General features: G+C 43.9%; 3 protein-coding genes across 3 annotated transcripts; all 3 read left to right on the forward strand.

Moving 5' to 3' along the window:
* Nucleotides 1–3,054: 3,054 nt before the first annotated feature.
* Nucleotides 3,055–3,864, forward strand: LOC129062275 (involucrin-like). Its single transcript, XM_054563120.1, has one exon. The coding sequence runs from the start codon at nt 3,055–3,057 to the stop codon at nt 3,862–3,864; it is 810 nt and encodes a 269-aa protein (XP_054419095.1).
* Nucleotides 3,865–41,798: 37,934 nt separating this feature from the next.
* SPRR4 (small proline rich protein 4) lies at nt 41,799–42,029 on the forward strand. Its single transcript, XM_054562989.1, has one exon. The coding sequence runs from the start codon at nt 41,799–41,801 to the stop codon at nt 42,027–42,029; it is 231 nt and encodes a 76-aa protein (XP_054418964.1).
* An 18,036-nt stretch (nt 42,030–60,065) lies between these two features.
* Nucleotides 60,066–60,631, forward strand: LOC129062030 (cornifin alpha-like). Its single transcript, XM_054562809.1, has 2 exons — nt 60,066–60,520; nt 60,569–60,631. Exons 1-2 carry the CDS (start codon nt 60,077–60,079, stop codon nt 60,629–60,631), a joined length of 507 nt encoding a protein of 168 aa, XP_054418784.1. The 5' UTR covers nt 60,066–60,076.
* The last annotated feature ends 4,441 nt before the right edge of the window (nt 60,632–65,072 follow it).

The following is a 65,072-nucleotide window of genomic DNA, read 5'->3' on the forward strand; positions in this document are numbered from 1 at the left end:
CCTCTCTCTTTCCAGACTGAGCCAGTTGAGCATGACAGAGTTAACCCTGTAATTGATCTATTCGGGGCTGGAAGGAAAGTGCCTGTTGGAAAATCCATGAGGAATCAGGATACTTCTCAAAATTAGCCCCAGAAATGAATATTTGTCTTCATATTGTTCTAATAGTTCTTTTTTGTTAGGTTGTAAGAAAGTGAGTTTAAATAATGTTCATAAAATAAGCTATAAACCAATCATAAAAAAAGCAAATCACAATTCAGTTTTGTTTGCGCGCACACACACACACACACACACACACACACAATTCTTCAATAGTAGTTATCTCCAGGTGGAGAGTTTCACTGTTTATTCATTCCTTCACTTACTATTTGTAGAGCACTGATTTGTGTGGTGGTTGTCATGGGTTCTGGGAATGTGGTGGAACACACACGAGGCAAAACAACCCCTGCCCTATAAAGCTTATTCTCCAATGGGAGAGAGAGGAGAGATAGGGAAGAACCAAGTGACCAAATACAAATAAAAAGGGCCCTCAATTGTTATCAGTGGCATGAAGTAAACCAGAAGATAACCCTGCAGACGGAGTAGTCAGGCAAGGCTCTCTGGTGGCCCCACCATTCACACTGATGCTGAGGAACAAAAAGCGAGGGGCCCAGGGAGCACCAAGCCCAGATGTGAGAGCTCCAGGCTCCTCCTGGTAGCTGAGGACCCTCAGCAAGGCTCTCTGACAGCATAGCAATGAGTCTGGATTTTATTCCAGGTGCACTGAGTCGCCACCAATATCAGGGAGGGATGAGCTGCAATATCCACTCTGCAAAATTACTGAAGCTCTTTTAGAGAATGGTTTGGAGAAAGTAATAGATAGTTTGATTTCATCTTTATACCTTCATGAATTTCCAAAAATAATTATAGAAAGTGTTTAGCATCATAAAAAGCAAACTTTATTTTATAGATTGTATATTTAGTACCTGTTTCCTTGTCTAGAGTGGCCCATGTTTTGGAGATTCTATGAGTTTTGATTCTTGGGAACTTCTGAACTACAACCTTGGACATAGGGACAGGGCAGCCCACAGCACAAAACAGGAGACTCCTACAAGCATTCTATTAGTCTGTATTGGGCCTAAAGTCCTGTCCCCCTGAAGTGACAGAGTTTATTTCCTCACCAAATAGAGTTAAATACAGGTCCTGAGAACAGAGGAGCTGTGGGCCAAGACCCCTAATAACTCCATCTCTTCATGAGAAATGATTTGTGCCAACTTTACACAATATACCCTGGTCTGGACATTCCATAAAGACACACAACTTTCCATTTCTTCCCCTTGGAAGTGAATCTCTCAACCTAATAATGGGGATAAACCCATTTTAAGGGTAGAGAAATGGAGATTCAGAGATGCTTGGCTGAGGTCACAAAACAAGAGGAAAAGAGGACCTGGTTCCCAACCTGCCTCCTTCACCTCTCTGTGCTCAGGTCATGAGTAAGACAGGAGTGCCTGAGCTCCCAGAGCCCTCTGGCCAGGCAGGAGCTGTGTCTCTCTGTGAAAAGGGGCCCCAAGCAGTTTTCTGCTTTAGGTGCCTCTGATGAGTCAGGGAGGGGCTGGAGGAAATTGACCAACTTCAGTGGTGAAACCAGTCCATCTCCTTCAACCTGGGAAGGTGGCCAGGCTGGGGGCAGTATAAAGGGCACCCTGGCCCCTGCTCATCTCAGCACTCCACTAGAAGCCTCTCCAGTCATCCTTACTGTGAGCCTGGTAAGTGTTAGCCAGCAGCAGCAGGGCTGAGTGAGACCAGGGGCCTCCAGCAGGCCAGAACCTGGCTGGGTCAGCTGGCCTGGGCAAGTGCAGCTTTCACTCATGGGCTGGACTTAGCTGTAGTGCCTGTCCTTCTAGAAGAGTTCAGGTCACTGTGCTGAGGGGTAGGTGCCATGGAATGGAAACAGAACAGACAGCAATCTGATCCTGACCCATCTTGTCTTGGGACATTTTGGAATGTGTGTGTGTGTGTGTGTGTGTGTGTGTGTGTGTGTGTGTGTGTGTGTGAGAGAGAGAGAGAGACAGAGAGAGACAGAGACAGAGACAGAGACAGAGACAGAGACAGAGACAGAGCGAGGGTCAGCAAGGCGGGGTAGGGGGTGAGATGGTGATGCGGGGGAAATATGGCCAAATTCTTTCCTAAAGTTGTTTGACTTAGGTTGACTGTGATTTTGCTTTCTCTATGGGGTCAGGGGCTTCAGGCAAATGCATGTAACTATTGGCTCTGTGGCAAAAGGGGAAACCTCAGAATAGGGAAAACTTTCTATTTGGAGAAACCCAGGCAGACCAGGGCCAGGAAAACCCAACCTAAAAGTGGAGATTTGAAAGAGCCAGCACCACTCTCAACAACCTTGCAGCCCCTCCCACCACCCCTCACCTGAGCACTGCGGCTGCAGCTGAAGCTCAAAGATATGATGGGAAGTAGCTCTGGATTAGAATAGGCCAATCCATTCATTTTAAAGACGAGACAGCTGAGGCCCAGAGGGGCTAAAGACCTTGCCCATAAGCACACAGGGATGTTTAAACCAAGAATATGTCATGTGACTCCAATCCAGGACTTAGGCCATGACTTCTCATGTCCCATCTGCCATGGGCTATTGGGTTCCAGGACTCAGCATTCCTCTTGGAAGTCTTTCTTTCCTAGGACCTTACCTCTTTCTGCTATAATCTCAGAACTCTTCTCTCCTCCTTGGTCAACTGAGGTCAGAATTAAGGAGATACAAGGATGAGTCACAAGCAGGAGGCACAGCGGCACCCAGCCCATGCTTGCAGAGCAGCTCTGGAGACAGACCGTTTGCAGGGAAGAAGAAGGCTCCCAGGAGGGCCTCTCCCCACCTCTCCCCATTACTACCCTCACTCTCCGCTGCTTCTGGGGAATGACAACTGGACGTGGTGGGAGAGTGACCAGCCCCAGAAGAGAGAGGGTGCTGAGAAACTGAGCACTGATCTCTGGGGGATTCATCTAGTTTCTCTCTTCAGGCACTCCTCTAACCTCTCCTGTTTTTCAGGTTGACCTAAAGCAGCTTCCGAGATGTCCCAGCAACACATTCTGCCCGTAACTCTTCCCCCTGCTCTCAGTCAGGAGCCCCTCAAGCCTGTGTCTCCTCCCACTGATACCCAGCAGGAGCAAGTGAAGCAGCCGATTTCACTGCCTGTCCCATGCCAGAAGGTGTCCTCTGAGCTGCCAGTGGAGGTCCCCTTGGAACATGGGGAAGCGCACACAATTCCTGTGAAGGGGGTGCCTGAGCAAGACTGTGAGCCACAGCCCCAGAAGCTGCAGCAGCAGGAACAGCATCTGGAACAGCATCTGGAACAAAAACAGGAACTGCAGCAGCAGGAACAGGATTTGGAACAGAAGCAACAAGAGTCACAGAAGCAGGAACTGCAGCAGCAGGAAAAGCATCTGGGACAAAAGCAGCAACAAGACTCACAGGAGCAGGAACTACACCCAGAACAGCATCTGAAACAGCTGGAGCAACATGAGCAGGAAGCGCAGCAGCAGCAACAGGAACAGCATGAGCACCAAGAAGCAGAAAACTTGGAACAGCAGCTGGAGAAAGATAAAGCACAAAGGGAACAGCTGCTACAGGAGGAGAAGCCCCTGGACCAGCAAGTGGAGCAAGAGCTGGCAAAGAGGGATGAGCAACTAGAAAAGAAAGAAGAGCAGCTGCTGGAGCACCTGGGACAGAAGCAGCTAGAGGCAACAGAGCAACAGAAGGGACAGCTGGAGCAACCCGCATTTGTGCCAGCTCCTGGCCAGGTCCAAGAGATCCACCCAGCCCAGGCACTGCAGGAAGTCTTGTCCTCCGCAGAGGAACAGAGGAAGAAACAGGAGGCATAGTGGCCCCTCAGACATAAGTAACCACTCCCAATGTCCCAGAGGCCCTCAGGCTATCCCACAAAAGTGAAGAGAGAGCTGAGCCAGTGGACTCACTTATCTCAGGTCCCCCAGTCTGGATGGCCCACCTTATCTGTAAACCTGTCTGACCCTGTTTTTCTGCATGTCTTTGTGCAGTGTGGTGGTGGGGGTGGGGGGTGGTATTGCCAAGCACCTACTCCTGATGACTCCAATTCCACCCAATCCCAACCTCAGGTGGCCAGAGCCTCTGCCTGAGGACAGTTACTACAGTAACTCTGACTTCATCCCCAGTATTATAGCTCAATCTGTGAATGTATACAATGATACAGAATAAATCTTAGAAGTCCTGAGATCCTGTATTCTCTTTGGCTTCTGTTCCTCTGTCTCTTACCATATGAAAAACCCATGTGTGGGTCAATAGTTACAATGGACTTTCTTGGCCAACTCCTAAAGAAGGACAGACATCTTGACCTCACTTTAAGTCTGCTCCCAAACTACCCAATACTTTCAATAGCTTCTAAAAATGAAACCAGACCAAAACAAAAACAACTTCATCATGCACCTGAAAGCACACTTGCAGTGATGAAGTGGGGATAAGTTACTGTGGTTGCAGGGGAGGGGATCTAGCCATCTCAGCCCAGCACTGCCTTACACACACAGAACCCATTCTCAGCCCATGGCCAAGGGGACAGGCAGGGAGTGGGAGCTCCCTCTGGGTTCTGGTCCCATCCTGGGTTTTCTTTCTGTAGAGTGGTCTCATATTTTCCAAGAATCTTGTGGACAGCCTACTTGGTTAAGGAAGATTTCAGAAAAGCATTAGAAGCAAAACTGAGCAAGGCGGGGAGAGAAGAGACTCTTGGGACTGGTTTCTGATGGAGAGTGTGACAGTGTCATGGAAGGAGAGAAAGGTTGGGCCAACTGGAACCAGGGAAGCCAAAATGCTGAATCGCCTGGAAAAATACAAATCCAAGGTCATCATAACCATTACCCTCCCTGTCATTTCCATAGCCTTTACTGCCACCAATCACTTCAGGACGTGGCACTCTCTCTTTCCTGGGGATCACCAAGCCTTTAACTGTTTAGTTACATCACCTCAGGCAGGCAGCTTGTCTCAAGTTACCCAAAGCTGTCCGAGATGGCATGATGATACATCAGGGACATCTTTATTGAGACTTCCCTAGGCACCAAACTAAATAGTTCTGAATGGCATTAGCATCTACTCCTCCCCCCTCCCAACTCCAGCAACACTCACTATCTTTCCTCCTTAGGTATTCTCTCTCTTGGGGAATGATACTACCATCTGTGCATTCACCTAAACTATTGACGCCTTCATCATTCCTCACTCTTCTTCTCTTCCTCCCTACCCCCCACCAATGATCAAGTCTTTGCTATTTGTAATACACTTCCCAAGCTCAGACTGAGATCATTTCTTACTAAAACTATTACAATAGCCTTCAGATCGGTTTTCTTTACCCCCTAACAATCCACCCCATAATCCATCCATCACATAGAGGACAGGGTGTTCTGCTTAAAATTCTGATCTAACCACGTTCCTCCTTGGGTTAACACTTGTCCATGCCTCTCATTACTTAGAGGATGAGAATGCAGACTCAAATTCTCCTAACAGGACAAGAGTTAACAGGAAGTCTGAGTAGAATTGGGGCAGCAGAGATTGAGGGAGAGGGAGAAGTAATTAGAAACACCCAGAATATGTGAAAAATTATTTTGAAGTATTAGGTTATGATTTTTTAATAGACCTTATATTTTAGAACAGTTTTGGATTTATGGAAGTCAAGAATAGTACAGCAAGTTCCCATACACTTCATACCCAGTTTCCCTTATTATTAACATCTTACATTAGTATGGTACATTTATTGTATCAATTAACAAAACAATACTGGCACCTTATTATTAAAGTACATGGTTTATTCCAAGTTTCTTGATTAGTTTTTACCTAATGCTTCTTTCTGTTCCAGGATCCCACACATCACACTACATTTAGTTGCCATGTCTCCCTAGGCTCCTCTTGACTCTGACAGTTTCTCAGACTTTTCTTGTTTTTGATGACCTTGATAGTTCTGAGGAGTCCTGGTCAGTATTTTTTAGACTATTTCTCAGTTTGGTTTGTCTGATATTTTTCTCATGATTTGACTGGAGTTATGTGTTTTTGGGAGGAAGAATACAGAGGTAAAGTATCATTTCAAAACATTATATACATGCTTTGTACATACTACTGACATGATCTATCACCTTGATCACCTGGCTGAGGTAGTCAGGTTTCTCCATTGTAAAGTTACTCTCTTCATCCTCTCTGCAACATGCCACCTTACCACTCTGTGTTCTTTGGAGCAAAGTCACTATAAAAAGTCCACAATTAACAAGTGGGGAGGTAAGCTGCCCATCTTTGAGGGTGAAGTATTTATTTCCTTTTTATTCAGGTTTCCATTAAGATGTTGAGTAGGAAGGCTGAGAGGGCACATGGTTGCCCTGTTTTTTATCTTAGAGGGAAGGTTTCCAGTTTCTCGTCATTAAATAGAATCTTAGCTGTAAGTTTCTTTGTAGCTATTTTTAACCCAGATGAGAACGTTCTTCTCTGTTCCTAGTTTGTTGTGCATTTTTATAATGAATGGGTGTTGGATTTTGTCAAATGCTTTTTCTGTATCAATTAAAAGGAACATAAGATTTTTTTTTCTTTAGCTAGTTGACATGCTGGATTACACTGATTAATTTGCAAATGTTGATCTATTGGGTTGACCAAAAAGTTCACTTAGTTTTTTCATAAAATAAAAGACACGTTTTTCATTTTCACCAATAACTTTATTGATTTGAATATTTTTAGTATGTTGGCTATCTCCCATGTCATATAACATTGACTGTTCTCAATTAATGTTTTGATTTGATCGCTATCAACTTCACCTGGTCTACCAGACTGTGGAGCAACACCCAGTGAGAAGTCTCTAGCGCAAAACTTTGCAAATCACTTTTGACACATTTGATCAGTCACAACACCTTTTCCATACACTGTATAAACCTTTTTTTTTTGCATTTCAGTTGCATGTTTACCTTTCTTGAAATAATAAAGCATAATATGCCAAAAGTGTTGCTTATTTTCTTCCATCTTCAGTATTAAAATGGCTACACAGAAATTCACCAACTTTGACAAGTTTTTTTAAATGCATGCTGATATGACAGCTGTCACAATACAATCTAACACAATTGTTTCAAATGACGTTAAAGACAACTAAGTGCTGCTAGAGGCATCTTATGGAAAAAACCAAATGAACTTTTTGGCCAATGCAATATCTTGCCTCTGAAAGATAACTCATGTTACCTACTCTCTGCTATACCTGAATCTTATCACCCTCTTTGGCACTATGGAGCCCAGGTCAATAAACATGTCCTACCTCAGCCCAGGCTACAAGGGACAGCCACTATGTATTTGGCTTCTCAACGATGCTGAGGCCCCTTCACCAATACACTCTTTATAATTTTAATGTCAGGAGTGTCGTCTCGGCTTTCTGAAGAACAGAGTCAGTTGATGGGATTAATGGTTACATAATAGATTCATTCTTGCTAACCTACCTCTCAAACTCTATCCTTTTCTTAATATTCTGCTAAGGTGGTTCTGGCATCTCCACCTCATTTAATGTGGGCCATAACTTCTTCCAAGTTCCAAAAGGCAACTCAGCATCATATTAGGACTGACAATATGCCCCCATATCATTCCCCTAATCAGTTTAATGTTCCACTCCTTATGGGTATAACATCCTCAAGATCCTCCCCCTGGTAAGCTCTCTTTACCATGTGCCTGTCCATATTACCTGCAGATCCTTCACTGTATTCTTTCCTCCCTTAGCCGAACCAGCAGAGCAGGTGTGGACAGATCGTCAGTTAGACAAATATTGTCCTACCGGGCATCCACTTCAGGTGAGGCTTCTTCATAATCTTAAACCAGTGGGAATGTGTGAGCTGGTATCTTCTATCCAACGAGAGTGGCACACTTTTGCAGGCTAAGAAAATTCAGAGGATTCTAGGGTTCAGTGTTATCAAGCACATCCATTAATATTTCAATCCCAAGTCCATTTGGTCTCCACCATAGTCCTGTGCTTGGTACAAGGAACATATGGATGCTGCAAATTTAGCTTTTATGAACTTACTTTTAGGTCCTATACCCATTGTTTACCACTATCTCCTGTCTGCAGGAGATAAGGGGCTCTTTAAACTCTACATGGAGGCTTTCCAATGTTCGCATCATGTCTTAAAAGAGGGTATTCCATTTTTCTTCTTTAAAGCATCAGTAGCATTCAGCAACAATCAACCAATCCCACTGTCCTTATGGTTACCATTTGTACATATATTTCAAATATCAAAGATATTTCACTGTCCAGTGCAGCACCTTCCACTCTATCTTGCTCAAGTTCACCATAAAAGATAATAATGATAGTGCTACAACATGCCAAAGGCTATCTACACTCCACTTACCACCAGTAAAGAGGTTCTTGTTTTCTTCCAGCCAGTGAGTAAACCAACTCTAAAACCCTAACACAGGAACCAGTGTCTTAGAACCACAGCTGGTACCAATTTTCATTGTTTAGGTTCCCCAGAAGTACTCCCTGAGATGAGGCTTTGTTTGGAAATGATTGATTAAGGCAGTGTTACCAGGAGGCACTGCGATGAAAGAGAAGCCATGAGGGTATGTGGTTTTGGCAAAGAAGTATGGAGGACAGCTTCAACCTCGTCCTGCAAGAAAACTCCAGAGTGGTAAAGAAGCCTCAGAGCTGTACTAAGCTAGGCTTGGTACTCCCATGCCTGTTACTAATTGGCTAAGGGCCAATCCAAGAAGACATAACCACTAGGCTTTCTGCGTGTGAGGACAGAGCAAATCCAGTTGCCCAACAGCAGTCATCTGAAGAAGCATCACGCTATGAACAAATAGAGACAACACCATACCTATGTCCACTTGCTGTTGAATGACACCCTGAAGACACAGTCAGCAAAATCCAGACTGTGGAAAACTCTAGATGACAAATAGCATGGTCCCTTCAATAAAAAATTCCAAGAAGACCAAAAACAAACAGAGAATCTACAAATTAAAATACATTTAACATATCTTAACCAGTAACAATGTACCTATCTTAATTTGATCTTGATTTAAATAAATTAGTAGAAAATTAATGACTTCTATAAAATAACAGGAAATGTGAACACTGAATGGATATTTCATAGTGAAGATTTGAGAGGTATTTTTAAGATGTGTTAATACCTAACGTAACTACTGGGAAAGAGTGCTTATTAGAGACATCAGACATCTACAGATAAAATTATGTAAGTCTGAAATTTGCTTTAAAAACATGGGAGGGAGCCCTGCCACATGGCTCAGTTGGTTGGACCATCATCCTGTACACAGAAAGGCTGTGGGTTCGATCCCCTGTCAGGGCACATACCTAGGTTGCAGGTTCCATCCCCGGTTGGGGTGCATACAGGAGGCAACCAATTGACGTTTCTCGCTCACACTGATGTTTCTCTCTCTCTCTCTCTTACTCTCTCTCTAAAATCAATAAACATATCCTCAGGTGAGAATTAAAAAAAACTGGAGGGGACCAATGACTGGAGATAAAATGAAACAAGATTAATCATAATTTGATAATTATTAAAGCTGTGTAACATACATAGGATTTATTCTACTATTCTGTCCCTTTTTTGTATATATTTAAAATTCCCACAAAATGATAAAAAATAATTTTATTTAAAATGCTAATATATACAATATAGGAATTACATTCTTTATAACTAGTTAAATGTATAATAAAAAATTATATTTCAACTTAAAAATGTAAAGAGCAGTGCAGACCTTTTCAAACATTGTGTAGAGACATCTTCACTCAGCTCCCCCAAAGAAGCATAGTCTGACGCAAGAGAATGCACACAAATACATCATTTACTTTAAGAGAGGACCCCAAGTAGAACTCAGGGCACTAAAAAGAATAAAACAAGACAGAAGAGAAAGTCAGTCTGAGGGTGCATTGTTGAGCTGGGTGTTACTGAGGGCACCTGGGGCTACCTTTCAGATCACTCATTTTCAGCCTTTCATATTTGTGTAAAAATTTTTAAATCCTGAATCCTCTTTCATTTTGTTGCTTTTCCTGTATATCTCATGAGTTCTGGTATGTGGTGTTTATGTTACTGTTTAGTTACAAGCCTCCAGATTGTCATGTGAGTAGTAGAAGTTATTGTAATGCCACAAAATCTCATAAAGGAAAAACACCTTGGCCCATATCCCTCAGAAATAAACATCTGAAACAATCTACATGGTAACAATAACAATAATAACAACAATAAACAAAACAACCTGACCAGGTGAGGTGCCATTGTGGAGGCGAAAAAGATGCACGTTGTAGTCAGACACAATTGGGACTGGATCCAGCTCCACTATTTACATTCTGTCTGATCACGGACAAGTTACATAATATCTCTGTTCTCTTTCTTCATGGTTTTCCTAATGTGCTTAGGCTGCTAAGCGAAAAAACATAGGCTGAGTGGCTTAAACATTTATTTCTCACAGTTCTCACAGAGGGCCCGGGAGGCCAAGGTCAAGGTGCTGGCAGATTTGTTGTCTGGTGACCTGCCTCCTGGTTTGCATACTGCTGTCTTCTCATTGTGTCCTCACATGGAGGAAGGCAGAAGCGAGGTCCAATCTCCTCGGATTGGATGTTAAAATCTCAAGACAGAATCCAGGCAGGGAGGGGAGGGGTGGTGCACAGACAAAATATGTAGTTCATGACATGGTTAAAACACAAACAGAAATAGTGACCTTGCTCTTAACATTGGTTTGGTTATGGAATAATATTTGCAAAGTACTTGGCACAAAGTCTAGGTTAAGAAGGAACTTGGCAAATAAAAGGAATGATTCATGCAACCGCTTTGGGATTTCAGAAGCTCCCTTTATTTTCCTAGTTGCTTTTGATTCACATCCCTAATTGGCCCATTACAATAGGCTTGATTTCTTTCTTATGTGCCTGCATTGTTCAAAATACTTTGAATTTTTTAACCCATTTAATCCTAAAAACATGAAACATAGTAAAGGGTATATAGTAAGAACCAGGAAATCCTGGCTGATTTTGATTTGCCAATTAGCTAAAGCAAACTGTCTGTTGGAGAGTGAGATAGCCTTCTTGAAAGGACTACAATGATTAGTTCCTGGCTTATATGTTTCTGGAATTTTCCCAGCATGAAGGAATGAGAGTGTAACTCGAGCAAGAGGAGCCTGCAATGGGTGGCTCACCACCACGCAGGCTAGCCAAGAGAAAGAGCACCCGAGGATGCCCGCCAGGCTTCCACAGTCTCTGCGGTCTTTTGCTCCCCTCTAGTGCCCTGATTCAGAAGTACAGGACTGGAAGTGACGGGCTCCACCCAAGGGAGTTCAAAAAAAGCAAGGCTTGAGTGTCCAAGTCCCATGTGAGACACTGCCAAGGAAACAGTGATGAGTAGGGGCGTTTATAACCTGAAAGATTTAGAGTGAGCAGAGGTATAAGACAATGCCCAGATGACTCTACTAACAATTACCATCACCATTTATTGCATGTTGGCCATATGTCAGTCACAGTGTCAAAGGCTGTGACACAACAACGCCATGATGTAAGTGCAGTCATCCTCCTTACCTTAGAGACACGCAGACGGAGGTTCAGGGAGGACAGGTCATGTATCTAAGGTCACTCAGCTAGATTCAAACCCAAATATGTCTGAACCCAGAACCCACGCTCATGCAAATGTTTTGGGACTCAGAGATGGGAAATCTCACAGAGGGTTCGAGGACTCTTAGAGTGTCTTCTTGGAGGAGATGACATATGATCTAGGCTTTGAAGGAGAAGCACCAAGGATGGACACCTAAAAGGAATGATCAGGGTCCCAGCAGGAGCAACCTGAATGAAAGAATAGACGGAGAAACAGTGTGGGTGTGAATGGAGGGAGCGATTCAGTTTGGCTGGAGTGTGGGAAGCAGAGAGATAAAGTGGAAATACCAGCTGGCCTTGATACCATGTTCTGTGTTCTTCCCACCATGTTTTTCCTTAAGCCCCCTGCTATGCGCATGAGGTGACTAAAAATGAAATAGGAAGTGTGACTTTCAACCTGCATGGAAACACAGAATCCACCAGCTCCATGTGATTCTTACTGAATAACCAGGGTGTCCTAGAGCAGCCAGAACCTCAGGATGAAAGCCAAACTAATAAGGACAGGAGGGCTAGTCTGAGATGGTACTTCAGCCTGGGAGAAGGAGAGAGGAGAAGATTCCTTCAACAAAAGGCCACTCGGTACAGTGACCCCTCTCCTCTCGACCTCAAATGGGAGTGTGCCATCTAATAAGGTCAAATGTGCTCAGATGGACAAAGAACTTACTTTTAAAATTGAGGCACTTTTCCAGAAAAGCTGTGATGTACAAAATACTACAAAGAGCCTTATGCTTCCCATTTGTAAGTGTATCACTGCTACCTTACTAAATTTTAAATAAAAATATGCTTCCTGGATTCTGATAAGGATCTGAGATAAGGAAGAAGGTAGGACCCTCAGCCTGTGCCTTGGCTCAGCCACCTTCTAAGGGCAATCACAGCGGCCTTTATCAAGCAAACCTCAGATCCCATCACTACCGGCTCAGACCCGTCCACAGCACTGCACCCCTTGGAGCTCAGCCCCTGGTTCCCTGAACTCACCTGTTCCAGCCACATGAGGCTCACTGAACAAAGCAAGAACAGCCTTGCCTCAGGCCCTTTGCACTTGCTCTTGCTCTGACTCTATCCACAGACCTTTTCATGACCATCTTGCCATCATCCAGGCCCAGCTCCTGTGTCTTTGCCTCAGAGAGGCCTTCCCCAACCACATTAGTTAAAAATCACCATTTTATAATTTTTTCATAGCCCTCGTGATGTAACTGAAACTATGTTATTCTGATTTGTTTCTTGGTTGTGTATTGCTTATCATCCTTCTTTCTCCCCATGATGGAAAAGCTTATATGGCCTTTACTGTGCCCTGTTTGTTCTGTGCCCAGAAAGCGGCCAGTGCACGGAAAGGACTCACTCAATAAGTATTTGTTGCTGCAGACACACTGACTCTCTGCAACCAGTTTTCCACGTATGGGGTGTTCTAGGTGATTCCTGCCGTTGGCCATCTGGTTCGGTCTCACAAAAACCTTTGAGGTATAACAAGAACAGCCCCTCATGAGCCTAAAAATTAATCAGTGCCTTGGACTAATTTCTGGACTTTCTCTCTAGATGCCCAGTCCTTAGGCTCTTTTGAACTTTTGTTAGAATGATGGCAGTGTGATAAAATGCTTTGCTAGGCAGGTAAATATGAAGGGGTGAAGAGGGAAGGCTTCTCTGAACCAGGGGGATGGGTAGAGATATCTCTCAATCAGGAAACCTCTAGGATAAAAGGGAGGGTGTCCTTGACCTCAGCTTGCCATGAGCGCATTGAGGAGACAATACTGAGCAGAGTTTACCTCTTCCAGGAAGCCTTTCACGATGCCTCTCAGCTGGTTTATGTCCTCTTCAATGAGCTACAACAGCCTCTAAATAACTCTACAAAGCACTTTAGATATATAAAAATCATTTGTATAGTGTGTTACTAGTTCTAGGTTCTGAGAGCTTACGGAGCAGAAACTATTTCTTATTGATCTCTGAATCCTCAGTGTTTGGAACATAGTCAGTGCTCACTAAATGTTGAGTGGATGGATATATTTTTAAGGAGTATCTGAGTGAGTTCTCTGGGCTGTGAGGACAAGTTCCTAAGCAGCATCACAGCAAAAGGAGGGGCCCAGAAAAGCAAATCCAGGACTTACATCATGAAGATACCATTCTATTTATACTCTCCCCTGAGGAGAAACAGACATATTTACAAACAAAAGATTTTCACACACCTAAGTCCACAGGTATGTGTAGGGGGGTTGCTTTGTGTTTGTGTGTGTGTACGTACATGTGCACACACACCTTTTTTGGGATAGAGGGTGAGGAAGTTGTCACCTACATGAGTATCTCCCTTAGTTCAGCCTCCCATAACCTTCTGTTGGGACCATTCATTCAACAAATATTTATTGGGTTTAGTTCCACATTCATTTGAACTTGATAGTTGGCAATCTTGGAAAACTGATATTTGGTTGCTTTGTTCCTTAAGACTGCTATTTAATCATCCTCAAAGCTAAAATTCCCTTAGCCACTGGTCTCATACATGGCATAGCATGATTTCAATTCCTGGAACATTTACTGGGATCTTACTCTGTGCCTCGCTCTGTGCCTCGCTCTGTGCTAGTCTTTAAGAAGGACATTTGTGGCTCTGTCCTCCAGGGTTTAGCACTATGGGAATTAAGTCATATACCCAACTATCTGAAGAACCAAGAAGAACATTCTACATATCCCAGTGGATATAGGAAAGGCTATGGTAGTGAGACAGAGTGTCTTTCTTTGGGCAGAGCGGGCATATTTCTAGGAGTGAGAAGACTTCATGAAGAAAATACACTTAAATTTTATATTTCAAGGGTATTTTTTTTTCTTTCATGGGACACTTAAAATATCAGAAGCTACTCATTTAGAATGGAGATAGCTGACTTATTACATGTTCCGGTGTTCAGCCTTCCCTCTGGGGTTTTCTACGCTTCATTTCCAAGAGAACTAACTTGTTTCTTAAGTTGGCTTTGATCTCCATGGCAGACAGCACTTTCATTCTCTCTTTCCACTCCAGCCCTGGGCTCCACTGTCTCTGAGAATCTTCTTGAGCTTGGGTGGCCTCCAAGTCTACCACTTACCTCCTTCCCCACCTGGACCACCATCTGAACAACCCCACCCCCAAGTTTTCCATCACTAGTAGGGCCTTTTTATTGGCCTCCATGAGGCCCTCAGACCTAAAGTGCAACCCTGCTGACCTACTTTCGGGACCCACAATGGTAACGAGGAAATGAATAGGCACAGGCCTGGCAACCCCAGTCCATTCAGCCCAACTCAGCACAGTTCTAATCCTCTCTCCAGAGCAGGTTCTTGAGGTCTTGTCCTCTCCTCACAGTCTTATTTCTCGCTCCATAGCCTGTTTCTCAGTGGAAACTAGGCTTCTGTTTACATAAAAATTAAGCTTCCCTTTTGCTCATTTTCATTTCCTTCAGCTAAACTCTGAGAAACTTGAGGACAGAATCATTTTACATGGCTTCCATTAGGGATGGTACCCAACCCTGTGCTTAGCTGCATTGTAGGTGCTCGGCACACCTGGGGATTAATTTTCTCTATCTATACTTCCCTCAGAGCCTAGGAAAGGACACCACACTTAGAGAAAGACTCTTACTGAGGGTGTGTGTGGAGGGGTGCATGCTCCGTGTGTGTGTAGCATAAGATATATGAAGAGATCCACCCTCATGGAACATAGGCGTAGCTCAGAATTCCAGGAACAAAGTCTAATCTCTCTGTCGCGAAGCAAACATGATACTTGCTTGTCTGGGTTCCACACACCCACTTGTTGGTATTATCCAAGCTGAAGGGTGTTCATGGAAAAAGAGGAGGAGGCAGGGAAGGGGTCTTCCACTGTCACCATCCACTCAGGCCCAGCCTCACTGCTGAGGGCAGAGGGAAGTTAAACCAGAAGTCAGGGGTCATGGACCTGAGGCTCCAGGGACCCACATTTGGGATGTTGTCCCCCACACTCTGGGGCATTGCCTTGTCTCATGCACATAAGTAGGATACCAGGACTCAGTCCTTCTGGCTGATACTTTGTACCAAAAATGGAATTATATTTAAAACTGCCTATTGAATGCATTTCTCTTTAGATTTGTTAAGAACCAAGGAATGATCCTATATTTTCACATCGTAAGGATGCATTTTAGATAGATAAAGAGTCATATATTTATAGATTTCCATATATCTGTAGCTAAAATAGTTTAGGCCAACTTTGGAATACTCTCCATTGCATTTGGAACATAATCTTTTTGAAACTTGCATTTAAGTGGACACTTTTGTGGCCTGGTTTAAGAGAGCTATTACATTCAAAGAAGTACCTTAAAAAGCAATGAAGTATTTTACTTAAGGTCACTAGAAGAACATCAAAGGAAGTTTCCATTAACAGTCAGAGCAAAATTCCTTAGAATTACATTTCTAACCACCATATCTACAAATACTTAGATGGATTACAAATCAGGGGCAGAAATTGTGCCACTCCAAAACAAGAAAAAACAAAAAAAACAAACCAAGCCAAACCAAAACAAAACAAAAAAACTCTCCTTCCTCCCTCAATTTGCATAAAAACTCTGCCAGCACCCACACACTCAGTGCGTGTCTGCACTCTCATTCCTCTTCCTCTCTCTTCTATGGCTTGGTTCTTGAATATGGAGACCCACTTAGAATTTGTTTTCTTTAGTCTAGTTTTAGTTTTTTCCTCTTGCCCATTTCCCAGACTCTGACCCATATAGAAAGACAAGGAGGAGCTTTACATCTGGAGAAACCAGATGGTTTGTAGCCACTTATCAAATCTTCCCTTTAATCTTCACCAAATCTGAATCTTCAAGAGTATCTGTGGTCTTCTTGATGCTACTTTGCAAACGGACATCTCCAGCTCAATCGCCCCTCCCAGGCCAGAGAAGGTACAAGCAGATGTTGCGGCCCATAGATCTGGATTTTCCAGGCCAGTGGGTATCCTTCCTCCCAGTCACTGGAGCTTAGCAGAATGTCCTCTTTGTTGGGGAATGGGATGTCTCACAAGTGCTTTTAAAAATACTTCTAGAAAGAGGAAAGTGCCTCTTGCCTGTCTCTTACCTCTGCCCCCACCCCTGCACACACAGGTGTGAACACACCAATGCCTCTGGCCTCCATCCTGAACTTTCCTGGTGTACGTTAGAGGGGACTCACTGGAAGGTTAGTTGTCTCCTTTAAGAGAATCAGGAAGAGGGCCAGGCTAGACGACAACTGCCCTTTCCCTGAGTGACAGGAGATAAAACCAAAGGTCCTGTGGTCCCATTGAGAGACTTTGGTCTACCAAAGACAATCCTCAAGTTCTCTGCACCTGTTCCTAACCCTTGTGTCTATATTACAGGGAGAGGAGAACCAACAATAACCATCTAGAGAGAGAAGCTTATGGAGAAACAGGAAGCTCATCGAGCTCCATCCACCACTCTGACTTATCCCCTAGCCAGAAAGGAGCAGGTGGGTGTCAGGAATTCCTGTCAGAAAGAGCATATGAGCAAAGCCTTTGCAATGACAAACAGCAGGTTGTGCCAGGAACTACAAGCAAGTCCTTGTTGGTGGGGCAGAAGCATGAACAAGGGAGTGGTGAGATCAAGCTGGGAGATAGGAGGGGCCGTCATATCAGAACTTAGTCTCTGTCCTGTAGGTAGCGGGAATGAGGGGCCTTTAAGGAATTCTATGTAGGAGAATGGCATGAGCTTGTTTACAGTTAAAATGTGTGTGTTACATTTATACTGTGGAATACTATTCAGCCATAGAAAAGAAGAAAAGCTTACCTTTTGTAATAGTATAGATGGACCTGGAGAACATTATGTTAAGTGAAATAAGCCAGTCAGAGAAAGACAAATACCATCTGATCTCGCTTATATGTGGATTTTAATGAACAAAATAATTTAACAAACAAAATAGAAACAGAAGCATAGACACACAGAACATACTGACAGCTGTCAGAGGAGAGGGGCATCGAGGAGCTAGGTAAAAATAGATGAAGATATTTTTTTTCTTAATCCCTTCATCTATATATTTTCACATAAACACAGACAACAGTATGGTGGTAGTCAGAAGGAAAGTGGGGTGGAGGCAGGTGGAAGAGGGAAAAGGGGAGATAAATGGGGACTAAAAGAGATTTGATTTTGGGCGATGGGTATACGATGTAGCTTGCGGATGATGTTTTGTTGAGTTGTACACTTGAAATCAGTATGGCTTTGTTAACAAATGCCACCTAAATAAACTAAATTAAAAAATAAAATAAGTAAAATGTGCTTATTTAACATTGTTTATTTTGGATGGGGAAAGAAGACAATGGTGGAAAGAAGGAGAAGGGACTAGACAAAGAACATGTATGAATGACCCATGGACATGGACAACAGAGTGGGAATGGACTGTGGGAGAGGGGGGTGGGGGTGGGATGGGTGGAGGGGAGTAAAGGGGTAAAAACTGAGACAACTGTAATAGAATAAAGATGATTTATAAATTTTAGAAGAGGTTATAAACAAAAGTAAAACATTCACAGCTCAAATAAATAAATAAATAAATAAAATTGTTTATTTTGACATAATTTCAGACTTACAGAAAAGCATCAAGAACTGCACAAAGAATTTAAGGATAATCTTTATGCGGATCCACCCAAATCTGTCTGTCTGCCTGTCTCTTTCTCTCTCTTTCCCCCTCTCTGTGTATTTAAATATATAGAGACATAGATATATAAGTATACTGAGGAAAAAAAAACATAGAGAGATGGACAAATAGATACATATATATGTTCTACATATCTATATATATTTTATATAGATATAAAACTAGGGTATGTCTATATATATATTGTATGCATATATATATTTGCATGTACATATATGTGTGTACATTATCGCTAAATATTTGTATCTGGGGCTTCCTAAGAGCAAGGAAGGGGACAGGTGGTTTGAAGGGACTTGAGAGGTTGGATAAAAGCAAGAGAGAATGTCTCAGTGAAGTCACAGTGCAGGCCACAGCCTGTCTCCCAGTGTCCCAGAGAGTCTACGAGAAGGCAGTGGTGGGGTGTGGGTGCCAACGAGCCTGGTCCCGCCATTGTTGCCAAGGCCTGGCTTAGCATGGGGAGGGGGGAGGTGCAGGCAGAAGTGGAGAAATCTCTCCTGCCGAGATTTGGACATCAGCCGAACTCCTGTTTCATTTGTTTGTTTGAATTTGGTCTGGTTGTTGGTCAGGTGCCCAGAGTTTGAGTCTAGCCTCTGGCATTTTATAAAATGTGACCTCATGTAAGTCACTTCCCTTTTCCAACTCACCTTTTCCATATCTGTTAATGATAAGACTGGAGGCACCACATTAATGATACCCAGGTTTGGGGATTTCACTAAAATAAAAATTATTTTTTTAAACAGTACAATCAGTAAAGAGGGCCAACATTTTATTTTGTCAGGTAAGGGAAAGATCCTTTACAATTGCTACTGCTTCTATAAATAAAGGTCACTTTAAAACCAATAGCTCTGGAAAGAATATAGTCTCAAAGAGAAAACACAAAATAAGAACTTCCAAAGAAATGAAACTCAGCAGTCTATACCAACCTCTGTAAAATGTAGCAGCATTTTCTATTTCGTGGTGGCTTGTTGGGAATGTCATCAAGTGTCGACAGTCCTCGGCCCAGGAATGGAGAACGTTTTCTCTCATTGCTGGGCTCCTTCCAGCTCTGGCACTTGTTAGTCTAGATGCTTTCTGTCTCCTGACTAAGTCCTGCTACCAGAAAGGAGAACTGGGGGAGCCTAGGGCTTTGGCATATTGCACTTCTTTCCTAGTGCTCAGCACAAAGCCCGGCACCCTGCGGGGAAACCTCCTCCTTCCATGCCCTCATCGCTCACTCCTGCCTCCCAGCCCTCATCTCTACATCCCTGTTCTTGTCACTTAGAATCATCAGGGTTTTCTGAGCTTCTCTCTCCCCTCCCATCTTTTCAATCCTTCAGTCCTGTGAACTCTTAGTTCAAGATCATTTTTTTATATATGTAAGGCTATATTACAAGTGGGTATTCAATTATATATGATGGGCTTTGTCATGTGACTTTTATATTTTTATTGTATTTTTTAAAATTTATTTTTAATTACAGGTGACATAAAATATTTTATTAGTTTCAGGTGTACAACAACATAGTGATTCAACATTTATAAACCTTACAAGTAATCACCACAATAAGCCTGGTAACCATCTACCGCCATACATAGTTATTATGATATTATTCAACCTATTCCCTGTACTGCACACTACATCCCCATGACTTTTTTATAACTGAAGTTTGTACTTTTTAATCCCGTTCCTCTTTTTCACCCATTCTTCCAACATCCCACCCCTCTGGCAACCATCAGTTTGTTCTCTGTATCTAGGAGTCTGTTTCTGTTTTGTCTTGTTTATTCATTTGTTTTGTTCTTTAGACTCCACATGTAAGTAAAATCATACAGTATTTGGTTTCCTGTGTCTGACTTATTTCACTTAGCATAATACCCTCAGGGTCCACCTGTATTTTTCTTATCGCAGTTGGCAAGGTTTCATTCTTTTTTCATGGCTGATAGAGTAATAATCAGTCATATATGTGGACCTCGTCTTTGTCCACTCATCTACTGATCAGCACCTAGGGTGCTTCCATATCCTGGCTGTTGTAAACAATCCTGCAGTGAACCGGGGTCACCCTTAACCCTGTGCTCCCCTTTCCTTTTCTATCGCTGCCATATGGGGGTCAGGTCTTTACCATTTGTTTTCTCCCAACTGATCACCCTGCCTCCATCCTACCCACCCTTGCCCCTACTCCCAGCTCACTGTACCCAACACTGCCAACTAGTTTCTCCCTTGGCTCCCATTCCCTATGGAAGAATCATTCTGCATTAACACCTGGAAAGGGCCTTGGGGATTATTATGTTTAACAAAGTAGGAAATCCAATTCCCAAAGAGGAGAAGCCAGTGGTCCAAAAGCACACAGATAATTGTTGTCATATCTAGAAATATACCCAGGCCTTCTAAGTATAAGCCAATGCCTATCTATGCTAATCAATATAATTTTTAAAAAAAAAAATATACAGTGTACCATAAAGGGTTACCTCTGCTCTGTTTAAAGCCAGAGCCCACATTTCCTTTTTGGGCATTCCGCCCTACAATTTCAGCTTTCCTGGCTAGTCTGCCATCCACAGGTTCTGGCCATACTTCCACTGCCCACTGCCTATTAGCCCTGATCATCCACTACAGTCAGGGTGGTCTCTATTTCCCCCAAACACGCATCATATTTTCTCACTTCAGACATTTTCTCAGTCCATGTTCCTTTGCCTGGAACATCTTCACTCATTCCAGACATTTATTTAGCTCTGAATCTGAGCTAGAGCTGTGCTGAGCGCCAGGATACAAAGAAAGTCAGTGTTTCTGTCCTGATGAGCCCACAGTCTCAGAGCTTTCCCTACCCTCCCTGATGTGCAGCTGTCAACACCAGCCTGGCCCAGAGGGGTGACCATCCCTCTGAGCCCCCATGCCTCCTTGTTCCATCCCATTCCTCATGTCATGACTCGTGGTGTCTGCCTCCCACCTCCAGTTCCTCCGTCACATTGGGCAGGCTTCATTTCCCCAAGAAGATCACATGTTGCTTGAGAGCAGGTCTGTTGTCACTCAGTCTCCCAGTCCCCAGAGTACTCAGCATGGTGTCTGCTTCCTGTGCACTTGATGACTGACTAGGTTCCTGCAAGGCTCAGCCCCTTGCCCTTCTACCCAGCTAGGTCCTGGCCCTTCTCAGGCTGAATGTGTTAACTGGTGTCTAGAACTAGAAACTGAGCAAGTAGATACCCTTCCTCCAATACATACCTCTCATCCTCACTACCTCACTGTCATGTTCATGTTTCTGCAAGTAAAGCAAGGATAAGATGAACACCAAGGAAAACCTGAAAGGGAGAAAGTAGAGCCTTGGCAATGGGAGACATGCAAAAGGAAGTGGGGGCTGTATGCCTGGGAGAATAAGAACCTAGAGCAGGAAGTTTCACATTCTACCCCATCAGCTTTGCTGAGAACTGGCTTATGCCCCCATAAACACCTGGGGCTATGGGTGTAAATGTGAATGTGAGTGTGTGTGTGTAAGAGGAGAGACAGAGTATTGGAGAAAGAGAAATACAGAGAGGACACTAATGAAAACCATCCTCGGGACGAGCTTGCCTATTTCCATTTCTTTCGGTCAAGGTCTTACGACACTGGGGGCAAGTTCCTCTACTTGCCTTCAAATTTTGCAGCTACCTAATCCATAAATCTAAGGGTGTGTCCTGCCCTAGTATTTAGAGCTCAGTTCTAGGCAGCACCCAGCAATGCTTGAGCACTTATTTTGTGCCAAACACTATGCACATACTTTATATACGTTGTTCCATTTTAACTTTACTGCTGACATGCAGAATGATGTTATAATCCTCTCTAGAAGATGAAGAAACTGAAGCTCAAAGACATTAAGTACCCAAAGCCACCCAACTGAGAAAAGTCAGAGCTCCACCTTGAACATCACTTGGAGACTTTTTAGAGATATGTCATCAGTATCCTTCATCAGATAAGGAGAGCAACTAAATCCCTCTTTGTCCTGGAATCTCTAACAGGAGTAGGGGGAAGGATCAGCACTGGGTAGCTCAGAGCTCAGAATCCAGGACCAGCCCAGATGACTCCTCCACAAACTCATTCTAATTCAGTGCTTCTTAGTTCCTCTGCCCCTCCACCCTATGATAATCACTTCCTCGGAAACCCTGAGTCCAGGTGACTTATGCATATGTAAGGAGATAGAGAGGTAAGTACTGTCTAATGTAACCACCCAGTTTGTTTTAATGAAGCCTAATGATTTTATCAATAGAAGGAGCAAGACAGAGAGCCACAGCCCCAGTTTATTGCTTATAGAACAATAGAGGGGGGAAAAAAAACCCAAAGCCACTTCCCACCAGTTGAGGCCCAATATGACTCTCAGCCTTGGTTAAGTCAAAGTCATAACTTTGCTTTGCTGAGTTTAATGGACTTCCCCGAAAGCCATTCACCCTGAATTGCTAAGTTTCCCTTCAAACAATGCTCTCTTCATACCGCACCCAGCCCACCCCCTCCTCTCTGCCAACCAGCGCATCCCGGAACACTGCCCTCACCCCTCCACACACCCAGCACTGTCTTGAATGCTCCCTTGGGACCATCCCAGATGCCAAGGTTCTAAGTCAAAAGTCATGAGTGGGTTTGGAAATCCAAAGCAGCCAAACCTCGTAAAGTGATGGGGAGGAGGGGCCAGGACCAGAGTGAAGGCACTGTCATCCCCAAGATCCGCCATTCCAAGAGGGTGGCTGCCAGTCCTGGGGGGTGAGTAAAACCTGAAATTTGAGGAAGGACAGGTGGATCCTATTTTAACTAGGGACTAATTAGGACACCCCAGTCCCAGGCCACCTCATAGCCTCGGGCAGGGATGTGATGTATAAAAGGTGGGCAGGCTCAGAGCATCCCAAACCCCTTGGCATCGCCACACTTCAGTCGCTCTGGTGAACTTGGGTAAGTCTGACAACCTAGCGCTTCTCCTCACAGCCTTGCTCCACATGATCCCAAACTCTGACCGGGAGCTGAGGCTGGAGCTCTGGGTGGTTTGGGCACCTCTCTCTTCTGTATCATTTGGGACCAATCTGTCTTATGCAAGTCCAATGAAGGGTATGGGAAGGTGGGCTGAGACTGGGGGTCAGTCTGCTAAGAGGCCTGTGTCCTGAGGCTCCTGCTGGTGTGCTGAGGGTGCTGAATCTTGCCAGGTTTTGAGAAGGACTCAATAGAAGGAAAAGGGGACACCAGTTATGGGACAAAGTGACCTGAAGATCTGCCCTTTAGGGGAAAGGTGGAGTCTGGGAGGGAGGGTAGCAGGTCGCCTCTGAGAGTGAAGTGCAGAGGCCCAAGGAGGACAGAGCAGCAGGGACAAGAGGATGTGGCACAGAGGCAAGTGGTCCTGGGAATCAGAGACCACTGTTTCCACTCACCTGTGCTGAGTGGCTGGAGAACAATTACTTCCCTCTCTGCATTTTGTTTTAATCACTGTAATTAAGAATCAAAAAGTCTATTTCATCTCTAGATGCCTTTTTTCTATAAATTCTCATAGAGAGGGGTTAAGATGCTCCTTGTCATCCTTTTTAAATTTTTAGAAATTTATTTAATAAATGAAAACACACAGTGCTAATCACATGCTAGGCACTCTGTGTGTGTATGAACAAACATATACACATGCATACATTTACATATGTATGCATTTGCATTTGTATGTAGGTATTTGTATATACTCCTTTAACCCTTACTGTATCCCTAAGAGAAGTGAGTGCAGAAGGTTAAGTAACTTGCTCAGAGCAACACGACTGGTTAATGGTTTAGCCAGGACTCAGGTCCCAGGCAACTCTGTTCCAGGTTCCATAGTCTTTGCCATAACACCCTGTTACTGTAATCTTTTTCCCTGTCTTTGCTTTCTCTCTCACATTTTTCTTTCTTTCCTTCCCCTTCCTTCCTCCCTCCCTCCCTTCCTTCCATCCTACCTTCCTTCCTGCCTTCCCTCCTTCTTTCCTTCTTTCCTTCCTTCTTTCCTTCCTTCCTTCCTTCTTTCCTTCCTCCCTCCCTCCCTTCCTTCCATCCTTCCTTTCTTCCTTCCTTCCTTCCCTCCTTCCTTCCTTATTTGTCTCAGAAACAGTTGAAATGGTTTACAAACATTTAGCTACAATTTATACTCAAATGCAGACACAGACACACACACCTTAAATTAGTAAAGTGATCAGGGGCAAGTTAAAAGCAGAGTGGGAGGCGAATGTGGCAGCAGGTTCACCTGGGCCCAGGATCTCAAGTGTTCCTCACTTCTGTGTCTTTCTGCTTCCAGTTGCACATCCAGCCGACAATGTCTCAGCAGAAACAGCAGCAGTGCTGCCCCCCACCCCAGCAGTGCTGCCCCCCACCTCAGCAGTGCTGCCCCCCACCCCAGCAGTGCTGCCCCCCACCTCAGCAGTGCTGCCCCCCACCCCAGCAGTGCTGCCCCCCACCTCAGCAGTGCTGCCCCCCACCCCAGCAGTGCTGCCCCCCACCTCAGCAGTGCTGCCCCCCACCCCAGCAGTGCTGCCCCCCACCTCAGCAGTGCTGCCCCCCACCTAAGCAGTGCTGCCCCCCACCCCAGCAGTGCTGCCCCCCACCTAAGCAGTGCTGCCCCCCACCCCAGCAGTGCTGCCCCCCACCTCAGCAGACCAAGCAGGTTTGCCAGCCTCCACCCAAATGCAAGGAGCCCTGTGTCAAGTGCCCAAAGTCCAAGTAGAAGTAAGCCTGGACATGCGACCAGAGGCCAAGCCCCCAGGGAAAACAGAGAGCAAGAAGTCAACCTCCTCCCTCCGACAGCCAGCTGTCAGCCACACTCACCCAGCTTCTGGATGCAGCCACACTCAAGAAAAGGCAGAGCCAGGATGGCGGCTCCTCGATCTCTACAACTTATTAATTAGCAGCTGCAACTTCCATCTCAGACAAGGATCTGGTTCTAAACTGCCTAATCATTTTTGCTGACATGTATCTACATCGCCCTCTCGGCTTCTTGAAAACCTAGGCAGCATGCCCTGACACCCTTTTCGATCACCCTTCACTTCTGCTCCTGTTTTCCAAATAATTAAATGTAATTCCTCTGGCACAAATGTCTGATCATTTTGCTGTTTGACAATTTTACATTCCTGTAGACTTTGTATTTCACTCCTCAACCCAGAGCCCCAGGAGAGCAGGGTGCCTGGGTGCAGGGAGAGGAGAAGCAGGGGGGATACCCTTCTGAGCCAGTGACACTTACAATGGTCCTGCCCAGGGAATGAGAGGCAGGGCACAGAGACACACCCCACATCCACAGAAAGTGAGAACACCACGTAAAACCAGCGGTGGGGTTCATGACCATCTGGAGAATGTCTGCAAGGAAAAGACAGCCTCCTCATAGGCCAAGAAAGATAAGGGACCCCCAGCCAAGAGCTACATATTAGATGAGAAAGACTGAGGCAAATCAATTATAATTCAAAGAGAACACTCCATGCCTTATGGGTCAAATGCCTTATGGGTCAAAAGGCATTGAGGATAAGGGCTTAAAAATTCACCCATCGGTAAAAGAAAAGACCAAATTTTCTTCAAGTTAACCAAATGTATAGTTAGAAGACAGACTATGCAAACATCATATGATCAATACACACATACCCACCTTCAATATTTGATCAAAATCACAGTTCCCATTTTTCTTCAGTTAGGGATTCTCCTGGGCTATTTTCCCCCACCAGCCTCCTATTTACAACTTCCTACATTCATGGGAAATTGAGGTAACCAGATAATTCTGACCAACAGGTAATCCAAGCTTCTTGTTTCTATTGTTTCTACCACCCCCACCACCCCCACCCTCATCCCTTTCCACCAAACCTTTCTCTTACAAAAAGTCTATAAATTAGGGTATTTGAATCTTCTCTTTTACATCTGTCTCCTCTTTCACACCTCTGGGCTCCAGAGGAGTCACTGGGAAAGCAGAAGTATTTGAAAGAAGCCAGCAGGAAAGATGGAATAAATTAAACGTCTAGATTATCCCCAACATATATTACAGACCCTGGAGAATGCAGAGTTATCTTAAAGACAAAATCTTTTAGCATTGTTTCCCTGGATGGCTGGGCTCTTCTTCCTCCATCAGAATTTCAATGACTCTAAGCTAGGTTCCATCCATCCATCCATCCATCCATCCATCCATCCATCCATGTATCTATCACCGATTCCTCTATCCCATCCATGCACTCTTAGTGAGCACCTCACCCTCCGGTTCTCTCAGAATGTGATGGGTGCTGTGATGCGCAGAAACACAGCACAGGGCCCTGGGCCACTCGGTTTAACCATGCCCACAAAGAGACCCAGCTGATACCCCTGAGATTAGACAAGGCGGGGTCTAATTAAGGGATGGCTGGGCAGGACAGGCACCTCATTCCTGCCCTCAGAGTTCAGAGGAGACAGAGAGAGAACAATGACACAGAGAGCTGTTGAGGGGAGAAAGGAGAACTTGGCCGTCTCTGTCATTGTAGCACCAGCCAACCACAGGGCTCCCAGAAACGTCTGCCCAGTGATGAACTCTTGGAGAAGGGGAGATTCAGAGGGGAATGAGAGTGGGATTTGGCAAGAAAGGGAGGAGCACATTCCACAACTGGGCACAGCATGAGCCAATGCCATGAGTGCCAAGCGTGCCCAGGAGGGCCAGCCCTCCCGCATCTAAGCCCCATCTGCGGTGGTTAGAGAGCATGACCTCCGCAGCCACCTACAAGAGCTGGACACCACAGAGGATGGTTCCAGCCTTGTGACCTATGCCTCATAAACATTTCCCCTAGGGTGCTACATTCAACCGAAACTCAAGTATGACGTATAAAAAGCATTGAAAAGTGATGTAAACCTTAACTGAACTCCCTGAAAATAGAAGTTTTACTTTCCCCACCTTCAGATATCTCAGTCAACGGTCTCCAAATGTCTACACTCTTCCCCTCTTCCCCTTATATTGTCTTTCCTCTCTCACTTAGATTCTCATTATCTCTTTCCTTACCCTCCCTCACTCAGCAGCTTAACGTAAGGTTTAACTTCGCCTCTCTGGGCTTCGTTGTGTTCTCTTCTCTACCAATGACCGTAATTAGCATATGTACACAGGTGCTTGTGTGTGGACCATCTGCTGAGTTTTCTTTTTTACCCATTATGCTGGATTTGGATCCCAGAACCACCCTCTTGTGACCTGAAATGAATTACCTAATTTCTCTAGGTCTTACTTTTCTCCAATGCATTGAGGGTAGAAGAATATCTCTTGGGGTTAAAGGGGGGGTACATTTCAATGAGACATGTAAATAAATAACAAGATTAGCATGACCCATAATAAGTGTTTGATCAATGTCAGCTATTGTCTTTATTATTATTCTCCAAGTTCTGACAGAGTAGCAAGCCCACAGGCAGTACCCTCCGCTTATTCCCACCAGCTTGAGGACATGAGCTCCAGCCTTGAGCGACACACAGGTGTGAGGGACAGGGCACATTTTGGGGGGCAAAGGCAAGGATCAATTAAGTAAAGTTGAGTGTGCCTGAGTGGGTTCTCACAAAGAGAAATAAGATTTATTCTAGATCATAGTTACCTTTTCTTCCAGAACCTTCCCATTTTTTAACGCCTTCCCAAAAGGACCCTGCTCTTGAGGCAATCTTGGGCAGCTCAGACCCACAGGATTCTGGCCCACAGGATTCTCTGTCAGTTCACACAGTCAGCCATGTCTTTCTGAGGCAGCCTTGGCTCCCTGGAGACAAGAACTGAGGCTGTCAAGCTGAGAAGCATTCACAGGGAAAGGGCCTGACTGACCCAGTGTGTACCAAGCATTTATGCACCTTGACACTGCCCGTCTGAAGTAGGTATTGATATTCTTATTAGAGCTGGGGACTGAAGTTCTGAGAAGTTCCTTCCTTTCTCAGAGTAATAACAGCTTGTAGATGGCAGAGCCAAGATTCAAAGTCAGGACTTTCTGGCTCTCTGGCCTGTATTCTTTGCAACATGGCACTGAGCATGCTAATGACTGGAATATTCTCTTTCAGAACTTGCAATCCACCAATCCATTGGGAAGGCAAGGCCAGCATGTTTACACCCAGTCTCATATTCACACTTGTTTGCACAGGTACACACATTCATACATGTTCACCCACTCACATAAATCACACACACAGAGCTGATATTCAAACTAAGTTCTATAGCTCTGGAGACCGACACTGAACATGAGAGCAGAAGCTGGAGCAGCATCCCAGAGGTCCCTGCTGGGGCACTGGCCGCCTAGTTTCCTGATGGCATGGACGACTCAGCTGAGCATCCAGGGTGGTGGCAGGGCCACTGGTGGGCAGGGGAGTTGGTGTAGTGGCTATTTGCCATCTGTTACAGAAGCAGTTTTAATATTTTAACCACGGACTCAGCAATACCTGTGTATACCCGTGTGTACCCACTGAATATCATGCCCGTGCACACTCACTCCTGCAGACGCGCGCATGCTTCCACCCCTCACATTCATATTCCCACACACACACATTCACAAGCTCTCACATGAAGACACAACTCACCAAACATACCACACATAATCGTACGCTGTCAATCACACTCAAGTACATGTTCACACACACTCGGACACCTGGACACATAAACACTGACACTGTCATTGTCACTTATGCGCAGTCTCTGTTCTCATGTCCATTGGCTTGTCCTTTCTTTCTCCAGGCCTCTGCCAGCAGGAGTGTCTGACCATCAGCCTGAGTGCATTTCCTCAGAACAGGGATTCCAGGATGAAGGATGCGGTGCTACATATTCCTAATAAAGAAAGTCCCTGGAAGGAGGTATGTGCAGGAGAAAAAACAACCACTCATCTTGGAGCCTGACAGATTCCAATCCCCTCTTCCCTACTTTTTATTGAGTAACCTTGGCCAACTTATTTAACTTCTCTAAGCTGAAAACAAGGATAACTAAAACTTCAAGGTCTGAATTAGAGACCCAAAGCAGTTAGGCAGTGGTGGTCTGCCCATCCTCCATCCTCTTCCCCACAAGCCCCCTGGGAAAGTGAGGCACCTCAGCCACCGGGGGACTGGGCACACACCCTGCTCTGGCTCAGAGGGATCCCCAGCTGTTGATGGCGTTCAACAGAGAGGCTCTGGTCCCAGCCACCAGAAATCCCGCGGCGGCAGCCCCGCCTGAGGGCGCGGCCCAGTTGTGTTGCTCTGCCTTCCCCTGCATGTTTACACACGTGGCGCGGATGCCTGGCATTCCTGGGGGAATCACAGACAAATGCCTGTCACTGAGACGCAGCAGGTGTGGCCTATGCCCAGGTCTGCCGGAATGCCTCCCAAGTCACTGTGGTGCCACCTGTGTCCATGAGTGTGTGTCAGTGCTATTGTTGTCTGGGGTTCTGTCCAGGGCAGAGAACAATCATTGTTGATCATCACACCTGGCTCCTGGAATTTATTTTAGCCCTGTCTTCCAGCATTTTCACACCAGCTATTAGGTATTAAACTATGGCTGCTTCCATCTCACTCTTCAATAAAATAAAAAGGAAACCATTCTCCCTGTCCTCAGCTCTCTAGGCAGCCCTTTGGCTTGAGTCTTCTGGTTCCCCAGAGGCTGGGGAAACAAGAAGGTCACCTTCAATACTTTCAATATATACCTCCAAATTACCTCCAAATTAAGAGCGCTGGACAGAGAGGCAGGAGACCCGAATTCTTGTCATGGTTCTGCCCCTGGCCTCCTTGTGATCCTGAACAAGTCATTTCCTTTCCCTAGGCCTCAGTTTCCTCACCTGCATGTGACAATGTGGCGCTTGCCGTGTTCTCCCTCAGCTTCCTTCCCATTCTGACTCAGCATGAGGTGACTCACTGGAATCTTTATTTGATCTCTTCTTCCCCTAACTAGACACAGTCACGAAAAAACATCAAAGAGCTAAGGATGGAATAGGGCCACCCAGGTACCAGACATTTTGTATGGCTTCCTTGAAGAGGCACAGAGAAACCTTGGCTAAAATCCACATCCATATTTTAATATTTCTCAATCCTAGGACCAACTTGCTTCCCTACACAGAACCAAAGCACATACATAGTCTATGATGAGACACATATTGAAAATGTATATGTGTGTGTGTATATATATATAATCTGCAAACACATATATGTATTATATATTTACACATATATTTATATGTGTCTATACACATACATATATATTTAAAGGTAGTGAGTAACTGCTATAAGCAATGCACTATTTTAATGCTGTTATCCTATACAATGTTTGTTAGTACCATAACAGATTTTTTAAAAAGCTTATTTTCAAATGAGAATAATAAGACCCAAGGAGGTAACAAACTTTGCCCAAGACCACACAGCTAGGAATTCAAATCTAGTAAGCCCATCTTTTTGACTAATTCTATCCTTCCCCCGTAGTTAACCTGAAAACTTTTCCTGGGCATGCAGGGCCTGGGCTGTTCTCATTTGCCTTCCATCCAGGGCTTGGCACAGAGAGAACTCTGGGCAATGTCCAGTGGGATGCTTAGATGCTACTTTTGGCCTCCATGGAACTGGCAACAAGCCCTTTTCTTGCTCATCATGGCCTGGAAAAAAATACAGAGTAAATGGCAAGACAAATGTGCATGCAGCTAGAGCATCTCTGTGGGGAGAGGGGGAGAGGTCAGCTTGTGGTTTTTAAGACCAATTGACAGCAGTCAGCCACATTTCATCCAAGTCTTCATGGAATGTCCTTATTCCATTCTCTGCCTGAGATGGATCAGGGTAGCAGTCTGTGTTTTAGCTCCCTGCAGACAAAGCGTGTATATGTGTGTGCATGTGTACACATGCATGCATATATGCTATTCTCTTTGTGGATAATCAGGAAAGTGCCACTAGCTTAATGAAGTTTCCTGCTGGTCTCCCATCATGTCTTGTATTATAACTGGGCCCCCTGGGAAGAGAGATGTAAAATCAGAGTCTTGGTCTAAAGAGGCTCATTTTGACACTTTTTAGAACAGACTGGGGAAGTGAGAAGAAGACTGTCGGGTTTGCTATCCCAGGGGCCTGGCGACCATTGGGTTCAGGACAGGTGGCATGAAAAGAAGGAAAGTAAAAGAGACAGAATCATACAGCAGGGGAGTGACCTCGTGAAGAGGTGAGCAAGGCCAGGCACATGCTCAGGACACCCACAAGTGCCAACAAAACAGCACACAAGGCTCAGGCTGGGGCTGATTATCGATTCCTTCTACCTCCAGATTGGACCAAGAAGGACTATCTGCCCCAGGGCTTGGAGCCAGATGATTTTTGTGAGAGAAGGACTGAGAGCTGAGTGGTAATTAAAGCTGTCTCTGTGAGAAATCTCTACCAGCTGAAATTAGACACAGTCCTTTGAGGTGACCAGTGGGAACAAGCCCCAAGACAGGATGCATGGATCTTCAGCCCAGTTTTCACTCTTTGAGATGCACCTTGCATTTGGAGATCTTCTGCTAATGGTGACTTCCTCTTTTTAAGCCCTGCGTTAGAACTAAAATGAAGCCAGATCAGCCTCGAAACAGGACTGTGCTAAAGGCTCAGTTACAATCAAAGGGTAATGCACCCTGAGGTGGTCATGTGACCAGATCATCAGGTCGGTAGAGCTGGGTCACTCATTCTCAGCACAGGCTCCACTACAAGGTGCCTCCCTGGCCGCTCCTGTCCTGCCTTCATGCACAGAGGCCTCCATATCCTCACAGTCCAGGGGCACACTCCAGCACCTGCAGGCTTTAAACAAGCTAGACCTGTGCTTCCTAACTTCTCCCCAACTCTTTCAATAATAGTGGTTTGTTAGAGTAATGATTCTTACAGGGAAAAGATGGTGGGGTCTAACTGTGGGGGCCCAGGAGCCTTTTGTGAACCCCCAGCAGAGATTTAAATGTCTTGTGGCTTCCCTAGTGTGCTGCACTCAGCTGGCCTGGAGGTTTCACCTGGTCACTTGCCCTTCTGTCCCATTTACTGCCTTTACTGTTCAAACACAGGGCTTGGCACAGGCAGTCACTGTGTCAGCATAAGCTGTACTGCTGAAGGACCCGCACGCTCGGACAGCTACGGGGCTCTGAGGAAGTGGTTCCACAGCTGGGCTGGGGCAGTCTCCAGCCGCGGCCTGCTCCTGGCGGACACTGTTTTTCTGCTCAGCAACCCCTCATCCTGAAGTCCACTGACACCCTGCAAGAACCACATCATGTGGCCTGTGTGTCTGAGCTCTCCTGACCACATGCTTTGTTCTGGAAGGATGCAGTCAAGAGGCACAAAAAGCATGTAGTTTGGGGAGAAGCAACGGGATAGAGCACCGAGTTCAGTCTTGGACCCAAACTGACATGGGCTTGAATTCTGGCCCAACCACTTATCAACTACATGACTTTGGACGAGGCACTTAACCTCTCTGGGTTTCAATTTCCTCACTTGCAGAGATGGGGTCAACAATGTAGGGACTTGCATTTTACGTAGTAGCTTTTCAGTAAATGGTTTGCCACTGCAGTGAGAATTTCTATTGCTTTCCATCCAGGTTGCCTCTATGGAACTCCCCTCTGTCCTTCCCTTCTTCCCATCCTATACACTGACTCAAACCAGACTGTCTACGTGGAACCCCACTGTCCTCTATAACCAGCAAGGAGACCTTGGAAAAGTGCTGGCTGCCAGGGGGAAGCAGCCAGTCCCTCCCTCTGGGGCTCCTGTGGTCCAGCTTGAGAAGCCATTGGAATCCAAAGAGTATTGCCTGAGGTCCTTAGTTCCTCTGCCTGTAAAGTAAGGTGAGGGATCACTAGGGTCTCCCGGGGCCTGTGAGTCTGTACTAGCCCCTGAGTGAGAACTCTGATACTGTTTATCGAACACTGCTGCGCTGGCTCGGCATGCCCAGCAGGTGGCACTCTGCTCTAACTACCTAGGGGCTACCTGCCTTGTGGTTTGGCTCACGATCCGGTGGCCGGAGTGAGAAAAGAGCTGTTATTATATTTAGCTTTCCAACCTCAGACAAAAAGTCATTTGTAGGAAAACATCAGTTACCTTCAAGCAGATAGTCCTTGTTGTTTACTGTGTAGGCCCAAGCTGCCTTCTCCATTTCCCTTCCCCTCCCCTCCTCCTACATCCCACCTCTGAGGGCAGGTACATGCACAGCCGCACATGCGCACACATGGCACGAGTACACACACACACACACACACACACACACACACACACACACACACAGCTACGTGTTAGTATACACTAGATTTAAACATTTCTTTCCCATTTGGCCAGAGTCAAGCAGACTCTGTCAGTAAGAAAGAAACAGGCTGCAAACAAAGCACACAGAAGGCCTGTTCAACCGAGGCCAGCATGGAGGGAGGAAATGCACCAGGAAGGGGGAGCCAGTGGTGTGGAAGAACCTGGGCTCTGCTTCAACAGAGGATGTGCACACCCCTCCCAGCCACACAGAGGGAGAGCCACACGTGCGGATGCCCTTCACTGACCACCTACTTGGTTTGTCTGCCCTTGCATTCATTGCATATCTATGGTGGATGAGATACTATACTAGTACATATAGGACTCAGAGGAAAGCAGGGAATGACCTGCCCTCAACAAGCTCACAGTTAACAGGGATGGACAGTGGATATTCTATCCCAATCAACAGAATCGGTCCTAGGACAGGGGTTTTCTAAGCAAACACAGATGCTGAATGTTGCCTGGGTGATACAATGGGGGATGTTCTGGGGCAGGGGAATGAACTAGTTTCTGAAGTTCTAAGATTAGGCAGGCACAGATGAGAGGCAGGCCACTCCATTCAGAGGGAGTAGCTTGTTGGCAGGAGGAGAATGAGAAAAACAGCACATTGTCAAAAACAAAAAAATGAATAGTGCATCACAGCTTATGGCTGGAGCAGTAGAGAAGGGTGGGCAGAGAGACCAGAAGCTTTCTTAGAAAGGGCCAGAAGGTGGAGGGCCTTTTAAACCCTGCCAATGACCATGGATTTGATCCAGAGAACCACTGAAGGGTTTGGGCATGGAGTGCCTTGGTTATTATGGATACAAGATATTGCCCTGCCCCTTCTCTTCTCATCCAGTTCTGGAAAATGGCTCTGGCAGGGTAGTGTGTTTGTATATCTGTCTGTACAGTAGGTACAAGACTGATCACAGCACTGAGTGGCAGCTTGGAGCTCTGTGAGCCCAGGGGTCTCAGTCATCACCTGGCACTGTCTGGTGGCCCTTGTCTGTTGCCTGCTGCAGCCACTTCCCCAAGGAAGGTCTCCGTGGTCAGAGAGCAGGGCATTGACTGAACAAACTGGCCCAGTTTGTGGTTTCTGCTAATTTGTCTGTTTGGTTTGGTTCCCTATCTCAGCCATCATCACAGAGGCCCCTTTCTCTAACCTGAGGGACAGATCTGAGCCCCAGCTCAGCAACCCCAGGGCCTAAGGCACAGGGAACAACCAGGCTTCCTTGTGGACAGTGCCAGAAATGGAAATGTCCTCTCTTCCCAACGACCTTCCTCCAGGAAGAGAGCTACTGTTCCACTGTGGCTGCCTCTAGCTGACCTCTGCTTGAGGTTACCTCCATGGGGCTCAGTTAACCAGGAGTGGAGATCAGAGGACTGGTAGGAAAAGAAAGAAGGAAAAGTAAGAGATAGTTGTCCAGCTCATAGTATACTCTTCTTAGGGACTCCTATACAGAGCAGTCTCTTTGGTTTTATACCATCAGTCCCAGGTCCCCAAATGGGCTTTCTTTGCTATACTGAACCAGGCTCTGCTTTCCAAAATTACCCGTCAGCTAGCCAGCTAACCAGTCATCCAGTCATTAAGTCAGCTGGTCAATCATTCAACCAATCAGTTAGTGCAGAAAACCAGCCAGTCAGTCAGCTAGTTTGTCAGCTCACTTCTCATTTATACACTCTACTCCTTCCTTCTTTCACTCACTCTCTGACTCACTCACTCAATAGCATCCTTTAGTAATTGAACCACCCACTCACTGACTAACTAGTCTATCAGCTGGCCAAACCAATTTTTACTAGGGTTAAGTTCTGTCCTGAACATCCTTCCTTCCCTTAAGAATCTAACAGTTGGGCTGGGTACAAAGACACACACACACACACACACACACACACACACACGTACAAGAGACTCCTATGGGTAATGGTTGATTTCAACATAGAACTTCAAGTTTGAGAGCTATACAATGCATGTGATTGGGATAAACAGGAAGAGCTACTTAGAGAGGGTGAGCACTAACCTGAGCTTGAAAAGTTGCATTACCCAGAAAGAGTCTTGGTACCTCATTGATTCTTACTGTAAAACCAAATGTCTAATAGTGGTTTTACCATTCAATTCAATTCAATTCATTCATTTATAACTCATTCACCCATCCATTTTTGCATTTGTTTGTTCATATTTATTGAGTGGATACAATATATGTTTGGCTAGTAGGGAAGGATAGACGATAAACACATGACTACATGATGAAGATGAAACAGCTCCTACCATCAAGGAACTTATGTCTAATGCTAAGATAGATAGATAGATAGATAGATAGATAAATGTTTTATCGTTTATGTGTATATAAAGTCAAAAAATTATATGAAAAGTGCTTCAAGTAGGTATAAATAATATACTGTGGGAGGTCTTCAGAAGAGTAAAATCTGTTGGGAAAGACCAAGGAAAAAAATCACAGAGAAAGTAGTATTTTAAATGGTTCCTAAAGATTACCTTGAATTTCCCTGGGAAATTTTGGAGTAGAGTGCCATCACAGATGGAATGATTTGGGGCAAGAAAGCATGAAGCAAGTTTTGGAAACAATAAATACCCTTAACAGCTGTGTTAAGAAAAGGTGGAAGCTAAAATGGGTATTATAGATGATGTCAGCTTGCGCAGGATTTTTAAACAGTTCATACCCTCTCTCCTTCTTCAAGTGCTTCATAATTATTTTCATGCATAAATCCTCGCACAGCACTCCCTACCTGAGGCAACTACCTGCTCATCTGCAGCCACTTAACCCTCTTATTTATAGCAGATGTCTCTGATCAATTACAGCGCTCTTTCTGGTTGAGCCTGTACTCAACCTCAAGTGAAAAACATGGCTGCCTTCCCAAACCGAATCATACATTTACAGAATGTTAGCACTCAATGGGTCCTTAGAGAAAATGTTAGCCTATCTCCTCATATTTGAAAATAGAAAAATTGAGGCTCAGAAAAGTTAAGGGATGAGATCTGACAGCCAGTGAGGGCCGAGGGTCAGGTGAACTGTTTCTTTACTCCCCTGGCGTCTTTCCTATGTCTCTAACTATACTTGTCATATTAAGGAGAGGGTGCCTGTTTCAGCACCACTTGACTTCCAAAGGCTGGCTTGGGCCACCTTCCCAGAAAAAGACACTTTGCCCACTCATCCTTCTTCTTCCATAGCCAGTTTTCAACTTCCACAGGTGACAATCTACGGTGTTCTGTTGGAACTAGCCCACCACCATGTTCAGCACTTTATTTCCCCCTTTATAAAACTCTCAGTTCTGTTGAGGGTCTTGTAGCAACATATCACAGAGTGATGAGGGGTGGAGGGAGGAGATAAATTAATCACATATTTTTGGACACCCATCATCTCACTCCTCTCTCCAAGGATCTGTTTTTAACACCATTATACAGAATACCTAACGTTAGTATCTGAGCATGTTATTTGCAAACAAATTAGAGGGTGAAATGATTCATGTTGCAAATGGATTTCCCACATTAAGAAAAGGTCACAAGGCCTCTTTAATGAAGCATCCTCTGAAGGGTTTATTGATAGATTAAGTAATTGGTGCAGGGAGAAACTTGAAACTAAAATGTTCTAAGCCATGACTGCTGGTCAAGCATCAACCAGAAATTAAGATAAAGCAAAACCGTCATGATTATAATTTTTAAAATGAGATGTAACTTGCCCAGATTTCAATTTTTTATTTTACTGGATAAGCAGCTAAAGCTCCCTGGTTCTCTCTGCCACACAGCCCTCTATCCTAAAATTCTCTCATGAGTAACCCAGAGCTCTCCTTTCTGTCTTTTCTTGTTTCATTCTCAGAAACAGCGTAATAAATATGTTCTGTGTGTTTCCAGATGGAGCCATCAACCACCCTTTTTCCCCAAAGCCCAGAGACAAAATGCCCTGGTGGGGATGTATCTATATGGAGAGAGAGAGACGATTTTTTCACATTGTCTCTGGTAGGGTCCCCTCCCAGTGTCAGGTCTCTGTTGTCCAGTCACCTTGTTGTTTGTTTGCAGGGTGGGGCTGAGGTTTCCCAAGCTTTGATTCACACACAGAAATGAGTCTTGCCTGTTCCCTCCCCTCCCTGATGGAGTCACAGGCACACACCTGTTCTCAGGTGTCTGCTCCCTAGAGAGGGAAGATGCAGAGCCTGGCCTTGTGATTTCAGTACAGCATGGTCCTTTGAGGATGAGAGAGCAGATGACAGATTCAAGATGGCCAGGTGACAGTACCGAAGCCAGCTGGGCTCTCGTGATGGGAGCAGGGACTACAGAGTCACCATTCCACTTGTCTACTCAGGGCCTGCCATACCCGCAGAAGTTCTTTACATGTTGTGATTGAGTCTGGGGTGCCAGGAAGGTTCCCCTCCTTCTTCCTCCTTCAAAAGAATAGCCCTCTCTGGAAATCAGTTATTACAGATTTAAGAGACTGGGATCGGCCTTCTCTTCTGGATTCTGGATCCAGCCACCATCGGAGCCAGTATTTTTCATCCATAAATTTTATAATACAATTAGCTTTCTTCATAGAGTGTTGTGAAAACTGTATGTGAAGGAGTTTTATGAGGTTTAATGACTAATAAAGATGCACCTGTGTCTGTCAGCGTGCAGACCAGGGATTGGTTCAGGTCTCAGCAAAGGGAAGGAAGACAGGCTTGGTGGGAAAGGGAGCACCTGAGTCCCAGGGAGGAAAGAGGAAGGGAGACTGGTACAAGAAATGGAAACCACCAGAACCAACTCCTTAATTTGTCATTAACACAGCCTCTGCTAAGAAGCAACCCAGTGGTTCAGTCACTTCACCTGACTGAAAACAGCTGTGAAGTCAGGACTGTGATGTAGCCCTGGCTTTGACTCAAACCTTTCTGTGACCTTGTGCAAAGTGTGTCCCCATTGCAGCCCTCAGTTTTCCACTCTGTAAAATGGAGATATTATGGCCAACAGGGAAGCGGAGTGCTAGCGTTTTGAAAAGTTGAATGTGTTAGATGTATATGACTTCGATGGTGTCTTAGATATTTATGACCTAGAGGGCACAGTCCCTTCAAGGCCAGCCATGTTATTAAGTCTCTATCCCGATCATCCCTGGAGTATCCTCTGAGATGATAGTTACGTTATAAGCCAAATTTTATCACTAGCTATAATTCTCAAAACTAAGCAGGAGTTGTTTACTGATCAAGGAAGAAGCCAGTGAGCATATCGGCAAAAATAAGGATGTGAGTGTATTCCAGAGAAGCTACGTGGTGACTGAGACATGAAAGGATGTCCCCACCTACCTACTCAGACACAGCACTCCTACACTCACACCTTCTAGAAGTCAGGCACACGGGAATGCTTTGATTTATGTCCTGTGTTGCTGCATATGTCCCTTTTGGAGAGTCTGCATCAGGATGAGCACAGTGGTATGGGAGCTTGGAAGTGAGTGGTGCAGGAGGAGAAGGTGCTCATCTCCAAGACGGAATGCAGAGCCCAGGATCTGGAACCATTCTTGAAGGCGATAGGCTTGGGAGGAGGAGGTGGTAGAGGAGGCATGCCTGGAGAGGAAATAAAGGCTTAACTTTTAAGTAAGGTTGACCCTGAAAAATGAGCGATATCTGGTCTATATATTACACAAAGCTCAGGCAAAACCATTAGTCATGGTTCCCCCCAGTGACGGCCACTTGTCCAATGGGGACATGCTAGCCACTGTGATATAGTGGAAACAAGCTTTGGGCCAGGACCCCTACCCAACTCCGCCCCTACTAGTTACCTGTTGTTGAGCAGTCAGTCAACTTTCCTGGGTCTACTTTTTTAAACTGTAAAATCTGATTTACACTACCCAACAGAACTGCTATGAGGATTAAATAAGGGATTTGGAAATGGTTTGAAAATTATTTTTAGGCATTTCTATCATTTCTCAGGCAGCCTTACACTTTGCTCGGCAATGACAGAAGTGAACACATCGGTCTGTAGTTGGACAGAATCCTGAGGTTCCAGGCAGTGGTCCCAAGGGAACCAGCATCCCAGAGCAGTCCTGCCTGTCCCCATCCCAGAGGCTAGGAGGCCAACTGGGGGACCAGAGTCCGTTCTTCTCATCTGAATGTGGTTGCCAGATTTAGCAAATAAAAATCCAATCCACCCAGTTATGGCTGAATTTCAAAAAAAAAAAAAAAAAAAACAAGTAATTTCGTAGTATATCTCATACAGTATTTGGGACACACTTATACTAACCAAATTCTGTTGTTCATCTGAAATTCAAATTGATCTGGGACTCTGTGTTTTGTCTGGCAGCCCTAACCCAGAGGCTAAATTCTATACCACCCTCTTGGACCAACCCTAACACCCACCAGCTCCGACTCCCGGTAGGCAGGTTGGGGACACGGCACCATGTTGATTAAGTTCAGGGGCACCATTCACATTCTTCTGGTTGTGCTCAAGAAGTCACACAGAATCCTATGCAAAAGGTTCCTGGTGGATAGGGAAACTCATAAGCACTGTGTAGTGAGACAGGGCTAGGGGCCAGAGATCCTGTTGGTAGACTTTTGACTTCTCCCTCCATAATGTTAAAACTCTGTGTTCTTTGAATCCTTCCCATCGGGGTTCAAACTCCATCTCTGCTGTTTACTACCTATGGGATCCTTCCCTGCCTCACTTTTCTCATTGGCAAAACCGTAACAATGGCATTTGCCCTACCAGGGCTCTAAAGACAAAATCAAACTATGGCATGAGGGTTGAGCTCAGCGCTAGACACCAGTGAGTTCACAATGACTGGCAGCAAAATGAAGTGCCCCAAGGCCATATCCCCCTCTTTCTTCTTCCTTCCTTAGCATTTCTTATGAATTCTCAGATTTGTTTATTGTCAAAAGATCTTGAGTCCCTCAATTTGAGCAAAGGCCTTAGTTGGGCGAGATATCAGCTCTGATAGATGGGGATCCAGAATACTAGAATACCTGGTGGGTGTTTTCCATCAAAACAGTCTAGTCTAGTAAAGCAAGTCCCTGGAGGAAGTGCAGGTGGGAGAAGTGGGTGAAGAATTCCCTGGGAGGTGGTGATCAGGGCCACGCCAAGTGCCCGGGGCAAGTTGGGGGCCTTTATAATGCTGCCAGCAGTCGCTGGCTATCAGCCTTGCTCACATCCTCTCCTAGGGTCCGACTTGCAGCTCCGGTAAGTAGGACTCACTCATCCTCCAGGGATCTACCAGGGCCCTTTCCTCCTTCTTGGACTGTCTCGAGCCGCTAGGCTAAGTCCCTCTTCTTTCTTGGTTAATCAGAGAAGTGACAGGAGCCTCGTGACAATTAAGGAAATGCCACAGTAATTGTTACTTAGGAAATTTAGTCTCCATTCTGTACCATTGTTAGGTGTGACTGATTTCCTGATTCTGGGGTTTAGCTCCTTGGCAAGAAGACTTTTCTCATTGAGGGGATATATTTACAGCTGTAGCATTTTGTGGCAACAGTAATCCTTCTTCAAAGCTTTCTTACACCCTTTCAGCAATACCAATGAGCTTTTCAAACTTTGCTTTTAGTTTTACAGAAATCACATTTTATATATCATACTTTATACTATGCAGCTACCTTGTCTCACTCTCATGATTGCCACCTGGGACCTGTGCTTCCCATTTCTAATCACAGATTTAGAAGGTGACAAATGCTGTCTACAAAGAAAATCAGAGACACAGGTCGGAGCTAGGAAGGCCTCAGGGACCTTCTCTATCAGCATCCTCCAAAAAAGGGCATGGGGTCCAGGTTGTCCACAGGTATGCCTGGCCAGCAAGGGGCCAGTGCTCTTTCCCCTGAACCAGGCTGTCTCTTGGTAAAACATCTTCCTAGTAAATCTCTTCACTCCAGTGATCTATTTGGCCTTAAATACTCTCCATGGGGAGGAGGGAGCCATTAGAGCCACTATCATCATACAGCCAAGTTAAATGCTTCACCTTAACATCCCATGGTGAGTCAGGGGTGGAACTAGGATTAGAACCCAGTCCTCTGAGTACCTGGAACAGGGTTTCTCCAACCCATTGTTTATACACACTTTCCCCTAAGACAGAGACTGCCTCTTCTTTATGCACATCCATCTTGCTCACATTCATTGCACTACCCAAGGCAACCAGTAGATACTCCAGACCCATCAGCTCATGCCTTGATCTTGTAAAATGTCCGAGCTACCTTTTAATCATCAACTCAGCACACCTGTCATATTTTCTGGTAAGACTTAGAAATAATTTATGTATCCAGTTAAGTGAGGAGTCCATGGGAAGATGCAGGAAGATAGGAAGTTAAACAACATAGAAGAAGAAAGAAAAAGAGAGGGTAGGATTGCAATGGCTGCGTGTGAATCACTCAGTTAACCAATCTGAGGCTATTAATCACTTATCACATTCTTGACTGGTGAAGAAAACACTCTTCCAGGTGTCAGAAGGGAGAAGAGATGGAGGGAGCCCTTCTCATGGTGTCCCCTGCCTGGGTCTCTTTCAGGCTCACCTGTTCCTGCAGCAATGTCTTCCCAGCAGCAACAGCAACAGCAGCTGCCCCCGAAGATCCAGCAGCAGCAGGTGAAACAGCCCTGTCAGCCACCACCTGTCAAATGTCAAGAGACGTGTGCATCCCAAACCAAGGATCCATGTGCTCCCCAGATCAAGAAGCAATGTCCACCCAAGGGCACATCTGTCCCTGCCCAGCAGACATACCCCTTGGCCCAGCAAACCCCCAAGAGTAAACAGAAGTAAGGATCAGCTTGAATATCACCTGCTCGCCATCCAGACAAGATGGAGCCTGCCTTCTTCCTGCTCCTCTTCCCCCCAGCTCCAGCATTTTCCCATCTCTCCCACCTCCTCCTACCTAGGGTCCAATGAAACACTGTCAGAAGTTCTTCCCATTGAGACCATCACCTCACATCTCACCTTTGCCTTCGTCTTCTATATCCCACCCTGACTCTCTCCCAGGAGGACATGAGGAGGCCTCATTCTCTCCAACCTTCAGCTTGACCACAGTTATGCTGTATTCATGTCCCAAAGCAATAATGTATCCAGACCTCTTCTAGAATTCCACCCTGACTGGTGGGGATACCAGAGGTCAATACACAGCTCCTGCCTATCCTTCCCCAGCTCCCCTTCCCTCAGTGTCTCTCTTATTTCCTCCTCTAATAAATCTGTGCCTCATGTCATTGTCTGTTTCCTGGCTCCAGTTTGTGATCCATTAAATGGTTCAGAGGGGGTGTTTGGGGGAAGTGAGTATATGAGCACACATGTGCCCAGGAAAGCATCCTCATGGACAGGGTTATTCTCCAATAACTAATGACAAGACGGTCAGATCCTGATGCATCTCATGTAAAGGAGGGTGAGAAAAAGCCCAGGGACTAGCTGACAAGGGTCTGGGAGACTCATGTAAGTAATCATATCTAGGAAAGGATAATGGGAGGAAAACCTTAGCTCCTACCATTAAAAGGACCCACCCTACCTGATAAATGTGGTTTTTCCCTCTCAGAAGTTGTCATTCTGAAAAAGCATACAGAAAGTTAAATGATGTAAGAGTACTACAGAGCACTTCTGAAAACGTGCGAATAAATTTTTTAATTTGGAGTTTTTGTGCTTTTAAACTTTTTATTGACTATATTGGAGTGATATTGGTTAATAAATTTATATAGGTTTCAAGTGTATAATTTTAAAATATCATACCCAAAATCAAGCTTCCTTCCATCGCCATTTATCCCTTTACCCTCTTACCTGCCCCTACCTGCCTTTCCCTCCAGTAATCCATAACTGTTGCCTGTGTCTATGAGGGGGTTTTTGATGAATCTCTCCACCTTTTCACCCAGCACCTCGACCCCCTCCCCTCCGACAGCTGGCAGTCTGTTCTCTGTATCTATGAGTCTGTTTTTATTTTGTTTGTTTGTATATTTTATTCATTATAATCCACATATAAATGAAATTATATGGTATTTGTGCCTGACTTATTTCACTTAGCGTAATACTTTCCAGGTCCATCCATGTTGTTACAAAAGGTAAGATTTCCTTCTTTTTTACAGCCGAGTAGTATTCCACTGTGTAAATGTACCACTGTTTTTTTTTATCCCTCTGTCTACTGATGGACATTTAGGCTGCTTCCAAATATTGGCTACCGCAAATAATGCTGCAGTGAACATAGGGGTGTATATATTCTTTGAATTAATGTTTCGGGTTCCTTCTATACATTGCCAGAAGTGGAATCACTGGGTCATAAGGCAGTTTTCATCTTTAATTTTTTTGAAGAAATTTCCACAGTGGCTGCACCAATCTTCATTCCCACCAACAGTGCACTTCACTTTTTTCCATATCCTCCCCAACACTTGCTGTTTGTTGATTTATTGATGATAGCCACTCTGATAGGTGTGAGGTGATATCTCATTGTGGTTTTAATTTGCATTCCTCTGATGATTAGTGACGTTGAGCGTCTTTTCATATGTCTAGTGGCCAAGTGTATGTCTCCTTTGGAGAAGTGTCTATTCAGGTCCTTTGCCCATTTTTTAATTGGATTGTTTGCCTGTCAGTGTTGAGTTGTATAAGTTCTTCATAAATTTTGGATATTAAGCTCTTATCAGATGTATCATAGGAGAATATATTCTCCCATTCAATGGGTTGTCTTTTCATTTTGTTGATGGTTTCCTTTGCTGTGCAAACCTTTTAAGTTTAATTTAGTCTTATTTGTTTATTTTTCTTTTGTTGCCCTTGTCAAAAAGATATAACAGAAAAAAATATTGTTATGAGAATTGTCTGATATTTTACTGTCTATATTCTCCTCTAGAATCTTTATGGGTTCAAGTCTAACATTTAAGTCTTTAATACATTTTGAGTTTTTTCTTGTGTAGGGTGTAAGAAGGAGGTCTAGTTTCTTTCTTTTTTTTTTTTTTTTTTTTGCATATATCTGTCCAATTCTCCCAACACCTTTTATTGAATAGTCTTATCTTTACCTTATTTTATATTCTTATCTCCTTTGTGACATGTTAATTAACCATAAAGGTGGGAATTTGTTTGTTTCATTGATTTGTATGCCTGTTTTTATGCCAGTATCATGCTGTTTTGATTACTATGGCTTTGTAGTATAGTTTGATATTAGGCAGCATGATTCCTCTAACTTTGTTCTTCTTTCTCAAGCTTTCTGTGGCTATGTAGTCTTTTGTGGTTCCATATGAGTTTTTGGAGTATTTGTTCTAGTTCTGTAAAATACACCTTTGGTATCTTATTGGAATTGTGTTGAATTTATAGATTGCCTTGGGTAGTACAGACATTTTAATAATATTAGTTCTTCCTATTTGTGAACATGGTTTATGCTTCTACTTACCATATTTTGCCATGTATAATGCACACTTTTTTGCCCAAATTTTTGAGGGGAAAAATACGGATGTGCATTATATATGGATAGTACTAATTCTGTATCTATATAAATGTTTTAAATTATTTTATTTATGCTTAGATGTTAAAGGTGTAATCCTAGAAAGCAATAATGATACCATATGCAAAATAATACCCCAGAATACAATAATAGGTTTTGTTTCTAAATATAAATAAATAATTGAATTTAAAAATTTTAATTAAAATTAACATTTTAGAAAGAACTGAAACCTACCATAAGCTCTCATGACACTTTGTACAAAATTCTTATTAAGTAACATAATTATTATAGCTTTTATGAATAGTGTACACATTTTTTGCATAATAGTTCACCTTTATGTGTTTAGTTCCTCTACTAAAGTATGAACCATTGAAATCTAAAGGTCTTACTGTTTTTAGTATTTCCCAACTGCACAACTAGCTTTTCCAAATACAGAAGGAAGAACTTCTGCTTCTGAGTGAAATGGGATAGCTTGTGGTAAACCCATAGTCTAGTACAATCTAGACTAAATTTATAAATTACCTGGGTACCCCAAAACTCCAGAGAGAGGAGAACTTCAGCAGTAAGCTGAAACTTCTTATATCCCAGGATCACTTGTGGATCCTGGGCATGGGCAGAAGGAAAGCCTGGGCTTCTCCTTGTACAGGATTCTTGCTACAGGGAGAGAAACTGAAAGAGTTGGTGGTTGCTTTTGGGGTCTTCAAGCAAATGACAATATAGTTAATTTAGGAAATGTTCAAATCAAGGTACTAAAAACCTAAGCAAAAAGTTTCTGAACGGCAGACTGGAACAATGATTGGAGTTTGCAACCTGGCAGGAAGAGAGACCCTGGGAACATACCAGATTGAAAGTTTAAAATTGTAAGGCCAGGGGCAAGTCTAATCTTTTATGACGATTAGAATAATGGTTGTCCTTGAGGAGAGGGCTGATAGCGGGGGCATGATGGAGTTTTGTTCTGGGGCTCTGAAATATTTTCAGTCTGTGCGTGGTGGATTCATGGGTACATGTATATATAAAAAGTTCTTTGGGCTGTACTGAAGATTTGTGTTTTGTGTTAGTGTAACCTCAATAAAACTAAAAACATTCCACATTATATAAGTGTATCAAGTCACCACACTGTACACCTTAAACTTACACAATGTTGTACTTCAATTGTATCTCAATAACGATAAGGGGAAAAAGAAATTTAAAAAAATAACATCAATTACCTTATCTAAATTTAATGGAAGTATGAGAACTTCATACTTCATAAATGAGAATTTAGTATGAGAAGTTCATACTAAAAATATAAAACAATGTTGAAAGAAACTAAAGGAGAACTAACAAATGAAGACATGTGCCATGTTTATGTATTAAAAGACTCTATTTTAGTCTGAGTCACACATACACAATCATCTGACTTACTGCAAAAAAAGGCATTGCAAACAAATGAAAAAAGAATATTTTTCAATAAATGACAATGAGTAAAATGGACATTCATATGGAACAGATACAACTAAACTCCCTGCTAAATTGTAGATCTAAATTTGAACATTGAAACAATATGTGATTTTTGAAGAAAAGACAGAAGAATGTTTTAATGACCTTAAAGTAGGCAAAGATTTTCTGAAGAGCACAAAAGCACTATTTAGAAAAAAATTAATAAATTTCACTACAATAAAACTAAGAACTCTGTTCAACAGAAGATACTATTCCATAGAAGAAACTATTAAATTACACAAAGACACAGCCTGGGAGAATTTTACATATACACATACATAGGCACACATATGTATATGTATATATGAATATATAAACACAGGTATATGTATATATTATAGATAAACATTATATTCTGACTATATAAAGGAATCCTAAAATTAACAAAAACTACAGAAAGCCTACTAGAAAATGGGCAAAGACTTGAACAGGTACTTCAAGAAAGAGAATGCCCAAATGACAGATAAATACATAAAAAGATGCAAATGACCAATAAACATATAAAAAGATGTTAAACACTAGTGGTGTATTCATACAATGAGAGGCTACACAAAAATGGATACATCTCACAAACATAATTTTATGTGAAAGAAAGAAGCATTAATACTATACATTAAATAATCCCATCTACACAGGGTCAAAATGACTCAAAGGTGAGATAAGGGAGCTCCAGGGAACTGGTCAAGTTTTGTCACTTTATCTGGGTGTTAGGTAGATAGATGCGGCTCACTTTGTGAGCTCTTTGCATTTCCCTGCATAATATTATGCTTCTAAATTTTTATAAAGGCTACATGAATTTAAAAAGTACTTGGACAATATTTCCATTCTCAATGACTTAAAAAACTGAGTTGTTTTTCCCTGTTTCTGTGCATACTTCACCGATTTCCTACCCATCCTGTCTTCAAACCCCACACATCAGTGCAATAAAAATTATATTTTTGTTCTTCCTGGAAAAGAAAGTACATTTAGAAAACCTCTTACTGCTGTGGTAGGGGAGAGAGAGCTCACAACCAACTCCTTGCTCTATTCTTCCACTTGCCCAGAAAATTCCTTCCACCCCAGAGACAGAATACCCAACCCCCACCTGACCGGCAGCCCAGTCACAAGCCCCCCGGTATTTTCCTTGCCACCACCCCTGGCCAGTAGCTCCTTAAAGACAAAGTGCCCAGACCTTGGCATCTGCATGGGAGCTGTTTTGATAGTCAGTCCCCTTTAAGAGAAGAACAAGGCTCCATAGTCAGAATGAACAGAGCTGAATCTCAGCATTTCTGTCTCCTGTGTGATTCATCTAGTCACTTGGAGCCCAAGCCTTAGTGTTCTCACTTGTGAAAAGTTTTAATGGTTTAGTAACAATTATTTGCAGAATTTTTGTGAGGATTAGAAATAATCTCTATAAATTAGCTGGATATGGTATATGCTCAATAAATGATTGATCTTATTACCACTTACAGCTGGGGAAGGTAACGGCTGTAAGTGGCCATGCCTGTGCCTAGGGAGTGGCTTTTAACTGACTCAGGAATCTGTGCTAATGTGTAATTGTTGTCTTCCCCCCCCCCCCCCCAGCCTGGGGAATACTGCAGACTGGAAAAGAGGAGACACAGGCTCTAGTTCTGGCTCTGTACTAAATAGATCTGTGACCTCGAGCAAGTCCCTTCACAGTGGTCCAGTGTCCACATATGAGAAGTTGATTTGGATGCTCTCTTCCTGCCCTAAAATTAGGTAGATTTATTCATTCTTTTGGGCTTTTGCATTTCTGTGCGTCCTGTTCTCTACCTCAACCACACTACTCCCATGAAATTGGATCTGCTGGTCTCCTACCAAGCAGAGGAAATGTGTTTGGGACATGGGCAAAACCCAGGAAATGGGAGAATGAATAAATGAATGAATGAACAAATGAAAGAATGTCAGATTTCATGAACAATTTTAGACTGTGATAAACAGAAAATCTAAAAAGAAGCAACAATTGTGTATTTTAGGTGATTCTGAAAAAAATAAAGATTTCTTTTGCATGGGCAGGAAAGACAGGAGGGTAGAAAACTGTAAGTTTTAGTACTTTGGGACTCCAAAAGTCATCATTTGTCCCTGCCAGAGGCTCCTTGGAAGTAGGAAGCATGAGCCTTTGATCCACTAGAGGAAATCAAAATATGTCACCCAAAATAAACCTCTTCAATATAAAAATTATTTTGAGCAGGAGGCAATTAAGAAAGAGCAAACACAACGGAACTTTCCCCCACTTTTCTGCTAGAGGCAGTACATAAATTCTTCTTTTACTGGACATCAACTCTTATTAGCCCAGAAATACACCAGAGGAATTTGCAAACAAACCTCCCTCCATTAGTTCCCACCCACATATTTATCCTCCCAGTTTGCTGCCCTTAGAAGGCTTAACTGCTTTCCCTGTCCTGTAATTTCTCTACAAATGTATTGCTTTGTTGAATACATTTTATAAGGTGCAGTCCTGGGCCACTGCTTTTGAGTTTCTCCTTGTTTTAGATTTCTCCCTCAAGATGTGCATGCACAACTAAGGTGTTTGTTTTTCTGTTTTTATTGTTAATCTGTCTTTTTTTTTTAAGAGTCCAGCTAAAAACCTATGATGGCTAGAGGCAAAGTTTTGTCTTCCCTATATCACCAAAAAGTCTCCATACTAGTCACATGACAAAGTCTAGGCAGGTGACACAGCGTCATCTCCTGACTCCAGACCACTGGTTCCAGGACCTGCTCAGCCTGAGCCTGTCCTTCAATGATCCCTTGGAGAGAAGGTGGGGTTTCAGGGTGTGTGGAAGTATAAATACTTCACCTTCCTTGGATGAGACTTAATTTCTTCCCAAGGCTCTCAATATCCTCAGGCCAAACACCCACATTTATCAGCATCTAGTTGCATCAGCATTAATATGTGCCCAGACACCTTAGCACCCACCTGCACCTCCTCTCACCCACCTGAACCTTCTCCTACTCACCTGCAACTACTTCCACCTGGATTAGGTCATGGGGCTGGGACTGCCTGCCTAGATTCAGGCACTAAGAGTGGTGATAGCCTGTGAGAGCAGTGATTTTCAACTCTGACATTATCTGGAGACTTTAAAAATTAACTGATTGAATAAAACTAAAGTGGAGACCAGACAGGGATACTTTTTTAAAGAAAACTACATGATGTTAATTGCAGTCAAGGTAGAAAAGACATTGGGTTTAGAATCTAGTGTTTCCCCACCGCCTGATGAACACTTCAGAAATACAGATCCCCAGATCTCCTTTAGTTATGTCTATTTTATTAGGATGGAGAGGTTGCAGCTGTATTTTTAACAAGCCTTTTAAGTGATTCTTATGCTTAGGTCAGTTGGGGAAACAATCTTCACTCATGGGTATTGGGTCCCAGAAGCTCATCAAATGCTGTCTATTTCTCCACCAGACTTCATGCTTGACGTTTGGTTGTCATTCGGCAAACATGCGTTAAACAAATGACTGACTGACTACTTCACAAACCAAGAATTTTATGAAATGTTCTGAGTCACTGGAGATGAGTTTCTAATAATTGATATGTTTCAGATCCTAAAGAGAAGAAATGCGCTGGTGTATAGTGTCCATCAACTATGCGCTAGTCACTATAGCAGTCGCTTTGCATATGTAATTCTATTTAATTACAGTTCTGGAAGCCAATATTATCATTCCTAATGTACAGGTAAGATAAACCGAGATTCATAAAGGAGTCACATGGTACCGGATTTGCATCTTGGAACTGCCACCTATTTGCCCTGTAAACTTGATCAGGTGACTTAATTCTCTTATGCTTCAACTTCCACATTTGTAGAATGGGTTTAATGATCTATTCTTAGCACTGCCATTGTGACAATTAGCATCAAGTGTCCAGAACAAAGTCTGGCACTTTGTGGGTGCCAATCAAATGGAACCTATTGTTATTAAGAAACTTTCCCAGTGTCATACACACATAGCTAGTAAGGACCAGAGTCAGAATCTGAACCCAGGACTTACGTTTTACACCTGTGATCTTTGGAGGCCACTCTGCACTCTGGAGGTGCTGGGTCTCAGAGGTGGACTGGGGTGAAGCAGGCACAGCTGAATGAACAAGGGAGAGACCAAGAACTGCAAACAGTAGTCACCTCCCGTGAGGTTCTGCATTCTCTGTGGAAAACATTTAGCCATGTGCCCGTCACTGTGCCCCTTCAACAGTCCAAGGGGCACTGCGTGATTGGAGGGGAGCGCACCTAGCACACAGTCTGAACCACCCCAGATTCCATTCCTAAACTCAGTTCCCTGCCCTGAAAATATCCACCTTCTATCTGTATCTTTCAATCATCCATACCCAGGGAAACTTTATGTCAGATGGGTAACAGAGGGGCAATTGATCAGTTCAGCTGTGCAAGAATGTTCAGGACCCAGTTTGTGTCTCTTCTAAGAGCAGTCTTCCAGCTTGTATAGAATGCGCCACTCTTTACTAGAATTGAGAAGCAATGTGGCAGGGTTGTTAAGAGACTGTATCCTGGCACATTCTATCTTTGTAATCTCTTCGGAGAGTTACTTAATATTTTTTTGCCTCAGTTTCTGTACCTGGGGCATGCTCAGGTCGTTGCATAATCTCCGACAACTTTAGCTGCCCCCTGTGCCCCCAGTCACATAAAGCCTGGGCTGTGTAGTCATCGCCACTATCCAATAACTCACAACATAATCTGGTCAATATGTATGTCTGAAAGTTTAGTGGAAAAAGCAAGGAAGATACAGGGTCCTCTCTCTTTCAGAGGAAAAAGAAAAATACACAGACGTTCCATCTGATTTCAAGTAGGAGGGGAAGAAAGAATGAGACACATTAGCAAGAATCATTATGAATATATATGTGTTCATTTATATATAGATATAAAATTGTTGTTCAAATGCAGTTGTCTCCATTCCCCCCCCCACTACACTCCCAAACAACATTTTTAACCCATCATCCTAAAAGTGTCTGAAGCATCATTTCATTTAATCTTTACAATAATCTTGAAAAGTACAATCTCAAATTCCCAATTTAAAGATAACATTAAAAAAAAAAACAAACCAAAAAAACAAAAATAAAGATAAGAACATTAAAGTGCAGAAAGGTCCGGTAACTCACTCAAGGTCATCCAACTAACAAGGGCAGAACAAGGCTTTGAAATAACTTCTACATGCCTCAAGCAAAGAAGATAATTTAAATGTTTATCCCTTCAGGGATTGAAAAGAGAAAAGAGGGAGGGGCGTGCTCTGTTCTTAGGGAGGTATGGGCTTGGAGAAGGAACTTTGTACCCAGGTGTCGTGTAATTCTGCTGCTAGGCAAGCTCTGAAGCCTGGACTAAGTCCCTTCCTCACCTCCTTTGTCCGGTCCCCGCTATAGGACACAGAGCAGGGTAAAGGCTGTCAGTGCCGGGATGCCCAGCACCCTCCCACCTCTGCGTCCACACTTGCAGCCTTCACTTCTCTTGCCTGCTGGGCCAAAGTGCTCAGGAGGCTTCTCAACCCCTGGGCCCTGGTGTTGCTTCTTCCTTTTCCTCCTCTTTTTCAGATGGGGATCCCGTGTGTTACACAGACTTTTCTCTTTAACCATCATGACCTGTAACAAGCAGCCAATACCCTTCTCCTCACAGTGATGGCGGGGGACAGTGTGGGGAGGAAGTAAAAGTAAAACTCTCTTAATGCTACTTGTTCCTAGATGTTGCCATATTTCAAATATGGGCTTCTATGGTAAAAAATGACTAGGATTGAAATTCTGCAGCATATTCTCTGCCTGCTCTGAGCCTCGGGGAAGTAAAAGAGGAGGGAGCAACATAAATCAGGAAGGGCCTGTAGCTGGTTAGGCTTAGGGCCGGTCTGCCCTGCTCTGTAAATGGATGGTGAACCAAAGGCAGCTCACAACTAATGCAGGACCTCACAGATGGTCCAAAGAGGAGCCAGGCTCAGACTTGGGCAGAACAGCAGCCTCCTGTGAACTAAGGAGGGGGTCCTGTGAAAGCCTGAGAAACCCTGGGAGGTGGACTTACCATTAGAAACCACCTACTTCCCCCAACTTTTTGCTTTATGTGGGGAGTTTGTAGATCCAGATTCACCAAGTAGGCCCCACCCTGACAATGAAACAAAGCTTATTTGACAGGGAAAACAGATTTACAACCAACCACTAAGTGAGCTTCAGGTAAACAAACAGGCAGAATGATGTTTAGGGTCAATAGAAAGTTCCAGAATTGGAAGCAGAGTTGGGCGGAGAGAAGGATGTACAGGTTGAGGCAGGCAGGAGAGCCTCAACAGGGCAGGGTACCAAGTGACAGGGAAATCCCTTTGCATCCAGGGCCCAGGCCAAAGGAGAGCCTAGAACACCCAGCCTCAGAGCTGGGTTCAGATCCTTCAGGGCCTGAGACAAACTCGGTGGGGTGCACAGGGTAGCAGAAAGCAGATTCCTCAGATTTCTATACATCAATAATGAATTATCAGAAAGGGAAACTAAAAAAAAAAAAAAAAAAAAAAAAAAAAATCCCATTCATAAAGAAAGAAATACCTCAGAATAAATTTAACCAAGGACATTAAAGAACTGTACTCAGAAGATTATTAAGCACTGAAGAAATAAATTGAAGAAGATCCAAATAAGTGGAAGCCTATACTGTGTCCATGGATAGAAAGAATTAACATCATGACAATCCATAATTTAGATTTTAGCAATCTATAGATTAAATGCAATTCCTATCAAAATACCAATGATGTATTTCACAGAACTGAAACAAATATTCCAAAAATTTACATGGAATCACAAAAGACCTCAAATAGCCACCGCAATCTTGAGAAAGAAGAGCAAAGTTGGAGGAATCACACTACCTGATATCAAACAATATTGCAAATTAATAGTAATCAAAACAGCATGGTACTGGCATAGAAAACAGACATATAGATCAATGGCACAGAATAGATAGCCCAGAAATAAACCCATGCCTTTATAGTCAATTAATATTTGACAAAGGAGGCAAAAACTTACAATGTAGTAAACATAAATAAATATTCAATAAGTGTTGGACAGATATATGCAAAAAGTGAAACCAGGCTGCATTCTTACACCATACACAAGAATGAATCCAAAATGAATTAAAAACTTAAACGTTAGACTCAAAACCATTGAAATCCTAGAAGAAAACATAGACAGTAAAATCTTGGGCATTTCTTGTAGCAATATTTTTTCTGATATATTTCCTCAGACAAGGGAAACAAAAGAAAAAATAAACAAATAGGACTACATAAAACTAAAAAGTTATTGCACAGCAATGGAAACCATCAACAAAATGAAAACCCGCTGAATGGGAGAACATATTCTTCCCTGATATGTATGATAAGGGTTTAATATCCAAAATTTATAAAGAACTTATAAAACTTAACACACAAGAAAAACAATCTGATTAAAAAATGGGTAAAGGACCTGAAAAGGCACTTCTCCAAACACAACCTACAGATTACCAATAGACATATGAAAAGATGCTCAATGTCACTAATAATCATAGAAATGTAAATTAAAACTACAATGAGATATCACCTTACACCTGTCAGAAGTTATCAATAAATTAACAAACAAAAAGTGTTGGCGAGGACATGGAGAAAGTGGAGCCCTCGTGCACAGTTGGTGGGAATGCAGACTGGGGCAGCCACTGGAAAGCAGTGTGGTGCTACCACAGTGATTCCACTCCTGGGAATTTATCCAAAGAAACCAAAACACCAATTGGAAAGAATATATGCACCCCTATGTTCATTGCAGTGTGATTTACACAGCCAAGATCTGGAAAACAGCCCAAGTGTCCATCAGTAGATGAGTGGGTAAAAAAGCTGTGGTGCATTTACACAATGGAATGTTACTTGACTGTAAAAAATAAAAAGAAGAAAATTATACTCTTTGCGACAGCATGGATGGACCTGGAGACTATTGTGCTAAATGAAATAAGCCAGAGAAAGACAAGTATCATGATTTCACTCATATGTGGAATACAAGGAACAAAGTAAACTAACAAGCAAAATGGAAACAGATTCATACACAGAGGGCAGGCTGGCAGCTGTTGGAGGGGGCTCGTGGGGCTCGGGGTGGAGGGTCTGAGCAAAAGGGAAAAAAAAGTAAAAAACTCATGGACAAGAACAGCAGCGTGGCACCTGCTGGGATGGCGGGGCGGGATGGGGTTGGGAGATAACGGTGATGAAAATATTCTTGACTCGGGGCACTGAACACATAATACAGTGTTCAGAGGATGTGTTGTGTAAATGCACACCTGAAACCTGTATAATTTTGTTAACCAGTGTCACTCCAATAAGTTTCATAAAAAGGAATAAAAAAAAACATTAACGGAGCTTGAGCAGAGTGTCAGACACTATCCTAAATATTGGCATCAGGACTGTTAATAGGAAAGGTCCCATCCCTTATCTCCCTCTCTGTCTTATGGGATCAGGAGCCAGACTCTGGTGGTTGGATGTTTCCCAAGTTTAAGGTGAAGAGGACATTTATCTCATAATGGACCATACCCAGAGCCTATGCTTGATTTAGATGATGATGTTTGGGTCCTTTGAGTTTATATTTAGATTACATTTGGTCTTAGAGTTGGAACAGGAATGGGTTAAGGTGTTTGAGGATGTTGGGACAGGTGAATGTATTTTGCATGTGGGACAGATAAGAATTTTCAGGAGCCAGAGGATGGCAGATTGTAGTGAGTTGAATAAGGAACCCAGGGATTCCCTTCCTGGAAGTTCAGAATGTGACTTTATTTGGAAATGGTAATTAGTTAAGATGAGGTCTTAATGGAAATGTGCCCTACATCCAATATGACCAGTGTCCTTTTAAGGAGAAGAGAAGAGACAGGCAAAGGAGAAAGCCATGTCAAGGTAAAGGCAGAGGTTGCGGTGGTACATCTATGAGCCAAGGAAGGTCTGACTGCCAGCAACCACCTAAAGCCAGGAGAGAGGCATGGAACACATTCTCCCTCAGAGCAGCCCAGAAAGAGCCTACCTGTTAACACCTTGATTTCAGGCTTCTAGATTCACGACTGTGAGGTAATAAATTTCTGTTGTTTTAAGTAAAAAAAGAAAAAGAAAAGAAAAGAAAGCAGTTTCCTTGGGGCTCAGAATTCTCCCAGGGACAGCAGCAGGTTCTTCCTGGTGTTCCTTGTGTCAGGGCTCCTGACAGGGAGTTTGGGTGAAAAGAGGGGCCTGGCTTAAGCCCAGAGGGGAGCGAAACTGAGGTGAGAAGCTTGAACCCAGCTGTGGCCACAAGTACTGGTGGCAGCCCAGAGAGAGGTGGGTCTTTTAACTGACCGACAGTGAGGCAGGTGTGTGGGGCAGGTACTGGAAGCACTGTCTGTCTTTTGCTGAGCCCTTCTTTTCTCAGTTCATTCTCAAAGATGAGGGACTTCCCAGAAGACTCTAGGCCTCTCTTTACAAATAATGTCATTCTTTAATTTATTCATTCAATCATTCAGTCAGTTAGTCATCCTATAATCGCCAGCTCACCAAGCAGCTACTTAACTGCACACCAGGTACCATGTGAGGATGGATGTGGACCATTTGCTATGGGGACACAGTGGGAGACTAATCCAGGACTCAAGTTCATGAGAGGTGACTCAGCTGTGGAGCCAGCAGGTGCTCCACAAATATTTAAGTGTGTTTTTGGTGGCAGTGTAGGTAAAGGAGGAGATTCTATCCACACACCTGGGTTTTAATGGTGATTTGAATTTTCCTAAGACCACACCTAGTAACATACTGTGTTTTGAGGGCAGCTCTGAACCAGTGACTTCATTTTATGTTATGTTGATTAGAGGAAATTGCTGGCGTGAGGACCCAAGGAACCCCTGTTTTTGTGTTCCCAGAAAAGGTCAGGACCTGACCATCATGGAAGGAAGGTATACCTGGACAGGTGCTCAGAGGCTGCTCACCTTCGGCTATCCTCAGTGTCGTTACTTGTCAGGGTTCCCAGGCTCTGTCACTATGGGGCCTGCGCAAGAGTGAAAGCAACTCTTGTTCAAAAGAGGCATCTTAGCCTTCTCCTCCCTCTCAGACCCTGGTCCACTAAGTGATGGCAAACTGAACCAGTGCCTTATTTCCACTTTTGCTAATTCGTGTCCCCTCCTAGTTTTAGCAGAGCTATAAATACCTTCTATTAATCCTCAGATCTACCTCAAACATTAAGCAGATTGATGACTACTTAAGAGGACACATCCTAGCAAAAATTAAGGGCTTACCCAAAGCGAAGCCTCTATGTGTCTTTCCACACTGCCACACACACAGAGGTTTCCCAGGACTAGGTGGACCCAGCTCCAAGCCAGGGAGTCTGGACTTCCTCTTTCCACTTTTAATCACATTCCTGCTTAATTTCCTCAGTAGGCATTAGGAGGGATTAAGGCAAAGTAGAACATAGGATATCTGTGTACAATTCCTTTTCTTATGGGGTTTGTTGTTTGACCTTGGGTGAATTATTTCACTTCTCATGGCCACAAATGCCCCAGTTATCACATGAAGAGTGTGGACTGAGGCTCTCCAAGACCCATTGTGTAGTGGCTCTGAATGAGACTCTTGCCTCAGGGAGTTCCAAGTCTAATAAGGGAAAGTGGTCTTTGTACAGAGAGCTCCTAGAATGAGCCATGACTGGCATACACTAAGGACTCTAATATTCATTTAACTAATGAGGAAAAAAATACTGTCCTGGGAACATCATTGTTTTGAGTAGGCCCAGCTCTGAGACTCAGAAAGCACTCAGGAGATACAGAGCTAGGAGTGGGGGCACAGTGCAGCCAGCAAGAGCTCCAGGTGTTGGGGCTGGAAGTTCAGAGTGGGCAAGAGGTAACAGAGATTCATCACTTATGGCTCCATGGATAGGCTTGGGGTGCAGGCAGTAAGAAAAGTCTTCCAGGTTTTCAGGTGGGGTGGTATATAGTTGGATTAGGACGGAGAAAAGGGCCATGGCCAGAAGGCTGGGTGGAGTGCAGGGAAAGGTTATCCCAGAAGATGAATTAGCCCTTGAAAATCTCTTAAGTAGGAGAGGGGTGAAGGTGTGGTTGGTGAAAGCAAAGCAGGTTTACCCAGATTAGCAACCAGTCATGAATGGGTGGGGTTGGGGGCGATAATTAAGTAATTCTGAATGTGTGTAATTCAACAGAGTCAGGAGAAAGATGGGGGAAATGGATATAATGGTCTTGAATCCTGAAGACAAGGAGCCTACTTGCAGTCATTTTCATGATTTCTAACATCCACCTTTACACTGCAGGCAACTTGTACCCACCTCAGCTCCACTGCTCCCCTTCCCTTCCCCACTTGTTCATGTGCCTGAATGCATTCTATCCCACAGAATATAAGGAACAAACATCTCATGAAATAAGAGAGCAGAAAGGTGGCAAGATCACAAAAGGTCTCAAATTTCCCGCCAGGGTTAATTCATAAAACCCTCCAGGAAGCCTATGGCTCACCCCTCCCCCAACACAGGCCCTACACTTGGGTCTAAGGGGGAAGGTGGCAGTGGGAATTAGGTCTAGATGACATCACCATCAGGCAGCCAGTGCCAAAAAATACCAAGTGGGTGGTTTTCATCACAAAAGCTGAGCCAACTGATAATTGAGGGGAGTGGGGTGAATCATGTTTGACAGGTGAGGAATGAAAACAGAGGGGCCTGGGGCAATTTTATTTTCTTAAGGCAGGGCTCAGTCACCTTATAAAAAGCCAGCTGGCCATTGACTTTACACCAGACCAGAGCGACCACGAAACCTGATCTTCTCTGTGTACCAGGTGAGTCTCTGATTGGAACCAATGTGAAATTCTTGTTTATTTTTTCATTGTTAGAAACTGGACAGAGGAAGACGTGTAAGAAGGCTGATATTGGATATTAATTAGAGAGTGAGACTAGTGGAATATTTTTATTTTAAATTAAAGCACAGTTTGAGTTTGAAGAGAACTGAGTAGGTGGTTAAGTCAGCCACCTCAGTAGACAACTATGAAACTAGGGGACAGTGAAGGGGACAGATCTGTGAAAGATCCCACAGTAAGTTAAAAACTACAACTACAGCTCAGGCTCAGAACACTCTCAGAAACACTGTCATCTCTGTTTATGATACTTACTACAAAAACTTTAACTCATATCATAGACCTCTAACAAACCTTTTACCGTATTTAATACACTATGCTAAGTACTTTGGGTAAATCATACCCATACCTATGGGAACTTACTTAACAAACTCACAACATAGCAAGGGAGATAATGCATGTACATACATAATGAGACACAAAGTAGATAGTGGTTGGTGTAAGGAGAAGGGGCAGGGAAGGGCTGTGACAGTTCTGGGGAGTCACACTTACAAAGAGCTCTCAATGGTGGCAATGATGTGAGCTATGATGGAGGAGTATTTGGACAGCAGAGTGGAAAGGAAAGCAGTTCAGAGGGGACTGTGTAAGCAAAGGCTAACGTGAGGTTGTAGGAGCTTGAATTCATACAGAGTCGTCCTATAAGTCACAGGTGTGCTGTGTAATACTATGAGTGCATAGATTGTAGTCATTTCTAAGATATTGCCTTCCTAAAGACCCAGTGTGAGTACTTGTCAATGAGGGATGTGACATGTCTGGGGGAAAAATGGAGCTGAGCATTGACTCCCACTGAAATGGAGTGAACAAATTGGCTTCAAACTCTGTTACCAGAAGAAGGGCTCTTGTGGTATCTAAAGGAAAAGAATTTCCTGAGATCCACATGAGGAAGATGATGTACAATTAAGGTGGTTCCTCTTCAGACTTCCCAATGTCCCATCTTCAGCTGTCTTGCCACAGGAAAAGTCCTATCCTATCTTCAGTAGGACCAGGATGAAGGCCACTGCCCAGAGTTTATGCTCCATATTAAAGCACAGTCCAGTCCAGCATCCAGCTAACTTAGTGTGTGCTTCCAGCTGTAAACCATTTCAGGCTCCCTCCTGGAGCCTGCATGCAGAGTTGCCCTGCCACAGACCATATGGCTGCTAGGGCCGCATGGCCCATGGGAAGAACAGGTGCATGTACTACATAAGTTCAGGTCCCAAGCAAGAGAGTGAGCTTCTTTGTTCCCCTGGGGTTATAACCAGCAGCTTGGATTTTGGACAGACAAGGTGCTTTCTCAAAAAAACAAATTAACTTCCCAAACTTTTGTGGCTTTGGATGGGTCCACATCCTCTTGTTAGACTAGAGGTCTCTACAGTCCAGCACCTCCCCTTGTGGGCTCCAACAGTCTGGTACCAAACAGAGGAAGGAGAGGTGTTAATCCTCTTAGTAGAGAAATGTTGTGATACCCTGGAGTGTGAAGATGCGACTTCCTCCTGGCTGAACAAGCAAACAGGCTTATACTTCCCAGTTTATTAAACTCAATGTCTACTTCCTCTTCCTCTCTTCTCTTTATCAATATCTAGTTAAACACTGACAGTAACAATGGCACATGATGTGAGCTACAATGGAGGAGTATTTGGACAGCAGAGATAGAAAGGAAAACATCTCAGAGGGGACCATGTAAGCAAAGGCTAGAATGAGGTTACAGGAGCTTGGATTCATAGAGTCATCCCATAAGTCACAGGTGCACTGTGTAGTACTAGGAGCTAGTAGACTGCAGTCAGTTTTAAGACATTGCCTTCCATAAAACCTAATATGGGTACTTGCCAATGAGGGCTCTGACATGTCTGGGAAAGAAAGGAAGCTGAGCAATGACTCCCACTGAAATGGAGCAAACAAATAGCCTTTAAGCTCCTCCTCTGGAAAGGGCCCCCAAATTGTCAAAGCATATTTTGGTCTCTGCTGTAAGAGGACAGCCAGAGCTCATTCTTGTGTAGAGATGAGGCTTGCTCTTGTAGAGGGTCTTGAAGTTAAATCTATTTGGCATTGAATGTGGCTTTTTCCCTAGTTAATCCCTGTTTAAAACCTCTGTTCTGCTTCTAGGTCCAGCCTCCTTTGAAGCATGAGTTCCCACCAGCAGAAGCAGCCCTGCACTGCACCCCCCCAGCTTCAGCAGCAGCAGGTGAAACAACCCTGCCAACCTCCACCCCAGGAACCATGTATCCCCCAAACCAAGGAGCCGTGCCACCCCAAGGTTCCTGAGCCATGTCACACCAAGGTTCCTGAGCCATGTCACACCAAGGTTCCAGAGCCATGTCACACCAAGGTTCCTGAGCCATGTCACACCAAGGTCCCGGAGCCATGTCACACCAAGGTCCCGGAGCCATGTCACACCAAGGTTCCGGAGCCATGTCACACCAAGGTTCCGGAGCCATGTCACACCAAGGTTCCAGAGCCCTGCCACACCAAGGTTCCAGAGCCCTGCCACACCAAGGTTCAAGAGCCATGTCACACCAAGGTTCCAGAGCCATGTCACACCAAGGTTCCTGAGCCATGTCACACCAAGGTTCCTGAGCCATGTCACACCAAGTTTCCGGAGCCCTGCCACCCCAAGGTTGCGGAGCCATGTCCTTCAACGGTCATTCCAGCACCAGTTCAGCAGACCAAGCAGAAGTAATGTGGTCCACAACCATGCTGTTGAAGAACCAACCACTGAATGCTGAATCCCCTCCCTTATTCTGCTTATCTATTCCACTTACAATTAGCATGTTGTCATAACCCCCGAGTCATGAACCCTCCCTCTTTGTGCCATCTAAAAAGATGTCCCTCACACTCAGTCTGAAGGGCTCCTGAGCCCTTGAGTAAGGATGACAGTCTCACTGGGTGGGCTAGTCTTCTAGCTGCTCAGGGCTCATCTGCAGAGTGATTGGTATGTGTGGGGGGTGGGGGGGAATCAAGTGACTCTTCCCTGCTCTGCCCCCCATTAAATCATTTTTAACTCCATAACTTGTTGTGTGTGTCATTGGCTGACTCAGCTTTCTTTGCCATTCTCTCAATGTGAAATAGGTACTGCACACAGCAGGGTTGTTTATGAGGGGTATTGTCAGGAAGTGCCTGACCCAGGCACTGAAAATGTGTGGATATGTCTGTGTGACTGTTGTACTCACAGGATGCGCCTGGGCTGCCAATGGGAGAGCAGTCAAGGCCACCCAGAGCCTCTTACTCTGGGCAGCCTCAGCCAGAGCAGGACTTTCTTCTTGCCCCTGAGTAAATCATATCTAAATGTTAATGGTCCCTGCTTCAAGGTCTCTCTCACTCTGAGTCCTTTTCTCCAAATCACCCTTATTCTGTTCAGTTTATTTGTTTTCAAAGAAATAGTTTGAATGGAATGCTTGTACGCATTCCAACATGATTATCTGTTCTTCACTCATCTTCCCTTACTGATGCTCCAACACATAGAAACCAAGCACTTAAACACTCACATTCAGACACAAACATACACACATACACACAAATCCATAAACTTCTCTACCCACACACTCACTACAGAGAAACACACACAGGTAGACTCCTACATACACATGTACACACCCCCAAAATCACACAACGGACACAAGCACATGCTGACTTAATCACCTTATTCAGTGTTTATCTTTCACTGAATGCCCAATAAGAAGACCTCAATGCTGCAGGAGACTAGACTCAACAGTGTCTCCCCAGGAGAAGCCTAAGAAGGGTGATCTTCACCCCCTTTCTCATATAAACTTACATTAACAAGAAAAAGCACACTCACTCTCTCTCTCTTACTCTCTCTCTCTCTTTCTCTCCCCCCCTCATTCTGCTCCTCTCTCTTTCTCTCTCTACCCTCCCCCCAACACACAAGGTACGTATCAGAGTAGAACACAAAATCAAATGCATCATAGAAAACAGTTTATAGAGGTTTCAGAGGAAGAGAGGTTAATACAGGTAAGACAAAAAGTCAGCATTAAGTTAAGAGAGAGCAGGTCATCAAGATATAAAATGCTAGAATGAAAGGCTTAAAGAGCATCTATCACAGCTCATTCTGTTCCAAATCAACTAACTGATATCCAGAGGTCATCAGTTAGTACCTGCATGATGCACAAGCACTCGGATAGGTGGAAGAATTCCAGGAAGTTTGGAGAATATAAGAAAAAAATTGTTCAACAAAGCTTTGCAAGTTGATGTAAATGGTCCCTGCTTCAAGCTCAAAGGCTCATCTGCTCAGGGCTCATCTGAAGAGTGACGAAGAGAATAATGTCACATGAGCCTGCGTGGTTTACACACATTCAGGTGATTTCAAATTATTACACATTGACATGACGGAAAATGTCACCAATATCTATCTACAGGAGCAGCCACCTTTAAAGAGGTTGACCACAGCTGGGGACACTGACTGGTGACACACAGCTGGAAGAGTGCAAAGTCAAGGAACCATCTTAGGGGGAGTTAAGCAAAATGAATTGAAATCCTTAAACATTTGCGTATCCTCTCTATTCCACTGGGAGATATTCATTCATGTACACAAATATTTATTTATAAGGAGAATCACTTTAACATTATAGAAAAAAAAATGAGAGGAAAACAAAATAAACTCCCCAAAAGAGAAAACTAATTGAACAAGTTATTGTGTATCTTTGTCATGGAACATACTGAAATCATAAAATAATAGTCATATGAGAAAGTGTTCAGACAATATCAAGATCATGTAAAATATTATACTATGTAATACATAGTCACATAATTATTTCTTTGTTAAAATGTATGTATACATGCATAAATCTTTTAAAATCTGACAGTAAATACAGCAAAACATAAAGAGTGGCTATATTTGGTTGTGGAGTAAAAGGTATTGTTTATTTTATTCTTTGAACATCCCTATGTTTTAAACATGTTCTATACTATACATTGAAAATTCTTTTATTTATAACACTTCTTTTACATATTTAAAAAAATTAAAGCAGTCCAAGAAGTTGACGAGTGAGAAAAATATTTTTTCCAGAAACTTCCTGAAGTCCTGCAGCTGTTTCCGGGCCAACAGCCCCAAAGGGGGAAGATGGACACAGTAGTTTTTTTAAAAAGAATGATATCCTATATAAATCTCAATTCAACTCTAAAACTTTTTGTCAAAAGTCCCGCAGAACACCACTCCTTCTACCCCACTCACAACCAAAGACCTTGCCCACTGCCTTTGAACCTGTTACCTGGCAGAGGTGGAGTTCTGTTTCCTGTCTGAGGTTCTCTTCTTCCCTCAGCTCCTTTCCTCTCCTGTAAGTTTTGATAGAATGCCATTCACCCAACCAACAGTAGAGAGTAGGCTACTACTCCTGTGTGAAGAATTTGAGGTACAGACTACACACATCTAGTAAACTGCATGTTTGCACCTTGGATGCAGATGTCACCTGTGCAGATAAAGAAATACATATTTGGGTCTCTTTATGGGTAGAGAGACCTTGGTTTCTCTGTCTCTGCAGCACTGTGAGTCTCTGTTTTCTGAAGAAAACAGAAGATGATAGTATCTGGTTTAGATGAGAACTGTTCAATAACAGCGTTCCCACTGGGCTGTAGGCCGTTTCCTCCTATTGCTGACTCAGAACAGTCTTTTGGGGGGGGTCTATGCCAACCACTTTCCCAGCCAGCTTCCCATATCTCCCTGCATTAAGTAATGTGCTTGCTTCTCCACTATGTTGCTTCTCCTGTCCCTCTTTGCCTTCTGTCCCTTTTATGCTGTATGTTCAACAACCCTGCACATACCCCTGCCACCCTCACACCTCTGCAAAACCAAGAGCCTGCCAAGTGGTGAGATGATGCGAGGTTACCACGTCTTGAGCAGAGCACCCCTCCCCCAACCCCAGGTCACCGCGGATGGAGGAAAATAAAATAAGTTATTCCAGACACTTCTCGGTCTGCCAGGGAAGAGGGGGTGGTGATTCCGTCTAGTGGAGAATGCCCTGAGGCCTTCTCTTGAAGTGGCTTTTATTGAGAACAATATGTGCAGGGGTATATAGCATTCATGAAAAGCTCATCAATCAATGTCAAAGGCTATGATTAAAGGGACACAGAGATTTGCCTCAGGTCAGGGTCTGGTAGACAGGGTGGCACCCATTTGGCCCTGAAACCTGGGAAACTGATCACATTCTATGCTCAGACCCCAAACACCAGTACTCATTAACTCGAGGGCATTCTTAGCAAAGTAAATTTCATAGGGTTTAATGCATTTTTTCAGGCCTAATTGTCCCTGGGAGCTGTCTGGTCCAGTTTAGGGCTGTACCTGCCTTTAGTATTGTTTCACTGACCCAGTCAGGTGGCGAGCAGAGCAGCCAAGAGATAAACAGACTTCTTTCAGATAGAATGAGGACTCCGGCCATGACAAAGCTGAGGGGTGAGGGTCTTATGCCCCTTCTCCGTGTCCCTCAAGTTCTTCCCTGATGGCCCCCATGCAATTGTGCCTGTCTTAGGTTGCCCCTGCCTTCGAGGGGTCTTACCTATCATTGACTAACCAGCCATCCTCCAGGGCCAAGCAGGGTGATGTGAGGGAAACAGGGGCTGTGCCCCTGCCAGGAGGACAGGTTTTGTCTCCTCAGAGGCCTATTTTTCCAAGGCCTCCTTGCTCAGCTCCATCCTTGGGGCCCTCTCACCTGTTAGCGAGGCTACAGTCCCTGAAACCAGGCAGGACGGTTCCCAACAGTGAGAGCTTATTTGATATTTGCCGAGATGTTGAGTAGTCTATATCTTCATTAGATAATGCTGTGGATTTGAAGGGAATGTTCTAAACTTCATCCTTTGAACACGAAATTACAATTTTTGCTTAAAAGTTTACATTTTACCATTAGCAATAAATACTGTTTAGTTTTTTATTGTACAATAAATCAAAACAAACTTGGTGTCTTAAAACAACATATATTTATTGCCTCATAGTTTACATGGGTTTAGAAGTCTGAGGCTCCTACATTTAAATTTAAATAAGCACATATGGCTAGTGGCTACTCTATTGGACAGCCTACTTCCAGAGCTTCCAAAGGGAGTCCTTAGTCAATTCCAAGTTTCCTACACTGTTCCATCCCATGATTTTTCTGACCGTGGCCTATGCACTCATTTTC

This window comes from Pteronotus mesoamericanus, unplaced genomic scaffold, assembly GCF_021234165.1.
Source record: "Pteronotus mesoamericanus isolate MK-2021 breed Mesoamerican mustached bat unplaced genomic scaffold, CSHL_Meso_final scaffold_705, whole genome shotgun sequence".
NCBI lineage: Eukaryota > Metazoa > Chordata > Mammalia > Chiroptera > Mormoopidae > Pteronotus > Pteronotus mesoamericanus.

Coding starts and splice junctions, on each gene's coding strand:
- LOC129062275 (XM_054563120.1), top strand. CDS start 3,055: ATGTCCCAGCAACACATTCTGCCCGTAACTCTTCCCCCTGCTCTCAGT.
- SPRR4 (XM_054562989.1), top strand. CDS start 41,799: ATGTCTTCCCAGCAGCAACAGCAACAGCAGCTGCCCCCGAAGATCCAG.
- LOC129062030 (XM_054562809.1), top strand. CDS start 60,077: ATGAGTTCCCACCAGCAGAAGCAGCCCTGCACTGCACCCCCCCAGCTT. Junction 60,521..60,568: donor CTGAGCCATGTCACACCAAG/GTTCCTGAGCCA, acceptor TGCCACCCCAAG/GTTGCGGAGCCATGTCCTTC.